General features: G+C 44.4%; 1 protein-coding gene across 1 annotated transcript; it reads left to right on the top strand.

Moving 5' to 3' along the window:
* Nucleotides 1-1,556: 1,556 nt before the first annotated feature.
* LOC147663886 (ephrin type-A receptor 7-like) lies at nt 1,557-49,280 on the top strand (the record flags this gene model as incomplete). Its single annotated transcript, XM_086950127.1, has 11 exons — nt 1,557-1,665; nt 4,039-4,094; nt 9,029-9,142; nt 12,687-12,872; nt 14,750-14,811; nt 23,977-24,087; nt 24,290-24,499; nt 26,452-26,601; nt 43,865-44,058; nt 45,530-45,685; nt 46,841-49,280. Coding segments are annotated over 11 exons (1,463 nt in total), but the record flags the coding sequence as incomplete, so codon positions are not given.
* Between the last annotated feature and the right edge of the window lie 22,809 nt (nt 49,281-72,089).

Genomic DNA, 72,089 nt, shown 5'->3' on the forward strand with positions numbered 1-72,089 from the left:
GGATTGGAATGTGAATTTACCACAACACGTTTAATGCTATTGTTGACTTTTCAATGCAAGATTCTTCAAAGTGGGATTAGTCTTTCAGTATCTGCTGTACACCTTAGGTTGAAGCAATCAAGGCAAATGAGAAAACACACAGATAAACTCAGATACATTGTGTGCCTCTCTTGAAATGTTTTATTAAGGAGATCCAACAAAAATAGTAGCGTGCATTAAGTCCTGAGAATTGTTGATGTGAACAAAAGCATCCATTATATTTTTGTTAATACCAAAAGAGTTGTCCTATCTGGGTTCCATGGTATTAGATCACATAGAAGAGGTAATTTAGGTGACATGTCATGAAATTTGCCATGCCGACATCTTACCAGTCAAGTAGATATCATGGCAAGGTAATATACATCATGGCAGGGTAGGAGCATCAGCCACAAGCAAACAACATCAGGCAAAGCTAAAAGTTGTCTGGATCATAGAGCCAGGGATTATTGTACTTTAATGTGGCATCACTGTAGTATGACGTTTTGTCCCATACCCAACCATGGGAGTCAGCTAAATTAGAACCAAAAGTGTCTGAATCTCTGGCTACAAGACTCTCCAAGCCCAGAGTTGTGGGAACGGTGGAAGAGAGGTTCAAGGTAGGACACCTTAATAGATTAAATACATCAAATGCACACAAAATATATATCCAATTACCCCAATGTAATCTAAATGTTGGGGTACTGGAAGAAGTGAGGGGAGGTAACGTTTCGGCACCTAAGACGTAAATTGAATAGGTACTTTCTCAGATTCGCAAGTCGATTTCCACTTACTGACGACCGGCGTGGCCTCTAAGAAGATGGTCTTTTCTATCTTCAGGATACCATTACTTGGCCCACAGTCAATGAATAGGGAAGTCAATTTGGGTTTTCAGAGTGATTCAGATGTGAACTGTTGAATGCTTGATGATTTATTTAACTGTGTAAAATATTTAGGGCCTGATTCAGAGTTTAGTGGACTTTTACTACACCCCAAGCATCTGGATATCCTCTCGGGTGATTATTGCGCTTTACAAATTAACATAACATATCATAACACAAAGGTGGCACTTATGCCGTATGATCTTGTTACAAGTGCATTATATCCTGTAGCAGATGTAATAAAGCGGAAGGAATTTCCGCCACATTTTTATGAAGTAACCCATCTGCCAAACTATAAACCAGTTCCTTAGTTATTTAGTTGCTTGCAGTTACTTTAATAAACAACTCTTGTGCCTTTGTGGGTTTAAAGTTGTGTAACAAGTAGCAGTCTTTTGCAAATTTGAATTATTCCTTGCAATTTTCTGGATGGATGGATGAATGTATACTTTCACTGACAGTAATGATGCAGTTACAATATTTGTTTCATGGCTTGTTGCCATTTTCTTCGTAGTTGCATATTTGTATCCTTTCACTCATGACATATAATAAGGCTACTGTCAGTACCTGGGAGGATAAGAAGGGTGGATTGTGGTTGTTTGGAAGCAGAGTAGGGCCGTTGCTGTGCTTTTACTCATGTGCAGAGTTTTGTTCTGTTTTTAGCAACAGCAGTTATCAGTGAACAAAATCCAGTCATCATCATAGCTGTGGTTGCTGTTGCGGGGACCATCATTCTGGTTTTCATGGTCTTTGGCTTCATCATAGGAAGAAGGTACAGCACAATTTTTTCTGTTTTTGAATTTTAATTCTATTCAGCGTTTGTGTGTTTTAATTTAATTATAGGTTTGTTTTTAACATCGCTTCAGTAAAAATCCATATAGCAGACTTTAAATAGTGAAGGTTCAGTCGAACTACAAATCATGACTTGTGATTCATACTATATATTTATATTTCAATGAATTTTATATCGAGTAAAACGAAAATAGCAACTTCAGCATATTAATGAAGCCCATTGTTAAGATTCATTGGTACATGTGACGTAAGCTCTGACCAGAATTTAGTGCAAGTGGGGCCGGGCCTCAAGCAGAACTGTGCGGAAAGTTGTATTACTTAATTTACACCTCATTCCAATGGACGCCACACTATTTGCCCATTCAGTTGATTCCTTGGCGGGATGTCTTTAGCTTGCAATCTATACCTCAATAGAGGATGAGATGGCATCTGTAAGGAGGTTTGCAGTGTCAGACTGCCCTTACCTCTTCGTAGGGAAGATCTGTTGATTGCCTCCGGCTCATCCCACAAAGACACTCTTGAAGAGCACAGCTACTACATGGCCTCTAAGAAGGTCTTACACATGTGCTTGTCTGCTTTGCTGCACCATTGTCAATAATATTGATTGGAGCCCGCTAACGTAAAGCATATGCAGGTAATTGAGCACGCTGTTGATACCAGAGAGTTCGGACATGAGGCAGAAGCATTTTCTATGAGTATTTGTGCCTTACTCATATTTTAGACTTAATTCTATATATCCAAGCCCAATTCACTTAGCATTTTCTGCGAGTATGTCAGGATTACTCAAGGATCATGTGTCCTACGAATGAATTTCTAGGTGTAAGACATAGATACCCATGAAAAAAGGTTCCATGACAAAGCTTCCTTTTTCCAATCTGCCTTCTTTGTGCTACAACACACCTCTCTCGTTGCAGAGGGCCTGGGAACAAATAACCTGAATTAATAGGTACATTAACAGTTGGGATGCATGTGTTAGATTTCTGTGAGAAATGTGAAGTTAAAGATTATGCTCCTATGATCAGGGTCAGCTCCCATTATCATTTGAGTTCAGCAGAGAAAGGCTAATTGCATTTGGCAGTGATCTCATCTTCAAACATGAATTGCAGAAACAGACTGCATATTAAAGACTTTGCATTTCAAACTGTCCTTTTCGGTTGTACCTTGGTTATCCGAGATATAGCCTTTCCTATTGAAAGCAGATTCGATGCAATGGGTAAGACATTAGAACTGCCTGTGGAGACCATGGACTTCTCTGCAGAACAGTGATGCAACAAGCAGTCATCATAATCAGCATCATCATAAAATCTTTATTCAATTGTAAAAACAATCATAAAAAACATAAAACCATAAATACAATCATATATCGGCATAAAAAATAATTTAAAATGTGAATACATTAAGCAGCAAGGAGTCATGTTGCCATGCAATCTGAGATGCAGTAAATTACACCTGCTGCGGGTCCATTGTAGAAAAGTTCAAACAGTCACGTCGGCACGATTGATAATCCTCCTAGATGAGGCTTGTACTATTGCTGATTTTTTAATCATGATCAAGTGCCATTCTGCATTCATTCCTGTATTGGACTCCAAAATCAGTGGTTGCCTTCGTCCTGGCATCTCATTGTCCATTTCACTGGCTTTTTCAGTCACTGAAATTAGCAACCCAATGTATCTATTTTACCTTGTCTGTGGCAAAACAGTAGCATAGATTGTATTTCACTTGATCAGTATAAGTGGAATCTGTGCATGTGAAACTTATGTAACTGTGTATTTTTTCTTTTGTAACTTAAACAATGTAAGTAAAAATATATAACTGATCTTTTGCGAAGTACTTGTATGCAGGTAAAATCTGTTCTTATGAGGAGTGCTCAAGACTCCTTTTAGTCTTGTTTGCACTATATACAATTGAAAACAATAATACCGATAGAGAGTATTAAATCGATATTGGAAAGAAGATGCCCTTTACCTTCTGCCAAACATGTAGTTTGAAAGCTAAGATTCTAGAACTTTAAACATTTTTTTTGCATGAACTAAAATGTCACTTTCGGTTGTGTAAGATTTTACATCAGACCACAGCAATGCCTCTGAGGGCAATTGAAATGAAACAAAAATGACAATCACTCTTGCTTGGTGTTCCTCAGGCAGTCCCATTTTTGAGAATTATATCAATGTTTATTGATAAAGTCTACTTTAATGTTTGATGCAGATGTTGGTAAGAGAAGTCTTTGGTAGTCATTTCTTTGTCATATTTACATCTCTAAACAATCTGCGGTTGAATCTGCCAGCAGCAGTGTTGACTCGATAGGAGTACATTAATTCATGATTTAGTTGGTAAACTGATGTCTTCTCTCCAGGCACTGCGGGTACAGCAAAGCAGACCAGGAAGGAGACGAAGAGCTATACTTTCATTGTAAGTGTTCCACTTTCCTTCAGTTTGTTAATGCCACACTTCAGAGCAAATGTGATCTTTCTTTACCTTGGTTTGGAGAGTATTGAGCAAGCAGACTACTACACAGTCTTAACGATTCTCAAATTATGCGTGGTGGGCAACACGGTTGAAAGTATTGACTCTGCATGTCATGTAACCATCCTATACTACAAGGATCCTAATGTTTGTGTGTATGTCAAGTTATGGAGATCTTCCTTAGTTCAGACACTGTTACTTTCACCTTAGCAAAGACAATCCACCTCAGCTAGGTCACTGACTTTAGCTATTCATGCCATTCCAGTCCATAAACCTGCTATGCCTGAGTGTGTGACTGAATAAAAAATGCTCATGTAACACAAAGTCACACCAGAAAAAAAGTAAATGAGGGTATTAAATCATTTTCAGCCTCGCACTCCCATTAAAATCAATGAGAGAAATAGATAAATATGAGAAGACGTTTTGCATGAAACAGTTCATAAAAAATGGCAACCAGTGCCCTTTATTTGCCTTTGGCTTTGCTGCAGCTCAATTGAATATGCCAGTTCTACGTTTTCAGCCTGCTAAAATAATCTGCAGGTCCCTATTTCTGGTATTCGACTAATCTTTATTCCACATTATGTGCTGAGATGGTAGGCTAACACTGTTCGCTTGAGACCACTTCCCTGTGGCCTGTGGAGAGGCAGCCTAAGATGAAAGTTGCTCCAGTGAAGGTGTTGGGTCACCTGATGCACCCTCTTAATATTGGCAGCTGGTAAGAAACGGGGGCAGCCAGGTGGGTGGTGAAAAAAAAGTTACATTTCACTTACCTCTGCACGACCGCCGTCTCTCCTCCGATTCTCTTACCTGAAGCAGTTAGCACACAGGCTCCACTAAGCCAATCATGACACTTCAGTCACCAGCATGACAGCAGCGTTGTGATTGGTCTGAGCAGTCTGGTTAGGCTCTTAGCCTGTGCATGTTCGCCACCCAGGTTGTGCAATACCGCTGGGTGGAACATGCTAAGTGCGCTTGACTGTTTGGCTGGCCCAAGACGACCTGCGAAACCATCGTCCAACCAACCACTCTTCCCCCTGCTGGCTGTGATGACAGCCAAGCTCTCTGCCCCCTTCTGGCTGTGATGACAGCCAAGCTCTGTGGCACACCTAAAGTAGCTACAGCACGGAAAACACAATTATAATAACATTGTGTTACTGTCATTTTAATTTTCCTTTTTTGCATGCTCCCTTAGCGGAGGAGCCACTGCTGCCTCTTAATGACCACAAATTATAAAGCATTTGTGTTAAAAGAAACAATACTCTTACCTGTTTGGAAGTTAGTTGTCACTCGGGACCTATACAGGCAAAGTTCGAAAAGGTACCATAGTTATGTATGTTACAGTCAGCCAATTGCATGTTAGTACCAAGTGACTTGTAGTTCTATCAAAGTCAGTTTCGGTATCTGCTCACTCTTGCATTCAAGCTGACACACATCTAATTCTAATTTGTGTTGATTTTAGCTACACCCATATGTACTTAATAGTGTTAAATGCTCTACGCGTTTCCACCTCTGGTGCTACTCCCCTGAGTTCTGAAGATTGGTAGGGGAGGCTGGGCTCAGCTCATCCTGATAGTCCCAGACTGGGCTCCCAGAGCATAGTGCTCCAAGCTGAGCCTAAGCACTTGCACCTTTTCCCGTGCATTTTATTCATAAAACAGACTGTGTATTTTAGCTTTGCTCATTAAACATACCACATATTAATTTAAATAAAAAGACATTGCAAATTCTCTTACAAGTGGGGTTTATCAAGGGAGTCTGCTGGAGAATACAACTAAAAAGGTTGAAATAAATCTGAATACGGGAAGATCTTATCCAGATTGTTGCAGGTGCCAGGTGTTTTTTTCTGTGACAAGTAGATTACTTATCGATCTCTTGCGCCTTCCCGTCTTCTGACCAATCAATATATAAGTAGGTAAATATATCGAAACTCAAGCAGGATTGTGTCTTACATGTAGAACTAAGAGCTTCCTTTTCCTCTTCTTTAGTGAGCAAGTGTAAAGTTAAAACTCCATTTACTGATCACCACAGGAAAAAATAACACTTCATAATTTATTAATGTGCTAGTAAAGAAGGATAAGTAGACCTATTCCTCAGATGCATGTGGTTGGTGATTGTATCTCATTTTTCAAAACCAATAAATTAAAAATATTTTAGAGTATACCATTACTTCATAACTAGATCCTTTTTCGGTTTGCTCTTACATTAGAATCTCTTGATTAAAGTCAGTTCCTGTTCATGAGACAACTGCGTCCACGTGGAAATGAAACAGAAGACTGGTCACTGGCTATGTGCGCCGTGATTTTCTCTTACTGCTTGAGCAGAGATTCTGCTCTAATCCACTTATGAAGGAGATAACATTTTCACTGAAACCTAAAAGTGGGCCTTTAGCGAGTTTGCAAAGAATGGAGTTGCAATTACTTTTTTTTTCAAACCCCCTCCAATATCCTAGAAGAAAAAAATCTAAGTCTTTATTCGAACAATCACACACTGTATCGTTGTTCCCTGCTATTATTTAAAAAAAAAATGCCATTGAGTCCACTCCAGCGTAGGCTCATTGACATGCCAAACCTGCCTCTGCTTGTCAAAAGGTTTTATGAGAGCTTAAATAAAGAAGCCAGAGAGACTAGCTTAAGATGCACAATGAGGCCTCCTCTATCGTCCCTGGTGCGCAACACAAACACAAGAGCATGGCTCATTCTCCATCCCTGTCCGCTTCCACCAGATGTTTTGTTTAACCTATTGTCATTTTCATACTCTCACCTGGTTTTCCAGCTGCAATGACAGATTTGCATTTAGCCTCGTTCGTTAATCTACGTAGGTCGCGCGCCTCCTGAATAGTACTGCTGTATTGATATTACAATTTACTTCCATTTCTGCTCTGCACACCGATATGTCGTACTCTTTTAGCTCTAGTGTTATCAGTGTAGCTTTATCAATCTGTCTCTCATCACCTCATGGATTTTATAATTAGAGCTCATGGAAATTAGCTTGGGCTTCTATGTATATACCCTTAATGTAGATCATAAAATGTGATATTTTATTTTATCTATACCCAGATTTTTTTTAAATAATAAAAGTAGAATTTTGCCTATGTATCTTTTTAGCTGAGCGCATTAAATGCTTAGAGGGTTTGTAGTTTTGAATTCCATTTTTCCATGAATACTGACGAGTATCATTTAGACTAAGGTGCAGGTGCCAAAAACTGGTGCAAACGATAATTTGTCTGTCGTAGCACTGCTACTTTTGAAGCAATGATCAATAAAAGTTCTCTCTTCTGCATTTGTGCAGGCACTAATCTCTTGGTTCTACTAAGTGGTAATTGCCCATGCAAAACAACGGGCATTGATTAAAACAACACAAAGGGCAGTCACGGTCATGCAGTCCACTGAATTCCTTGAAAAAATTGTCATTTTTATGGGTTCATTCACCTGATCTTTAGCTGCTTTTATTGCTGAAGACTATGGGGTCTAGTCACATAGGTAAATCTACATGTATAGATTTACTACAAGTAAGTTTTAAAAAATGTATTTTTATTTAATTGAAAAGTACGTTTATTCTTACAAGCTTGAGTAACTTTACTTCATTAGCTAGTCATCATTTACGAGTGTGAAGTTACTCAAAAGTGTAGACTTACATGTCCGGACCTGCTGAAATATAGAGTGAAGTCTCTAAAAAAAAATCAAACACGGCTATAAAGTTACTACTAGTTGTGACTCTGTGACTGTATTTGATGCTCTGCACACTTGCTGGAGATGTTTGCAATTGGAGCAGTGAGCTCTGAATGGGATAATATGGGGAACAGTTTAAAAGTTTATTAAGGTTTGAAAAAAAATGTAAAACATATATTTATGTTAAATGGTAATGGGTATTCATTTTATGCATCTTTTTTAAATGCAGATCCAAATTAAAGAGTGTTACATCAATAATAACTTAATTTTAAGTAAAACTTTGAATTCTTTCGGCTATATTAAATTAACATTATTTTTTTAAGTTTAAATTAAGAAAAAATCGCTTTCACAGCAATTAAAATATATTTTGTAACATATTATAAGAATGATTAAAAGTGATATATGGAATTAATAACAAGTTATGTATTTATTCTTAATCTGAATTAATGTTAACATAATTCTTTTAATTAAAAAGCATTATTAAAATGTTTAAAGCTATATTAATACATGTTGTTGTTTTCAATAATTATTTGAACGTTTAATTCTTTGATTTATGTTTTTTAAGTAGTTCAATTTATTTATTTCCTGTGGCATCTTAAATCGCTGCCACCATTATTTTCTATATGAGGGTTATGCTTTACCTAGGAGGTGCAAGACTTACGGCAGCACTAAGCTGTAGTACATGTCTGTTTAGGGTCATTGTTGGTTGTTGTAACTATAGAAGGTCAGTTTGGGAATAGCAATGGGCATACTCTTTTTGGATTGGTGCGCAGCCCTGCCTAACCTTTCCTATAGCCCTCCTTACTCCTCATTTAACCCCTCCACTTTTGTAGCAAGTAAATCCCTTTTTCCAGCCACTCCCCTCCATCCATCCCGCATTTACTACTAAAGCTTATACTTATAGGTATGGATATCTCTGCAGCTGAGGCGGAGAGTGATAGGAGAGGTAGAAGTGTAGACTCCACACTTAGGTTTGAGATTATCATTTTTTAAGTACTTTTAGTAATTCAATAATTATACAACGAAACATGCTACAAAATACAGTTCATGAATAGGTCCCTATATCAGCTTCTTGTCTTGTGCTGTATCCCTTTTACAATTGTAATAATTCGTGGTGTCTATAGTATATCTCATGAGCTTAGACTGGTAGCAGGATACTTGCTATGCTTTATCGAGCCCTATTTTCTGACATCACTACAGTTAAATTTCCAGGTACCAAGACATACATAGACCCTGAAACCTATGAAGATCCGAGTCGAGCTGTCCATCAATTTGCTAAAGAGCTTGATGCATCTTGTATAAAGATTGAACGAGTGATTGGTGCAGGTAAGACCACTGTTGCTTTACAGATTATGTTGAAGTAACATTCGCATCATATACATCAAAATGACATCTGTGATATTAGGAAAGTGGTGAAACTAATTTAAGCAGTGCTGTAAACGGAGAGAGAATAATTCGTTTCAAAGTCATTTTTAAGAAAATGAAGTAATTTTCTTTTTGGCATTGTTACTGAAAAAGAAACATTAAGTTTAATTATGTTCTCTAATGTTCATCATCAATGGTAAATAGCACAACGATGGGTGTATTGTGTTGGATAATGTCCAATTTCATCCTTTCAGAGATCAGCCCCTTAGATAGTGGTAACTAACACAAGCAATAAATAATCTTAAATTAATACTGTTTAAATTAAAAAGACGAGAAGAATGTTTATGAATCATATTTTATAGTTAGAAAAGTCAAAATTAAGGATGTCTTTCATTAATTTGCTGCATTACCCGGTTTGCAGTGGGAACCACTCAGTGAGAATGCACAGCGGCACAAACCGGGCCAAAGCACTTAGTCGATAATATGTCCTCTGTGTTTTAAATCATATAGAATTATCTGTAAAGCAGTATTGGAGTAAGGACCAAGAGAGAAGACAGTTGTCAGTTGCTGTAGATCAGTAAATGTTCTTGATATTATTTGCTTTACCTTTGCTGTGTTGATATTTCCACTCAATATTTCATCGGACTATTATAGTTTTAACACTTGACTGTTTTAAAATGCATTTTTTCAGAATATTTCATTTATCAAACAAGTAGGGTCACTTAAGAATGTCTTCTTTTTTCAGTACAGGACTGGCATGAAATAGATCAGGGCCAGAATTTAAAATGCCAGACACACAACTTCTTCATCTGATGTAGTCTATGGGCTATACCTCATTCACGTGGACTTGATGGAGCTTGTTTCTCTCTCCTATAAAACAAGCTGTGGCTTTGTTGCTCACTTAAATCATGTTACTTGCACAACACAAACGTCCACGAATTAATATTTATTACTAACATATGGGACATTTTTATTGGAAAGTTGAAACGTCTATATTGAAATAAAGTTGAGGCGTAAAGAAAAACCTCCGGTGCTGCAGGTTCCTGAAAAACTATTTTTCATTGCTGCCATAACATTTTACACAGCGGTGGGAGCCTTGAAAATATATACTGGTTTGACAAGCACTGTAAATATGAACAACTGTGCTCTTAGAAAAATCAATGAAACTCTGCTAAGATAAATGCTGGCCTGCGTTCATAGGTGCCTGATTCTTCATAAATTGATCTTGAGATATGTCAAAGGTAAAGGCCACGTTTTATTATTGCTGTAAGTGTTTAATAGGCTGAACATGTTTCATCTAGAAAATGAATCACTGAGATACAGTCTCTCTGGACCCATGTCTTTAATCCAGTGATAATGACTGACATGTAAATGCTATGCAGGTACATGAGTAGATTTGGACCTACCTATTTATTTGATGGTTTTGAACTGAACTTTAGGAAATCATTTCTCATTTCAATTAGAATGAGAATTTCACCTCAAGGGAACAATATAGAACGCGAAAAGCACAATAAATCCTCCCCGTGCAAAGTGGGTGTGGGCAGGATCTGCTGGAGCAGGTAGCAAGCATATTAGGCCAGTGTGTAATGACAATATTTCCCTGTGGTATGCTGCAAGTACAACCACATGCTAATCCCTGAAAAAATCTTGAAACTTAAAAAAATATACTAAACATGTGGGTCTTTCTTTCTTTGAAGATATCAATGTTGTCTTTGTGAGGCAGAAAAAGCACCCTCTATTCTTTTAGGGTATGTTATCCTAACCCCACATTGTTTGGACCCATTTAGCACATGGATTCCTTGATAGGATATTGCAAAATGTTCCTCTTCTTTCACAGGTTTTGCAAACTGTATTTTGGGTTGCAGCAGCACACACTCCCGTCATCCGAATGCGTGGAGGAATATTACACCCTAGTCAAACCAAAAGTGGTTTGAAGTATTTTGTATTGGTCGTGCAATTTCCCATTTTTCGCTTCCCATCTCGGTGACAAGAAAACATGCCCAGATGCTCTTTGATTCCTTGGTATCATGCATCAGATGAGACTGTGACTCCACAGACCCCAGGCCATTTCCAAGAGATGAGGGCGATCATGAGTTTGCCACTGAAAGTCCTTCCCCATGCATTCTCAAAGTAAGCTCTGGTGATTACTGTATCTTCTGGAGGATCTTCTGGAGGAACAGTCACCTTCTTATCACCTTTCATAGATAAGATACATACTTGAAAACACCAAATTGTGTTAAAAATCCTGTTTGATTAGTGCCTGAGGGATGAGCTGTCCTGCAAAAAATAAATAATAATAATATTAATATGCATAGGTTGTATTCGTTCTCAAGGGAGCTCACAAACGCACTGTTATCACCTGTAAGTATTTGGAAAGTCATAAGATTAGACCAGTGAACGGCATACTTAGTAGGCCTGGACAAAAATGTAATTACGCTAGAGTGATGGGTGTAATTCTGGTAATTTTGCGTAACAATATCTACGTGAAATTACCAAGAATATTATATTACTACATTACACCACACTGATTTCGGGTAGAAATGTTAATGCAAGTTATACCATATGGGTACCTTTTTAACGTGAGCAGCGATTAAGGTACAGTTTTACCGAAGTGGACCATTCAGGTAATTTCTTAGTGCAGAACTATAAATTTGAATGCAAATGGCAGTTATTTAATGTGAGTGGCAGCTCCTTTAATGTTGATGGTCAACAAACATTTCAGGTAGATTGTTTTTACCCAAACAGACTATTAGGCTAATTAATTAATGCAAAACAGCAAATCCAAATGTGACAGCAGTTTTTGATAATGCTAGCAACAGGAAACCAACTCGAAATTACATTTTCGAGTTGAATCTTTACCCGAACAAATGGTTTAAGCAATTTTTTTAGTCGGAGATGCATTTTTGCAAAATGATACGTACCTTTGCGTAATTTTAAGTTCTTTCAATTGCGCTTCCCAAAATTACGGGTTACATTCACTCCTTATACATAGCCCTAGATATCCACTACCCTTGTTATGTGACCATTCCTATGTAGGTCCTGTCACTTTAATGCTAAGTTGTTAGAATGTCAGCTGCCTTGCAGTATTTCCTGCAGTTTCGGGCAGTGCAAAGCCAAATCCGCTATCTGAATATACGTGGCGAGTTCTATCAATGCATGATCACTAAATGCAGGTGTACAACATTGACTTGTGAATACCACACACAGGCAATCCCCACCTTCATGTAGCACTGCTGTTTTGAGCATCACTGCTGGAAAGTGCAACATTCATAGAGTAACATTAGTTATCCATCTCAGGGTATTTTGTTTGTCCCTTATTAGAAAGTGAGCAATAGTTTGAGCAATAGGAAAATCGATTTTCTTTCGATCTTGGATCCTTTGCTTCAAAGTAGGTATTGAGTGTTTTGTTGCACACTCTTAACATTGCCTTTTTGTGCGAATCTCCTATCCTAAATTGTGTATGATAAGTTGATCAAATCTAAAGAGTGATACCTCTCTTTTTTAGGAGAGTTTGGTGAGGTTTGCAGTGGTCGTTTGAAACTCCCAGGAAAGAGAGATGTTGCTGTGGCCATAAAGACCCTGAAAGTTGGCTTTACAGAAAAACAAAGAAGAGACTTCCTCTGCGAAGCCAGCATCATGGGCCAGTTTGATCATCCTAACGTTGTCCATTTGGAAGGAGTTGTGACAAGAGGTGAGTGACCCTCAATTTCTACTGCTTGAAATAACTGTTTTATATTCCAAATATGAAACTTCCTCTCTTGGTTGTTCTCATCTCCGGAGTTACATTGTCGAGTAGTGCACTTTTCATTGTTCTTACCGATGTGTTTCTTGGCGCTACAGAGTGCAATTGCAATATTGTTGTGCTTGTATGGGTAAAAGTCAGGTCTGTTTCTTATTGACTTTTCCCATTTGTTTCTTTATCGAAAGCAACAGAAAGATCGTTTCTGTGCTTTGCAGCTTGAATACAGAAGGACTTGCCTTCAAATTTAAGGAGTACAGTCAGAAGATGTAGGGTCACAGACATTAGTTGCCTGACTGGGATGATACAAATTAAGTTTGCGCTAGAAGTTAAGCACCCGACTATTGAATTCAGATTCTCTTGCCTAAGGGACCAAAAGCTGTCTCGTCATTGTGTACTGAATACACTGCAGTTGTAAAACTACTGCGACCGCAGACCAAAAATTATTACTGACACTATGATGTAGCTGAGATTGGACAGGCACATTTTTTTTCTTTCCTTAGTACCTATAAAGATTGCATGGAAAATGAAGAGCTGTTTTAGAAAGTGTAGATGACGGAGATAGCCACTGAAAACGTATTTCCTCTAGATCCGTTAGTGAGAGATTGCAAAGTAAGATGTGCCGCAACGAGATTCTCCTTTTCATCATGGATACATGTATGGTCTTCAAGTAGTTTCATGTCATTGCAGACCCCATAGACCACTTCTAGCCCTTTTTCTCTCTCGAACCGAGGAGTTTTGCAATGTGTAGTCTCGTATTTGTCTTTGCATAACCTTCCCTACAGTTTCCATAAAGCTCTCTATTGAGGGACAAAGGAAACAGTAGTGGTAGGGTTTTGGGATTGGTGAGGATCTACTAGTATACCTGATCAATGCACGAACGTAAAGCACCAGATACTGCCTGCTTCTGATGATTGGTTCAACTGATGTATAACACAGTATCGCCCAAGGGGGCTAACTTTCCTGATGTGTTTAGAACTTTTCAAAGAGAAAATTAGAAAGCCCTGCAAAGACACACTCTTTTTTTAGAAACTTCTGAAATGCGAACATTGAAACTGTTGTTTTCTATTAGAGCAAATTATATATTTTTATGTGCCCAGGGGAAAATGCCTCGTTTGTTGCATCCATAAAATGAGAAGGAGAGCTCTCCTCACTTTACAGACCAGGATTTCCAAGAAGTTATTGGGTGTCTTACGCCCTTTGCTTTTTTTGAGCTCTATGTTGGCATCTCTTAAAAAGGTGCCTAAGTATGGCTCTTCAAAGGAAACCAAAATAAGTATTTTTTTTCATTTTGAGTTTCTCACCCAGATTACTTATGAACCATCAAGTGGTGGACCCCCTTTGGGTTGCAGGCAGACTGACCCTGTGTGTTGAGCTGTTCTGTTGTTAAGCTGTCAATCTCATTTTGTATTTTTTATGCAGTTTGAGGCCAGTCTACTTTCGTTTATTTTAAAACTGCATGTATTAAAAAAGGAAGTACTAATCCTGGTTTTATTGAAAAGCTCTCGTATAAAAATGTATTCACTATTCATGTAGTGGCACATTTAATTCATTAACTGACTCTCAGAATATCGCTGATAGTGTCTACCCTAAACCTATTCATGTCACCGGACCAGAAAACAAAATGGCGCTGTAGGGTTTTGGCGATTTTAGGTGTGTGCTTTGTTACCCAAGAGTCATGCTGTTTCTCATGGCATTATTAATCTCCTTCTCATTGCGGGAGTTTTTCTTTTCGTATTTACATTTAATCAAAAAATAAATAAAAAAGCAGGATGTTTGGTATAAACTTTCTGTTCTCATGCATGCAATGCTATGTCTCTTAACTGCAGGGAAACCGGTTATGATAGTGATCGAATTCATGGAAAATGGAGCCTTGGATGCATTTCTGAGGGTGAGTATATAATGAAAACATATAAATACGCATACCAGTTTCGTCGTACTTTGAAATCCAAATCACAAGTTTTAAACCTCATATAAATAAATGGTCTTCTGAAAGATGCATTGTTAAGCAATATTATCCGAAAAGGCATGAATTTGTTTTATCCCAAGCTTCAGTCACAATATTTTGGAACATTCACAGTGAGCAGTAGCGCTTTAAATTAATGTATAAGAAAAGTACAATGAGTCAAAAATCTCAGACAGACGGACTCCTTCTAGTAATTCAAAATGTAATTCTCATCTTCAGGCAGAGATGTCCTTTCGTATTGTTCCTAACAATCCTGGTATGGGCAAATCATATTTTAACTTCAGATCCATGTCTGAGCATCTTGCTCAAGAGAAGGACAACGTCTCTGAAAAAGAGGGGTGCATTCTCAGTTTCTACATGACATTACTTGATCCTGGCCCACTAGCTAATACTTAAGCGTAATTGTCAAAGAGGCAGCATTACATTTTAAAACTAGGCTCTACTGTAAGTGTAATTAATTCTGTCTTCGCGTAGGCAACCGGCAAGCAAGACTATTTTAAAACCTCCTCCTTTAATTATATATATTTATTCATTTTCAAATTTCTTTAGGGTTGCTATGCCTAGTAAGTGTAAACACACTTTTCAAGTAATGATTGGCATACAATAAACAAAGATTTTTCCTGAACCAAAGAAAGCAGCAAGAAGTTATCATTGAGAAATAAAGAAAGTTTAAACAAACAGGTAAAGGTACATTCTGTACATCTAGCCCTAATAGAAGTCAAATACTTCTGTGGAACTATTTTCCTTATCTAACAAATGTAAGTAGCATTTTGACCACATGATGACCTTTTTATCTTTACATATCCATGTTTGTTAAATCGAGTATGTTACAAAGAAAACATACTTTTTCTTTATTATCTATTCTGCCCGAAAAGCAAGCAAGATTGCTTTTATATTTGTACCTGTTGTTTATCATTGGTCTCAAAAGCAGTATTGCAGAAGGATAAAAAACATCTTGGGACTCACAGCTAATGCACTCTCAGACTTCCATTTTAACTAGGAGAGCTATCTCCTTGCACTCTTTCCCAGGTAAAGGGCCTCTGTGGCAAAAAAGATCAATAGCATCTTGGATGTACGACAGCTCTAATGTTCTGGCTTGATAGCGTAAAATATATTCGGAAATGATCAAACAGTGGTTTCGCTTATGAGAAGAATGTCCTTGACTGCTATCGTTAATTGTGAGGTCAGTTTGTGATTGAATATTTGAAAGTACCTGTGTTCTCACAACCCTTACAGGGGACACTGAAACGCCGAGGGCTTACCGGCGTCTTCCCACGTTTGCTGACAAGTTTTGCTGTAGCCGCCTTCTGTCTTCAGCAACAGCTAGCCGCACCCGCTGCGCGGGTGCCGCGTCGCAGTTTGGCAGAGCAAGGCTGTTGGGAGCACGTTTGCTCACAGCCCCTAGGAAGGACATCAGGGAGCAGGGTCGCGCTCTACACACCAGCGCTGCCGGTGCCGCTGCAGGGACTCAACTAACCAGGAGTCCCTGCACCACGGCACACCTGCAGACCGATTGCCCCTCCCACCACTCGCTCTGAGGAAGAAAAGGAAGCAGATTCCCCTATTCCAGCGGGACACTGAAACGCCGAGGGCTTACCGGCGTCTTCCCACGTTTGCTGACAAGTTTTGCTGTAGCCGCCTTCTGTCTTCAGCAACAGCTAGCCGCACCCGCTGCGCGGGTGCCGCGTCGCAGTTTGGCAGAGCAAGGCTGTTGGGAGTACGTTTGCTCACAGCCCCTAGGAAGGACATCAGGGAGCAGGGTCGCGCTCTACACACCAGCGCTGCCGGTGCCGCTGCAGGGACTCAACTAACCAGGAGTCCCTGCGCCACGGCACACCTGCAGACCGATTGCCCCTCCCACCACTCGCTCTGAGGAAGAAAAGGAAGCAGATTCCCCTATTCCAGCGGGACACTGAAACGCCGAGGGCTTACCGGCGTCTTCCCACGTTTGCTGACAAGTTTTGCTGTAGCCGCCTTCTGTCTTCAGCAACAGCTAGCCGCACCCGCTGCGCGGGTGCCGCGTCGCAGTTTGGTTGAGCAAGGCTGTTGGGAGCACGTTTGCTCACAGCCCCTAGGAAGGACATCAGGGAGCAGGGTCGCGCTCTACACACCAGCGCTGCCGGTGCCGCTGCAGGGACTCAACTAACCAGGAGTCCCTGCGCCACGGCACACCTGCAGACCGATTGCCCCTCCCATCACTCGCTTCACGCCCCCATAAAGGAACGCCCAGTCCCCGCTGTGCGGGAGAACGCGGGAGTATCGCGGGAGAAGCCCGGGACAAGGGCGGGACCATCTCAGGCCATCAGGGGCCAGAAGAGGCCGGGCCGGGCCACATCTCTTGGCTCCGCAAAGTGGGCACGCAAGGAACGGGAGAATGGCTTCAGGCACCCGATCTTGTAAAACAAAGAAATCTGCGGGAGACGTTGTTTTAGGTACTATGGACCAGTTCATAACTCGAGCAGTTTCTATAGTAGAAAAGGAGATAATCTTGGCTGAACGAAGATTATCCCGGGATTCCGTGAGCATGTCCAACAAGCGCTCATCTCTGGGCGCCATTGCCCTAGCCTCTAGCCCTGGACATGTTTCCCCAACTCCACTGGTGATAATTGATTTCCCAAACATTGATGAGAGAGTGAGTCGGATTAGGGCTAGTTTAGAAAGGGTAACTACCACCGCACCAAGCATTGTTCTTGACCCGACACACCTTAATTCACCCGCCCAAACTTACCCTTCGCCGGGGGGGCAAATACTGGATTGCAACCCTGAAATCCACAAAGCCTTTAGTCCCCCTGTGCTGTCTAGCGAAGCCGTGAATTCCCCACCCATTGTGGTACATACTGAAGCTAGCACTCCCAGAGTAGTGGCTCATCAAAACACCCCTGTAGGGAAACTAGCTTCAGGACCAGTCCCACAAAAGAAGAGAAAGCGTCCTGCTAGTCCCCGCAGGGGAGGCTCTCTAAAGCCACATAGTAAAGTAAGTAGGAATATTGCATCCAAAGGGGGTACCAGTTCAAACCAGGTCCCATACCCAAAATCCTATGCGACCCACACCGGAGATACTTCGTTGGAGGGCACACCAGGTCCATTGGCTCCTTTAGATACCAGCATTTTCCCCCAAGTTGAGAGCATAATTAAGTCTGTGGTGATGCCTCTCGTAGATAAGATTGACAGTCTCACACGCAAACTAGCCTCACTTGAACAGTCAATGCTGGATAACTTTTACGCGGTGAAATCACTAGTCAAATTTCACGCCAAGGCCCAGGTTGAAGAAAATGGAGGGCTAAAGAGTGGTGCTGTCCCCTTAGTCCCCTCTGTCACCATAGTTCACCCTGAGTCCATATCTCGCCAAAAGACGCCTGTACTGGGAAAGGCTTCCCAATCGCAGCAACCTAATAGTGGAACCATACCCACACCACCAACTCTTACTCTTGAGCCCGGTCTGGCCCGTCCAAGGAATAAAGCTAGTACCCAGGCACCCAAGGCTCTTAAGGTTAATTTTGCCACAAATTCCAAGCCCATAGTGCCAAATACCAAGGTAGTAGGAAACACAGCGATCGCAACGAAGGGTGATACAACCCCATCCCTTTCAACTCCTGCCAAACAGGCTGTGCCCAAACCTCCAGCGAAAACCACAGCAAAATCCCCGGCTAAAGACAGGGTAAGAAGGCACACTCCAAATGCTAGTCTCCCCCCTGGCTGTAAGCCTTATGTGGTAATTTTAACGGGGGTTCCTGAGCTTGAAGAGGGTTCTTGTGAGCTGTATTCTGACCTCAAACACAAGACGCTCTCCTGGCTCAAAGCAAATAGACACCTCCCAGGGCACATTGATGGTAGAATAGCCTTTGTCCGACGTGTGGGTTGGATTGGTAACAGACGTAAGGACCTCACCGGGGACTGCGTGCTGATTAACTTTAACGATCCCAGAGCAGCAGGTATGATCTGCAGTCAGCAGTCGCATTACAACTTCTGCGACATTCAAACTAGGGACCTGGGGTACTTCTATCACCCCCCTCCTCTAATGGGGCCCAAAAAATCTTTACAAGATGGGGGCAGAGGAGCATGGTTCCCGCATTACCCAACCTTGGACGCCAGAGCGAGGGCGTGGACGCCTACCCAAGTAGCCCCATCGCAGGGCTGGGGTTGGTGACTTGGTGATTTAGCAGTAACTAATGCCTCCCCTCCCAGGGTCAACACACCACGCACAGTTGGGCGGGTACCCTTGTCTAACATTTCTGTGCCCCAATCCCCGCATAACCCAATTATCCCTCCTCTCGCAGGCGATGGGTGTGAGATAGTAGAGTTAGTGGATGGAGCACAAACTCCCGGTACACAGGGTGGGGAAGCAGGATGCGTCGAGCCCCTGCATCATGCATCCCTGAAAGCCATCAGCTGGAATGTGGCAGGCTTAAATAATAAGTTAGATGCCCCGGACTGGGTGGCGCTCATCGAACCCCATTCAGTCTGTGCATTTCAAGAGACGTGGTGCGTGGAACCAAGGCACCGAGTGGGTCATGCCACCTTCTTTGTCCCGGCAGGTATTCCAGCATCGGGAAGAGGTCGCCCTTATGGAGGTCTCTTAGTTTGGGTAGATATTTCCCTAGGATGGAGAGTACACCATCATCCCCAAAAATCTCCAGACTTGATGCGCCTCACCGTAACATGCCTGAGGAAAGCTGAAAAACTGGAGATTATTAACATTTACACACGTGGGGCCTCTGGGAGAGCTTTGTCACCAACTCTTTCGGCTTTGGAGGTAGCCCTAGGTGAGTGCAGTGGAGACTCGTTAATTATGGTCATGGGGGACTTTAATTGCACATTTGAGCCCCTGTTGTCCGATGAATCTTTGGACTTATATGACGAAGATTCAAGGAGAGGTGTCCCGTTACTTGATCTCCCAATCATAAATAGATGGACCCCCAGAATTATTCAGCTAAATTCCCTTACACTTGAGCATGGCTTGAGAGCAGCCAACGGGAGAACAAGCTCAGACTTAGCGGGGGCACATACATATAATAGGGTTGGCCATTCATCCCGGATAGATTATATCCTTTTAAACTTTTCTTTGTGGGCTCACTTGAAAGATATGATAGTCCTACCTTCCTTGGATAGCGACCACAACGCACTTTCACTATCCCTAACATACTGGTGGAGGGAGAGTCACTTAGCTTGTGGAAATCATGATATACCTGAGCCAGGGCCATCGGGAGGGGTGGTTCCCTCAAACTGCCTAAGACGCTTAAAATGGGACAAAGTGGCAATAGATGAAGAGAAACTATCATGCATCAGAGCTGTTACTTCTACAGCCTGTGCCATTTTGGAAAATGAGCCTGTCAGCCCAAATCAGATTTCAGCAATGTTTAGCGAGGTCTCGATGTCGATTGGGGACCTATTCAAGGTTAAAGTAAAAAAGGGAAACAACAACCTTGATAAGCGACAGGGCAAATTTGGCTGGTACTCGACGGAGTGTCGTGCTGGAAAGAGAGCACTGATATTGGCTGTAAAAAGTGGAGACGCAACCCTAATAGCCACCAAACGCAAGAGCTATAAAGCAGTGCTAAAGACAGCAAGGAGAGACTGGGAAGATGCATTTTGGCAGGAACTCCGCATCGCCAGCGTTGGAAAAAACGCAAAAGGTTTTTGGGACTTAATACGCAAGAAAAACAGACCCCTAGATACTGTCATCACCTGCAACATAACTGAGGATCTATGGTACTCACATTTTTCAAAATTATATACAGCATCTGTAGCTGAAGCGACGGATTTCGCATTACCACAGATCTCTGGAGGTGATGAGAGTTATGAGGAAAGTCTGTTTACCAAGAAAGAAGCGGAAGGTGCTATAAAATCTCTTGTCCCGCGCAAAGCGGCTGGTCCCGATGGCCTTCCGGGTGACCTGCTTCGCGCAGACTTAGGCGATTGGAGTATGTTAATTACATCAGTATTAAACGCTGCCATGGCGGGTGCTCCACTGCCCGCCTCATGGATGGCCGCCGAAGTGGTCCCACTGCACAAAAAAGGCTCAAGAGAAGACCCTGCGAACTACAGGCCGATTAGCCTGATTGACTGTTCGCAAAAAGTAGCAGGCAAGGTCCTCCTAACCAGAGTTCAGCAGTGGGCAGATGAGAACAGGATACTCTCGGATCTCCAGGCTGGGTTCCGAACTGGTACAGGAACAATTGAACAATCGTTAAGGCTACTTATGATCCACTGGAAGGTCGTCACGATTGGGAAGGGTACTTTATATCTGGCCTTCATCGACCTCCGGACGGCCTTCGATTTGGTCCCCAGAAATAATTTATGGAAGGTTCTATGTGATCTTGGCTTGCCACCTTACTTGCTTCACTTGATCATGAGGTTCCACGAAAAAAACTATGCCCAAATTCGTTGGGGTCCGAATGGTCAAAAGACCTCAAGAATAGACGTGAATAGAGGCGTGCGGCAAGGGTGCGTACTGGCCCCAACACTCTTCTCGCTCTATGTTAATGGGGTGGTGGACCACCTGACCAGGATACCAGCAGATGCTCCCCGCTTGGCAGGCCGTTTAATTCCCACTCTGCTTTTTGCGGACGATACTTTGCTTCTGTCAAAATCCCCAATGGGCCTCCAGCAGCTTCTCTCCGGTTTTGATGACTTTTGTAAGCAAAGAGGACTCTGCATTAACACAGATAAAACAAAGTATCTTATCTTGAATCCCCCGCAAAAACTTGGCCCTCCACCAACACTGGGATCCGTAGCACTGGAAAGGACCAAGACATTTGATTATCTGGGTATCCGGCTGGTGGATTCCATGAAATGGGACTATCATTTGACCAAAATGCTGCTAAATTTGAAAAGAGTGACTGGGACCCTGCTGAAAGAGCAGAGAGCTGCCTCTACTAAACCTATAGCAGCAGTAATGGACATTTACTCGGCCAGAGGAGTAAGCGCCGCTCTGTATGGGGCGGAACTTTGGGGAATGTCAAATATGAAAGAGCTTACTCGAGCTGAGAACACCTTCTTGAGAAGTTTGATGTCCCTCGGTCCTTCTGTCCCCATTCTGCCATTGCAATTGGACATGGGCTGTCGGGCGATTGAAGATCAAGCAAAGTTACGCCCTTTGCTTCTGTGGGCCCGCATCTGGAGAGTTCCCGAGCTCTCAAGTTATGCGGATGGCCTGCGGGAGATAATCAGATCTACAGGTTGGGCAAAAATAAAGTGGCTAACGGATATTAAAGCACTACTTACCAATCTGGGGCTGGAAGAAGCATGGTACCAACAGACAGCCCCGCCCAAATCAATGCTAAAACAGCTTTATTGGAATTGGGTGGCAAATAGAAGAAACTCTTCTGCCTCGATCTGCAAATCGACTAGAAACTTTATGGAGTCCAAAGATGTCCCCATTAGAGAACTGTATTTGGACATTATCTCAGCCCCTTGGGAAAGATCCCTGTATTTCAAAATTAGAATTGGTCTTCTTCCCGTAATGGAACTCACAAGTCATTGGAAAATCCCTCACCAGACTGCTCCGTGGTGCCCCTTCTGCCCACAGCGCCATGAATCTGTCCCTCACTTTTTATTCGAGTGTCCTGCCTATAAAGTCCCACGGATGAAATGGCTAAAACCCATGTGTCTTACACTGGGAACAAGACATTGTAATGTGGCACTAAGGATACTACTTTCAGACACTCGCACTTTTTACGCATGCGCCACCTCGAAGTATCTTGGGTGGGCATGGCGGATTCGGTCAAAAAGACTTAGACAAATTGTTTAATCATGCTTTTATCTTTGTGGCTCGTTTCACAAACATACTTTTTTAGGTAATTTAAATATTCTTCCCCTAAAAAATAATAGTAAAAATTGCAGATTTACATCTTGCAAGGGGTTTTTATATGTTTTATCCATAATGCTTTGAAATGAATGTTATATGTATGTATGCTTTTTAAGATATTTTTTATGTCGAAATAAAGCCTTTTTGACTTGACTTGACTTGACCTTACAGGGACTCTCCATCTTGAATCTCTAATAAAAGAGAGAGGGACTCCAAAACCAAAGGGATAGGGTACCAAAACTGACTTCTGTCATAAAAGATTCCATTTGGGCACCTTAATTCAGAGACACCAATTCTTTCAAACACATAGACAGCTATTAATAAAACACAGAGGCCTATTAATTGAAGCAATGCAAAAAATAACAGAAAACTATAAAAACTTTTAAATTCAGCCTGCACAGTTTATTCATATACATTAAAAAGCACAGCCAATATAAAGAAGGAACAGATTATATTTTCTGTATATAATCTGTTCCTTCGTATATTGTCTGTGTTCCCAATTTTAATTATGTCTCAATTTTAATTGCTTTTTAATGTATATTTTATGACGGAACTCTCCATCTTGAGCCTTCCTGGTTGCAATGTAAAGACTTTGTGTTAACCTATTTAAAGCATCTCTGTTCACAAAGAGAAGCTTTACACATAGGTCTGACTTCTGTGTGCCCTCGAACTATCCCCTGAAGTGCAGGGCCTTCCTGAAGAGTGTAGTGATTGGTAGATTAGACCCACATGATACCTTTCATAACAGTACCGATGAGCATCGAAGAAAAGCAACTGCATTAGGTTACTACATGCACATAACTGTCTGTCTGGATGGAATAGTTCCACACCATTAGAGTGAAAGCTGCTTTTGCTGCAATTCAGGGGCGTACGCCCATCTACTAAAGAAAAACAAAAAGACTGAGCAGGGCCATGAACACATAGGATGAAAGGACAATGTAATTTTGACTTAATTTTTGGCTTCATTGTACTTAGTTGGACTAGTTTTCCTACTGTCGACTTAGCTGGAGTGTTAGCGCACACTGTGAAGGAAGTGGGTTAGGGCTCAGATATTTATTTCATAGTTGGTAATGAGTCAGATAAATAATTTATAGATGTGAAGTGGTAGGAGCCTTTATCTCACACCAGAAAATTCTTTAAGGAGTAGAGTGATACAAAGGTCTTCTTCCAGTAGATTATTTAGAGTTGTTTTGGCATGCACACAAAGACATATGCAAATATATTGCACCCATTTCCAGTTCATTCAGGCCTAACCAAATAAATACAATGATCTTCTGCTTTAGAAATGTTTGGAATGGTTGACTTCACCTTCAAAATCTAAGCGGTCAGGATCCACCCAGACCATGCCGTTTGTAAAAGTCCAAACACTAAACGCCCAGGGAACAAACTCACAGGTAAAGGGGTGGGTTGGATGCTATCCTCATCATACATGGTCATCCATCCATTTTAAAGGCATGCTGCTAACCTAAAGCATTCACACATTGTATACCACATCCACCTTCCCAAAAGCATCCTCCATGAAGCCCATAAGCAAACTGCACTTTTTAGCTGGGTGTTGGGATTCTAACCACAGTACCTCTCCCTTGACTCTTTCAGAAACATGATGGACAATTCACGGCCATTCAGCTGGTGGGGATGCTGAGAGGCATCGCGGCTGGCATGAGGTACTTGGCTGACATGGGATATGTGCACAGAGACCTGGCGGCCCGGAACATCCTTGTCAACAGCAACCTTGTCTGTAAAGTGTCTGACTTCGGTCTCTCCAGGGTAATAGAAGATGACCAAGAAGCTGTCTACACCACAACAGTAAGACATGCAGACTTTTAAATGAAAAACGGGGTGGGGGTGTTTGGGGGTTTCGATGCGTCACAGTTAATGCATGAGCAGCAAGATGTATTATTATCCTGTACGCTGAAAGTAAATATGCCTTCTGCAGTCACCCTGAGCCAAGCGTTAATATTTTAGCATAACTGAAAAAACGGATTATCCTGCATTTTAAAAGTAAATACATTGCACAGTGTCACCCAAAATCAAGGGATAATAATTTGAAATGGATTAAAATAGTTAATACGCTCTGTATGAATTTCATACCGACGCATACAGGAAGTTCACCATTAATACCGTCATTATGAGGATTGTGAAAAACGATGTATTTTTACATACAGATTTACTGATAATGTGGAATGCAATATTTACCTTGTGAGGTAATACTATGGTATTTATCAGACGGGTTGTAGTACACCTTTATTAATTTATACAACTTAGAATGAGGGTAGCTTTGGAACTGGTGTTTGTGCTTCGCTTTCCATTTTTTTACCTAATTTCGAGGGTTTTTCCAAGGCTAATTTTTCCGAGAAATAAACTGAAGCTGCTAGTGCTCCCATGTTAACTCATATCCCAGGAAATTTAACCGGATTTCCTAAAAGCTCCTCCAATATGTAAATATTGTCCTTTACCATATGAGAGACAAGCCCTAATGTTTTAATCTCCTTCTGGTCAATGTAGAAATTACTTTTTTGTTGTTGTTGGACTTTCTGTTGAAATGTGTTTAGGAAACCTTATTTCCTAGTTTTGAAAGAAATATGGAGAGAGAAGGAGAGAGTGTATGTGTGTGTTTGCGTACATGTAAAGATGACCCTGAGGGAGTAACTACCATCTGCACAAGGAGAGGTTGATTTTTGCTATCAATGTAGCCTTGAACTATAGAGTTGTTTCGCCCGCCGCCATGTCTACTTGAGAAGGCCCCTAGCATTGATGAAAGACACAACACATTGTGGATGTTGGAAGCTATCGGACTGGATACCGCAGTGTGTCTGTGCACCCTATTATGATCCCCTCGTGTAGACAAGAAGGCCTGAATATCAAAAGGTCAGTCTCGAGGTCACACGCTTCCAGAATACAGCATAGGTAGAAATAACCCTCACTGATCACAGCTGTAACCATTAAGTCCCAGTTATGATGACGGCTAAATATTAGTCCCATGTGATTGAGCGTTGATATGAGAAGCTAACAAATACAGTTCAATGAGCACCTGAGTTCCTACTGCCGGCCAACACTTGAAGCTCAGATATCAGGCGCAATTCTGCTTCTGCTTCACCCATTCACGTGGGCACCTCTTCCACATATTTTGAAAGGAGTGTAAGCTATTTCGCCAACGTGTCATAGATCATGTCCTTTTTTTTATGCATTGTGTTATTTTATTTATTTATTTATTTATTTGTAAAGCGTGTGCTCACCTGAAGCCTTCTTGCCATTATAATAACTGATCCCATGTATGTACTACTGGCCTGCTTTTGAATTCACAATTAGTATAATCCCGCCATCCTGGTAAAAATAAATACTGTGTCTGTACTTAAATGCTTGTCATCCCCTCTGATTACAGTTGGAGATGGTTACGATATAACCGCCATGCCCAGTGCCCTTAAATTTTTTGTTGTAAGGCAAAGGAAGCGTAGGATGTACACAGTGATCTCACTTTGGCTGTCCAGGGATGTCCTTCCATTGTGCCTGCTTACTTCATTGTCCACAGGTGTTGGTGTCTGTACACTGCTAGTGTACACCATTCAAGGTTCACCTGCAGGGAGCCTTGTGGATTCCTCATTTTCACATCCAAAAACATTTGCCCAAGAGTAAATATGCTTTTGTGAATTATCTGCATTTGCTTAACTTTTATAAAGTTAAATAAAGTATACTTTCAATTAGAGAAAAAGTCGTTTGTATGATGCACCTTGCTGATTCTAATTCCTGTTTTTAAACAGGGTGGAAAAATTCCAGTGCGATGGACAGCTCCAGAAGCCATCCAGTACCGCAAATTTACTTCTGCCAGTGATGTATGGAGCTATGGAATTGTTATGTGGGAAGTAATGTCCTATGGAGAGAGGCCATACTGGGACATGTCCAACCAAGATGTATGTATTTCAAAGTGTAGATCTCTCTAACATCATTGTATAAAGCTTGCATGCTATGTTTCACTGTGTTTGATAAGAGAAGTCTACAATTTCAGGCCTCGTTGGTGGTATTGGTTATTGTGGTAAGCCAATAGTTGTCTGCTGATTGTGGCCAGTTCCAGTCCTAGGGGATCGGGTCTTACAAACTTTCGATAAATCACTGTGATTATGGTCAATGGATCTTGTGTTCTGGCTCACAGTCAGCATCTCACTGGCAGTGTGCTCCCTCACCAAGTTGCATTACTAGTGAATGTGTAGGTATATGGCTTGTTACCATTTAGGTATTAGTCTCCTCCACTTTACATTTTTGGATTGTTCCCAGAACTCTACGTGTGCAGACTACAGAGATTGGCCAGCTGTTAGTCCTCTCTCTCCCTAATTCGTATTCTTCGCTAGAGTTGGAGGAAGAGTTAGAAGGAACTAGAGGTAGACACTGTCTGTCGCACATCAAATTTTCTGTTTAGGTTTTAGCAGCACATTGTCAAACAGACATGTAACTAACACTATACATTGAGTTGGAATTGGGCATGCCCCTTTCACCTGGTATCCTTCTTCGATCAGAGTCTTCCAGCTATTGGCTGGAAACTTTGTCAATCACATATTGGTCAGCCCACTGGGGTATTCATATTTCTACTAATGCTATTGGTTGTTTGGCTATAACCTTCCATATCTACTCAAGTGCAAGAATTGAACTACATGAAGGACTAAATTGCAGCTATTGCTCTCTTGGTCCGCTCATGATGGCTCCAACTCGAGTGTTTCGCTCTAACCTATTAGCACATTAAACCCAGAACTGTTGACTTTCCAGATGCTTTTTGGTGGATGGGCCTTGTGGGGGCTAGGAATAACAGATCCGAGAGAGAAGTTCCTGGTTGCTAAAACATAATCCTTGCTTAGTAATGTAATTTATTTGAACAATGGACATAAATCATTTTAGGAAAAAGAAACCAAGTGTTGGGTTAGCAAACAGATTGTGTAGTTGCTTACCTTTGACAGGGTTCAGTACCAAACATTCCATAGACTGTCAAAATATGGTTAACAAAATCCTTGGGGCAATGAGCAAGAACTATTTTCATTCCCACGACACCGTCTAGAGTTTCGTGGGTTTTGACAGATTTCCTATGCAGTGAATCCAAGAATAAAGGCATCTGACGTGACGCGAATACCTGCACTGCAAAGGGATATGGAAAAGTACAAAATGCAAAGACACTTTGATTTGCAATTTATAATAACATGAACTGTTCACAGCACGCTTGTTATTGTTTTATATGTCAGTCATTGTTAAGTAAGCTTCAAGTACTGGAAAAAAAATATAAATGCGAATGGCACGAATATAAATACATACATTTATTGACTGAAATATACCACTGTAGTCAAGAACATTCAAAGCTTTGATTGTTTTTGAAGGATATCTATATAAAAGTTATTATTACGTAAGTAATGCAGTTGTGGTGTGACTGCAAACATTGTGCTCTTAAAAGATGCTCACTGCTTTTTGTACCTTAAGTAAGTTACATTTTTATAATTATTGTTTGCTTTCACAACACTTTAACATGAATTGCAATCACTTTAGTTTAAACGTTTCAATCATAAATCCGTCCTTTTCCATCCTCTTGCACATATTTGTATATTGATCCTTGTTGTGATGGCTGCCCTCTCTGTTCATACTGCAAGACCATCTTTCACCACACACACAACAGACGACTACATGCAAAATACCAAGGCATACAGACATACTCACTTCATATTTGGCTTGGGTTTAAAAAAATACCTTTCCAAGTCTGTCTTAAGAACATCTGTCCAAATCCTGGACCATCCCCACTTGCACACTGGCAACATCCTAGTCAAAGACGTTCATGTGCGTGTTGTCCTATGCCCTGCAAGGAACAGGCAGGGTTCCGTGATGCACTGTGATCCAAATATTTTATGTTATATACACACACAATAGGGTTAACATGTCAACCATAGTGCACTTTTACTCCCCTGGCTGGTTTGGGAGGTCAATACTGACCTCCCTGTCGGGCTAGGGGAGGCCAATAATGGCTGGTCCAGACCCCCAAAGGCAGACTACCACTCTCAACAATCAAGGGCCTCACCATCATCAGCCTTCATCCATGGGGGCTAATCTCCAATCAGAAAGGGGCAAGACATCCACCCCAGGCTGAATCCCCAGGGAGGCGAGTATGCCACTTGCAGCAAAACGACACGTGCAAGTTGTAATGTTTTATTCTCTTGCGGCTCCCAGCATTGAGGGATTGAAATGTCAGAAACCTATCTCCAGGGAGGAAAAGTCACCCCAATATGCTTTGCCACATCTAAAGAGTCGCCATTTGACTGGTCTCTGTCAGACAAGAGAACAAACCGGGTCTCAGTCTCCAGGTTTGACAACTATCAGCAGGAGGCCCAGGGTGGGAGGTAGTTATCCATTTCCACTCGCCCCCTTGAAAAGCAGGCTGTGCATTGGGGCAACATGTGAGGTCTAAGGTCTTTTAATACAGTGGGGGCCTACTTGGATGAAGGGCAGCCCCTGGGGAGGGCGCAGGCAGGACCCACCAAGGAGGCTCATCCCCCCACCCCCAATGACACTCAGTTATGCAAGGGGGATCAAGGAAGAGAGTGGGCCTGCATCCAGCTAGCTGATTGGCCTACGACACCCAGATCCAGATTGAGCTGTGTCTGTACTGCCTTGGGCATCACAGGGCTACATCGATCTCGTCCTCTCCCTTTTAGGGCAGTGGTGGCAGGGGAATGCTGCGCTCCTCCTGCGTACTCAGCAGCCGCTGGACCTACCTCCAGTGGCTCCACAACTGCAACCAGCATCCTTAGGACCCAGCCGACTTCCCGCGAGGCACCCCGCAGTCCACATTCGTGGCCCCAGAGATTTAAAGGCTTCACTTGGGTCACTATTCTGTGAGCGACTGCAGGGAGTTGTTGTAAGGGCCCTTTATTCTTGCACTGTTCACTGTATACAGGACTGCGGCTGATCATTGGGATGTCCCTAAGCAGGGTGCCTCCACCCCTCAGCAGACAAGGAAGTTAGGTAGAATATAAGCAGGGTCACTGGAATTATGTGATTTGGCTTCCAAGGTGTTGTTTGCATAAATATTGATTTGCCGCAGTTGCCGAATAATCAATAATCTGCTGCAAAATCTGCATATTTTAAGTTACTAAAAACATAACATGTTCCCTCACAGTGTAATGCCCTTTGCGAAGGTTTATAGGTAAACTTTCATTGCTTATTCCTGTATTTCTTGGGTAAACAGTTACTAATTAAGTGGAATCTACGCCCAGACAGTGTTACTGTGTGTATAAATGACAAAATAATGAAGTAATGCTATAAAAAAGTGCCTTTCCTTGCTTCATAATTTAGTCATCCCTCCCTAATTATTTTCTCCTTCCCTGCGGTGTAATTCCAGTGGCCCTAAATATAGGCTGCAAAGGGATTCTTAGGGTATTGGAGGGGCAGCACTAGCTCTGTGCGTCCATCTTGTTGGCGCTGCTGGGATTTTAGCTTTAATTTGCTTAACTCACTGAACAAATCAGGTAGTTTATAATGAATTTTATGTAGATGTTTGCAGGCTCTTTTTCCATGTCGGTTATATTGAAACTTTCTGTGCATGACAAGTTTCTCAGCAGACGAATCATTTAGAAAGTCATCCATAATGTATTCTTTTGTTTATTTACTTGATTATTACAGCTATCTTGTAGGGTTAGTCTGAAACGCAGAGCAGCATTTTCTGCATCCATTTCTGTACCTGCCTCACCTGAGAGATCAGTTCAGGAGTTGTCACTTTCTGAACACGTGGGAAGGAGATTTGTAGTCCCTGTTTGGTCTCAGCTGTGCTGGGGCATCCACCACTAGGTGAAGAGGGAGGTGTCTTTAGGGAACTGGAATGCTTGCCTACAGGTGGTTGCCTTGTAAATGTGCAGGAATTTATATAGCGCAAATCATCGAGCAGTTTCTAAGCGCTTGCTTAGGGAACCCATCCTGGTATTCCCCTGTGAAATAACCCCGGCAGGGTATCCGCAAGGTGAAAGCCAGGCATCCCGCCGCGAGGGGCCTTTGTGGAGATTAAGCAAGCTATTGCCCAGAGTCGCAGAGTGTGAACCCGTGAATCGAGTAGGCACCGGAGCGAGAATTGTCGAGTCGAGTCCATGGACATTTTAGGACTCAAGACCCCGCCGAGCCGGGAATTGAACCCTGGTCCCGGGCTGACCTCTGCTTCCAGGTCTGCCTTCTCTAACCAGTGAGCCACACTTCTCCACAAGAATGCAATGAAGATGTTGGCTGATGTGAGGAGGTAAACCTTCCTACCCACTGGGGCAGTGAAAAGACTTGCGCCCTTGGGATGGGTGGCTGCCCTGCAAAGTGGCCTGTGTTTTTGGGTAAGAAGCCATGAGCCTTTCTGTCCCCAAGTTTAGTGCTTGAACTGCTGCATGTCTTTACAAAGGACGGCTGGTAAGATCTGTCCTGTGAGGGGCATGTCGTGTGTGTGTGTGTGGGGGGGGAGAGGGTGTAGAAGGGGATATGAGCAAAGGCTTGCAGCTTTTTAAGTACGGACATGTCATTGGAATAATTTGCCTATCTGTGCCATCTGGGCCGCAGGGAATGTACCAAGGGTGAAATGAACAGTGCGCCATGTTCTGCAAGGAATGCATAATACGAAATGCTAAATTAACTAATAGATTTATTTAATGCACGAAGAGCACTTGGTTGGTTTTGATAATGTTCTGCAAGGAGTCTGTGCAAGGTAAACCTTCGTGGGGGGTGGGTGGGGGGCTTTCTCTTCTGGGTTAGTGCTACGTTGCAAGAGTGAATTGTATGAACATCAGTGAGTGGGCAGCAATAAACACTTTATACAGTATCAGAACAGGTCTCAGAGTTTCTGTGCGCAAAACCTATACTTTTCTTAATAACACATTTTATTGTTAACTTCTCCAGTCGCAGAGAACTGGTGTCCTATTGTGATGTTTTGGGAGATGGGGAAAGTAATGTGTAATGCAAGTAGGACGTGAGCTGATCCGCAACGCCTAGTTCTGGGAAAATTAATCTCTGAAAATGTGTCCCAGAGACAGGCTGTCCTACGATGTGAGGGGAATTCGGAGAAAATCTGAAAAGACGGGACCTTTTTCTTTGCCTATTTTCCTGGTGGCTACAGCTCTGTGTAAACATTTTTAGGTCGAGCTGACGTTAGCATTCATGCGAAGCATGAATGCTGTCAGCTCGACAACTTATGTTGCCCGTATTTAGGAAAGTGGACAGCAATCAGACGCGCGCAGCAAAGCCCTCGCTCACACACAGACACAGGCAGCCCCCAACCCTCTGCAGGCACGCACGCACACACACACACAGGCGCGCACATGCACACGCAGGCACACAGCACACTATCCCCTGCCTCGCATTCTCTCAATCACACACAGTCACGCATGCGCACACACATGCACACACGCACACACACACACGTGCGCGCACACACTCCCGCCCCCTCCCCTTCCCTCCCCTCCCCCACAGGCATACACACAGGCACGCGCGGACTTCACATTAGCCCTGGGCCCCACTCACCGACTGCGCTCTTCCGGCGGGGCTCCTCACGGCGCGGCGCGTCTCGTCTCCTCTTCTGAATCGGGGCTCCCTCAGGTCAGAGGAGCCCCGCAAGAGGCGCCACACTCCTCCTTCTCCCTGGCCCCCTCCTGGGGACCCGGGCTACCCAGGATCGGCAGGGCGCTCCATGCGCCGGCGTCTCACGGACCTCAGGAGGCGGGACTTCCGGTCGGCTGCGAGCGGATTGGCCGGCCGGCCAAGAGCTTCCGGATCGCCGCGGGTCTCGCGTCTCTTCCGCCTTGTTTGTTTTTTCGATTGAGTTGTTCACGTTTAGGTGCAGTCGAGTTCTTTTACTGTTCCACGCTGGGTCAGGTGCTACATCTTACCTCATAACCGGTCTGTTCTCAATTTCAGGTAGCGTTAGCTTTTCACATGAAAACAATATGGTAGGTGCCCACATGGTCATCCCTAATGCTTTTGTAACATGGTGTGCAAACTAGAATCCTGCAACGGCTCGAGGTATGTGGCAATATTCACTAAATTATTCGCCATGGAAGGCCATATTATGCAATTAAGTTATGCGCCAGTTTGTGTCTCACTAATGTTTGGTGTTTTTTTGACATTTTAGCACACTTGTACAAAAATGATAGTATTATGAAATATGTAAAAGAAAGGACTAGTTTAAATTTTAAATCAACATCACATGTGCACACAACAATTGCGCCTGCCGCCCGCAGCCCTGCCCCGCCCTCGGAAATGCTTTGTCTTAATCAGCCTGTTTCGTTATCCTATTCAAGTTGTAAACGTGATTACTTTTTCTCCCGAATTTCTGTTCTTAGTCAGAAAGTGCAAAAACACGCGCTTGTTGGCTGCTAGTAGCCTGACTCCCTTGGCAACAGCTTTACTAATGCCATAAGTCACGCTGTAGCTATAATACATGTGCGACTTGGAGATTTTATTTTTTATTTCGGTTGCTGCTATTTAAAGAGGTGGCTTTTTAAATGGACCGAATTGGTGGAAAGAACATGTTGTCTCGAAGCCCCCTCTAACTCCCCTGCACACCAATTACAACCAACGCCGTCCATCTTCTGTGCATCATGCTGGTACCAATGCGTTTTGCACCAGTAAAGATATGTAAAAAGTGTCGCATTTACGTGAGTCTCACCCTCACACTCACACACACCCTCACCCACCCTCACGCTCACACCCACCCTCACACCCCCCTCACGCTCACACCCTCCCTCACCCTCACACCCCCCTCACGCTCACCCCCCCTCACGCTCACCCCCCTCATGCTCACCCCCCCTCACGCTCACCCCCCCTCACGCTCACACCCCCTCACCCCCTCACGCTCCCCCCTCACGCTCCCCCCTCACGCTCCCCTCCTCACGCTCCCCCCTCACGCTCACCCCTCACGCTCACCCCCCTCACGCTCACCCCCTCACGCTCACCCCCTCACGCTCACCCCCCTCACGCTCATACCCCCTCACGCTCCTACCCCCTCAAGCTCACACCTCCATACCCCCACACACCTCCTCATCCTCACACCCCTCATCCTCACACCACAACCCTTTTACCCTCACACACCCTCACTCACCCACCTACACCCTCACACCCTCACACACCCTCATCCTCATAACCCTCTCACCCTCACAACCCTCTCACCCTCACCCTCTCACCCTCTTAAAATAACTTTTATTTAAGTATTTAAAGAAATTAAAAGCCATTATTTGTAATATCAATACATGTAAGTCACGTAAATACAACACATATTGCATTACAAATGCTATAGGTGTCACATTTGCGAAAGTTATAACTATTGGCATTGTAAATGCAAAGCTATTAATTTCTCTATTTTCAAAAACAAAACCTAAATAAAAAATGTGTCATTTACAATACCAATAGCTCAAACTTTCCTAATCCGAGACCTATTGCATTGCAAATGCTTGTTACAGTATTGTGGACATTTGATAGACGTTTGCATTGCTGTAGCATTGTGGTAGCTAAGTGAATGTGCATACAAGTTGCACTGGGGGAAATGTGCAAATGCTTTTCACAACATCCTGTGTGTGTAAGTCAAAAATGTACTCCCCCTATAGCTAAGGAGTCTGTTACCAGACTTTCTCGCATATGTAAATGTTTTTACATATAGAAATGTAGCAAGGGAACCTTTTTGCAGGAGGAATTATAATACATTAGTTCGTTTACAAATCCAAAAACTTTTTTCCTTTTTTTGTAGAAAATAGGGTTGGCTTGTTCCCCTCCAATCGCCTTCGTGAAAACTCGTTTACCCCTGGCCTTGGCATGAGTATTTCTACAAGTGTATTTGGGGTGTGAAAGTGACTTAAAATGTTAATGAATTTGTGAGTGTCCACCAGAATTTGCTGATGGATCTTCCCAATCCGATTCTGGTATTGAGTTTGCTTACATAGTAATTCGTCTTGTTGGCCTAATTTCTTTTTGTGCAAATCTCATTCCTGATTCTGTGGATTCTAACCTCTCAAATGATGGTTTAGCATGCCTTATCGGAGGTTGACCCCACAAATTTCAAGAATCGGGCCTTCTGTCAGTCTCTGCCTTATTATATCACTCTGCTAAATGCAGTGGCGGCTGCTATGGGGCAGTGGTGGTGAGGCAAAGAAAATTCCACTTACCTGGCCGCCACCTGCCTCTCCGTCATTTTTCTTCCATGGACGGAGCAGAAACAGGAAGCACACAGGCTTCCAGACTCCCCTAGCCAATCCCGACGCTGCTAATAGCAGTCTTGTGATTGGTCTGAGCGCCATGGTTAGATGCTTCAGTGTAACAATGTATTCACTGCAGAGATCTGTATGCATCCATGTTACAGGTTTGAGTCCCAAGGAGCCAGTTTGTCTTTTCTTTCTTCCATGATCCAAAGCTATCGGTGTCATTGAGTTGGGTGCTGTTATCACTTGAAATTACATGCAATTTTGACTTTACTGTAAAGTTAAGCAGTTGGTGGACTTATGTATTCGCATTAGGAACTGATGTATTGTGCTGACAATACTTGGTATTCACATGCTCACATTGCCTGCATGGTGAGAATCTGTACACTTGGTTCCAGAAATTGGGCATGCTGGCGTTGAAATATCAATGCCCAGTGGGGCTAAATGGAGAGCGAGCAGAGTTTTTTCTACTGGGGGTTCTGACAGAGGAACCTGTGTGTTTCAGAACTAATTATGAGGGTCTGTGTGGGGAAAGGGTTCGGTTGATCCTGTTTATACTTATTATTTGATTATCGATATAGATTTGCTTTGAGTTTTCATTTTGGCCCCTTTGGTGTTTGTGAATTACCCATTTGGCACAAGAAGGTCCTGAAAATTAATTAAGGCGGGAAAGTATCCTCGAATATACATTTAGATCATAATGAGTTCACACTGATGCAACATTCTCCCTCCTTTTAGGGTGTGTACCTCCTCTCAGGTCATTATGGGTGCTGTTTCCTGATTCTGGACTTTGTGTGGTAGCTTAATGCATTCTAGGTGTTGGAGTCTTCTTTTGCTCCAATTGAAGGAATTAGACTGACACTCCTGACATTAATTATTAGTTGAAAGTTCAGGACTGAAGAAGGTGTCCATAATGACCTGGAGGCAGGTGGCCAAATAACCTATGTCCCTCAAGTAAATATTTTCATAAATGCACAGTTTGTCCCCTTTTTTGAAAGATCTATAAAAAGAACCATAGAGAAGGCGAGGCTCACCCAGCAGACAATGTGTTACTGAACTATTTAATCTGTGTCCGTACAGAGGTGCCTGTTACAAATTTGCTTGGCAACTGCGATGTAAAATGCACCACTGGTACCAATTGTTCTACAACATTTATCAAGGCGGAGAATCAATCGCAAGGGGACATTATCTGGCATGCTTTACCTTTTTCACTAAAATGCATATGGCTGAGATACCCGCCACCCCCTCTCAACACAATCCCCAAGGATGGGAAACCGGAAACAGTTCTGAAGTTTTTGGAGACGGGAGGGAGTGACCCTCCCGGGCCGTATTTATTAAAATATGAAACAAAATTAAAACATTAAAATAAACAGTTTCATATTATGTACAATTTCATTACCACATTGCGATGTTTGGCTAACCTTAACATATCCTCTAGTACAAAGGTTCTCCTAGCCGAACTAACATCCTACCAAACATTTACTTAACTTTTGAAATTGTACATCCTAACGTTTAAGGGCCAACGGCAAGGTCGTAACCGGTGTCAAGATCCCTAACCCAGACATATCCCCCTCACTTGAGAGGGGCGGCACGGAGGCTTACCTCAAGTGCAACTACCAATTTCCCTTGACTTGACGGGGGCCCCAATAAAACTCGACGCCACTTAAAGGTCGTACGAGGACTCGTGTGAGGTATCTAGAAGGTAGCGTAGACCCCCCCCCCAAACCCCACACAACTTACCACATCTGCCGTCGCAGACGTACTGGCCCCGGGAAATTCCCCAGGAGGGGGCTGTAACCCCTCCTATCCATGAAGGGGCCTTGACCGCCTTCCCTTTCCTTTCGGCGACCCATCCTTAGAAGGGACCGCCTCCCCGTTGAGGGGCCAATGGCCACCTCCCCCGAGCGCCCCCATCCGTAATGGGTGACGCCCACTCATAGGGATCTTCCAATTAGTGCTCACCGATCATGACCTTACCGCCCGACAAAAATAAATACGACAAAGACAACTAAATAACTAAAGACTAAAAATAACAGACAGTAGCAACAACAACTTTATTCAATGCATGCCTACTGATGAACACTAAAGCAGAATTACTTTATTTGCAAAACATAACACAAAACGATCATTCTTTATTGCATACTCAAACTCCTCACGATAATACCGCAACCTGTAAATGAAAATCAGAATTCTCAATCAAACTGTATTAGAAACCACACGCTGTCTTCAGGGGCTGGTGGGTGGGTCAAAAATGGCTCTTCGTTCCGTCTCGAGCTCACGTGCAGCGAGGAGGTGCAGCTTCAGAGCACAGGAACAAGAGGATGCTTTCTGGTCTTGCTCCTCCTTTTATCCGTCTTCAGGGCGGGCGTAAACCCGCCCCTGCCTGCTCCAAGGGCGTGGCCAGCCGCGTCAGTGTCTAGGCCAACCCACTCTAGGGCGGGAAAAGGCGCGCCCCGGCTACGCCGCTTCGGGCATACCAGCCGAGGCTCGCCTCCCGCCCAAGATGGCTTCCCGGGGGGATCGTGGTACTCTGCCATACGTTCGGGGGGACCGATTGGTCGCCCCTTGCCATATGGCTGAGATACCCGCCACCCCCTCTCAACACAATCCCCAAGGATGGGAAACCGGAAACAGTTCTGAAGTTTTTGGAGACGGGAGGGAGTGACCCTCCCGGGCCGTATTTATTAAAATATGAAACAAAATTAAAACATTAAAATAAACAGTTTCATATTATGTACAATTTCATTACCACATTGCGATGTTTGGCTAACCTTAACATATCCTCTAGTACAAAGGTTCTCCTAGCCGAACTAACATCCTACCAAACATTTACTTAACTTTTGAAATTGTACATCCTAACGTTTAAGGGCCAACGGCAAGGTCGTAACCGGTGTCAAGATCCCTAACCCAGACATATCCCCCTCACTTGAGAGGGGCGGCACGGAGGCTTACCTCAAGTGCAACTACCAATTTCCCTTGACTTGACGGGGGCCCCAATAAAACTCGACGCCACTTAAAGGTCGTACGAGGACTCGTGTGAGGTATCTAGAAGGTAGCGTAGACCCCCCCCCCCCCAAACCCCACACAACTTACCACATCTGCCGTCGCAGACGTACTGGCCCCGGGAAATTCCCCAGGAGGGGGCTGTAACCCCTCCTATCCATGAAGGGGCCTTGACCGCCTTCCCTTTCCTTTCGGCGACCCATCCTTAGAAGGGACCGCCTCCCCGTTGAGGGGCCAATGGCCACCTCCCCCGAGCGCCCCCATCCGTAATGGGTGACGCCCACTCATAGGGATCTTCCAATTAGTGCTCACCGATCATGACCTTACCGCCACAGGTCCGGATAGTTGACCGGCTATCCGGACCCCCCACCACACTCCTACCTAAAGGTCATGTTTAACGTCTTCAGCCAAGCTATGAAGTCTCCTATGAGTAACTCATTCCCCATCCGAGACAAATGAACACCATCCCCCAAGTACATACTGTCATCCTTAATACATCCATGCGCGATAGAATGCAGTGCATTGGAACGGAACAACCTACTTACTTTGTTATTAATTTTTCTCACTGAGTGATTAAGAGCAGAAACCGAAAAAGCCCCCCGCCACACTTTTCGTGGGATCATATGGGACCATGCAATCGTGCACCCTGGAACTCTCCTCGCTAACCAACTTACAGTGGAAAGCATCGCTTCCAGGAGAAGTCGTCTACCAGTGGCGACCAAATCATTGCCCCCAAGATGTACTATGACTACAGATGGCGGTGACCTCGTCCGCCCTAGCAAACCCTCGAAAAATGATTGGAACTGGTCAATACAGAGACCGCCCTTTCCGTAGAAGGACACACTGTACCCGTATTCCCCAGCCATGTGCACCATGTCACCTGCCTTGAATACGTCCGCGGCACGCCTCACGTATGAGTGGCCCACGACCCACACCTCCTTTTTAACAGCCGGTGATGTCTGACCGCTGGCCCGGTGTTGGGTCGACTGCATAGTCCGCCCCGCCTCGTAGGCTTGCGTAACTGAAAACCAAACAAAAACAAGAAGCGTGAGTACATCATTACGGCTTCACAACATGTGCAAACGCACATACCTTTTATAACAATTGGAGGACCAACGCCCCACTCGTTTAACTTGTTCCACATTCAGACCCCTGGCTGTAGCCTCTGTAGCAGCCCCTATCCGAAAGGAATGGGTCCCAAATTCGCCCGGGTTCAAGCCCGCAGCTGTAATCGACATCGCAAGCACCCACTGAAACTGAAACCTTGTCAGTGGGGTGGCGTCCGCGTGTCTCAACAAGGTCCCCCCCCATGATGCCACCCTTCGTGTTAAATAGTCCTCTAAACACTTCACTGGGCACATGGACGACCCGGGAATCCTGCGTATAATTATGCATTCACCCATCCCACTCTGGTCGGTTTTGGACCTCACAAACGATACAGTCATCGTCTCCCCTCTGATCTGAACGTGCTCTGCGCACAGTCCACCCGTCACATCCTGTTTGTTCCTTGCCACTAATTCGCTTACCCGCATAGCCCCATGAAATGCCAGCGTAAAAGCGGCTCGGAATAACACTGTCTCAAACTGAGACGAACATGTCGTAGGGAGTCTGGATAATAACTGGGCCAACCTATCCAAACCTATCGGGCGCCTCTCATCTATTCTGCGACCCTCAAGGCGTTGCCACCCACGTAGCGCTTTTTGCACAACGAAAGACGCTGTCGGGTCCTGGATCCCATGAGCCCTAGCAACAAAGGAAATGGCAGCCCGATGCCTCTGGGCCGTGGCCACCGTCTTTCCTGCCAAACGTAATGACATCAGGAAGTTCACAACCCCTTCCTCCTGGCCCCAAAGCTCCTCACTAGCAGTCCCCAAAAAGGCTAAATAGGACCGGAACGCCCCTTCATATGCCTTCCTCGTCCTGGGTGCTAAACTCTCTCCCACGAGGTTACGAAGTTCGGGGCACCGAGAGACCAAAGAGCTTCGGGAAAGGGCGCCGGCTCCGGGTCCGCTGTGGGCAGAAAACCCCAGAAGGCCTGCATACGAAAACGAGAAAGGGCATCAGCCGCCTGGTTCATTACTCCAGGGACATGTCTTGCTTTGAATAACACATTCAGTTGCATACACAGTAATACGATCTCCTTGAGCAGCCTCAAAACCCATTTGCATCGTGCTGCCTGACTATTGATACACTCCACCACGGTCATATTGTCAGACCAAAATACCACAGAGTGATCTCTGAACCCTTCGGGCCACGTTCTCAGGGCCACGAAAATGGGGAAAAGTTCCAGGAAAGCAATGTTACTTGTCAGTCCACTGTTATGCCACCATGCCGGCCATTTCTGTGCAGACCATCGAGCACCGAAAATGGCACCAAAACCTACACTCCCTGCCGAATCTGTCCACAGCCCCAGCTCCTCAGAGGACACGGCTGGTTTATTCCAGATGACTCGACCATTGAAATCCGCCAGAAATGCCAACCAAATGCGCATGTCCTGGCGGACCTCGGCCGAGAGCCTCGTGCGATGATGGCCCTCCTTCAATCCGACCATGGCTTGAGCGATCGAACGGGAAAAGGGGCGGGCCATGGGTATAACTCTCAGGGCAAAATTCAACTGGCCCACCAACTGCTGTAACTGATGCAGCTTAACCTTAACTTCACTCAGACACATTTGCAGGGATGCCCTGAACTTAAACACTTTATCACTTGGTAAACGGAAACAACCTTCTCCGGAGTCTAACTCGATCCCCAGAAACTCGAGGCAAGTCGAAGGACCCACCGTCTTACCTGGTGCCAATGGCACGCCAAACTGATTCATTAAAACACAAAATGCAGCCAAAGCTTGCCCACATCCCGGATCCCCGGCTGCCCCCAAGAACAAGAAATCATCGAGATAATGCATCACATGTTGAAAACCCGTCTTCTTTGTGAAGACCCATTGTAGAAAGCTACTGAATTTCTCGAAATAGGCACAAGAAATTGAGCATCCCATCGGCATACATCTATCCATATAATACTGACCCTGAAACATGAAACCCAGTAGACGCTGATCGTCTGGATGTACCGGGAGCAACCGGAACGCTGACTCGATATCAGATTTTGCCATCAGCGCCCCGGGCCCCAGGCGATTCAAAATGGCCACGGCCTCATCGAAAGATGCGTACCGTACCGAGCACATTTCCGGGTCTATAGCTTCGTTTACGGAAAGACCACGAGGGGCTGACAAATTATGTATCAGCCGAAACTCACCCGGGTCCTTCTTGGGGACCACTCCTAAAGGCGAACAGACAAAGTTAGCCACCGGGGGTACACTAAATGGACCGGCGACTCGACCTCGAGTAACCTCCTTCCGGATCTTTTCCTGTACCACGGTCGTATGCTGCAAGACCGATATCTGATTTTTACATTTTTTCACACCCTGAAAGTCCCCCACTGGGATGCGGAAACCATATGAAAACCCGTTCCGCAACACCCCAGCGGAAGCACGATCCGGGTATTCACTGAGCCAGGGAATCATTGCCAAGGTATCAATCGGGGTAGGTAAAGGCGCCCCTCGGACTATGTTAGACCTGTTTGGCACCTCCTCTACCCCCGTTATCACCCGTTTTGGCTCTGCACGTGGACTCAGGATGTGATGATTGCCCACACCCACTACATTCGTGTTTAAATTTGCACGATCCCTGGGGCCTAGTACACTTACTCCTGTTAAAATTCCAACAAACCCCTTTTTTACCTGTATTACCGGTAGGCCTCGAGTGATTGTCGGTACCCGTACCTGATCGAAAAGGCGTCCCCGCATACTGACGGGAGGATTCGCCCACATTACTCCCTACTAATGGCACTTTCAACATACCAGTCTCCTTCATATTGGACCAGGACACAGAATCATAACAATCCCAAGTTAAGTTTTTATCATGTTCCTTTGCTTTTCTGAAAAGATTATCATAGCAAAACCAATGATTACCCTCGTGTGATACCGAGTACCCCATGATCCGTGACTGATAACTCGGCAACTCGGGTAGCAATTCGGGCCTCCGTTCTCCCAAAATTGATGTGAAAATTCCCCATGCCTTGCCCCAATTGCCAACGTTCTCATTAACCTTAAAGGCGGCCATCTTTGCGCGCCAAACACTCGGATGCATGAGATCCTTCTGACCTTTAACATGCTCCATCTCATAATGATCAGTAAGCAACGAGAAGATGTTTACATATTCCCCTGCCCATATCTTTTCCTTAATAGCTAGTGGAACATGCTGACCCAACCTCTCCCTTCGAGAGGGAGCCGACTCTTCCCTCGCAATCGGCAATGGCCGCTTACCTGAACTGGACGCTGTCTCTGTGGCTAAAACCGTCCCCTGTGGCTTCTCTCCGGCCGCAGCCGGCGTGGATACCTTCGCTGCTTCACGAGTTTCCCGCAGTTGCTTCATTAACACCTGCGCGTCAACAGCCGTGGCGCCCTTGCTACTTTTACCCAACCACGCTGCAACTTGTGCTGCCAGCTCGGGCGGCATGTCTTCCCCGGACCCGGGGGTGACCACCACGGGAATCGGATTCCCTTCCTCCGGCACAGGAGTGGGTGCTTCGAGCGGGGTACTGGGACCCGGGGTATCTCCCCCAGCTGCTCCTCTCCTGGGCCTCTTGCCTTTTCCTCCCGGGGCCGTTCCCTCCGAAGGACGTTTCGGGCCCCCTTCCTCATTTTTATCCATCCGCCTCTTTAGGTCGGTCATCTCCTTCATGAGAACACGCAGCATCTGTTCGGTAGTCATCCGCTTTCCCGCCTTCTTCGGCATTCTCCGACAGAGTATCTGTAAAACAAACGAGAAAGATTACAACGCTCAAAAATGGCTCTTCGTTCCGTCTCGAGCTCACGTGCAGCGAGGAGGTGCAGCTTCAGAGCACAGGAACAAGAGGATGCTTTCTGGTCTTGCTCCTCCTTTTATCCGTCTTCAGGGCGGGCGTAAACCCGCCCCTGCCTGCCCCAAGGGCGTGGCCAGCCGCGTCAGTGTCTAGGCCAACCCACTCTAGGGCGGGAAAAGGCGCGCCCCGGCTACGCCGCTTCGGGCATACCAGCCGAGGCTCGCCTCCCGCCCAAGATGGCTTCCCGGGGGGATCGTGGTACTCTGCCATACGTTCGGGGGGACCGATTGGTCGCCCCTTGCCAATAGCATCTGGCTAGAAATGGGCATCTGAGTTTCATTAAACAGCAGCAGGGCCTTTTGCTGCATTGCAAACCTATGTCAGACATTACAATTCACACAGTGCCGCAGAGTGATACACAATAATAACTCCCTTCACATGACTTCCTGGTAAGGAGCCAATATCACACGTCGTACACACAGTGAGCTTGAAACTCCTGCAGAAAGCAGGTTTCAAGCTCATTGTGTGGAGTTTCTGAGGAGCTGATGTCCATTCAAGGGAGTACAACCTCCTTAGGACATCAGTGGGATTTTTTTGGGCTGCGTAAAGGAGGAAATACATTTTCCAAAAAATATTCTCAGGCTTTGTTTGATTGGCATAAAGCCCTGCCCCTCCAAGGCCTGCCCCCTCCTCACACAGGGAAACAGTTTCAGAAGTTGACAAGTCTGCTAGCATGCTGTACTGTAGCTGATTCGTGTTATGTTTATCTTTGACAATACTGAGCTATTACGAAGAGCCTCTTAGATTATGTTTTATTCAACACAAGTGCTTGTTTGTTTTTAATTGTGTGTCTGGTGCCCTGTTAATGGAGTGAATTCATACTATGAATAGCTCATTTGAATTACTGGCATTGCTACATTATTGGCATTGCAAGAGGATGCAATAAAGTGTTTGAAACATGACAAAAGGAGCTGTTCTGTATATCATATGCTCTTGTGGCAGATCGTTATCCTCGAGACATGAAACATACTTCACATATCAGTGGTGATTTTGCTGGGTGAATGGTTTGTGAATTGCTGCAGACCTCATTGTTTACAAATTCTGTCTGACTGAGCAATGGCATTTGGCTCCTCAGGTTATAAAAGCAATCGAAGAAGGATATCGTTTGCCAGCTCCTATGGACTGCCCAACAGGCCTGCACCAGCTGATGCTAGATTGCTGGCAGAAGGAGCGAGGAGAAAGGCCCAAATTTGAACAGATCGTTGGCATTCTAGACAAAATGATTCGTAACCCTACCAGTTTAAAAACTCCACTGGGAACCTGCAGCAGGTAAGATAATTAGCATGGAACATTGTTAACTAGAGAAAAAACAAGCACACCATGCCTATATATGTAATGATCAGTCCATAAAGGTGTGTTTATTTCTATTCTAATTCCACAATACTGGAGTAAGTCATAAAGTGGAATACAGCAAATATAACTGCTTTTAGATTTTGATGCCCTTTCTTAAAAGTACCTAACCAAACTACATGGACCAGTCCTCATTATGCAATGGTCTGTTGTTTGTCTGGTTTCATCAGGGTTTACAAACACAGTTCGGATCAGTCTAGACCGCACACTGTGTGTTGGCATGCATGCACGTGCGTGCACACACAAACACACATTAATGTAGTATTTTTGTCACATATGAACGGGAAATCCATTTACGCAAGGGCTGAAGTATTTTGTGTGCTGATTTCGTTTTATTAGAGTTTTATTGTGTGGTGCCCTGGTTTTGGATCTTGTATTTTTAGTTCAAGAATTCGAGACCTCTTGTATATACTTATATGTGTTTGTACTTTGTGGGCTCTGGAGATCAGCCCTGTCTTCTTCCACGTAGGGACTTTTTTCTTTTCAACTGACTCTATTTAACTGTCTTGGTAGAAAACGGCCAGTAGAGGTCCGTAAAGTACTAAAATTGCTTTCTGCTTGTTCAGCTGCCTCTATTTAAGTGTCTTGCTAGAAAACGACCAGTAGAGTTCAGTAAAATACCAAAATTGCTTTCTGCTTGTTAAACTACCTCTATTTAAGTTTTTTGATAAAAAACGACCAGCAGAGGTCAATAAAATACCAGATCACTCTAGTATTTTCTAGATTCTAGTCCATAGAAATTGCCTGCCACAATCACCCGTAGACAATAATATTTTTCTCAAATCTTGTATTTTCATTGATATGACCAACGAAGGCCCTTATTATATATTCAAAACAGAGCTTTGGACTATCCTGCTGCAAGGCAATATTTCTCTCCATGTGTTCCGATACCTAGCGTGTCACTCAGTTTGGTGCTTACTTTCCCTCCATGTTAAAGAACAGTAGATGTTTCAGCACCCAGGCGAATGCGCTGCATAGCTAAATACATATAAGGTCCCAAAGGCGAGACCGATTGCATTGCAAATCCTTGTTTGTATTTCAGGCGCTGCACAGCAGCAGTTTCACAGAATACATCTACAACTTCTATCGTGAAATGTTTTTTTATTTCTAAACATAAACTAGTGTGTCTATTGTTTTCTGGGTGTGATAGTCAGTCGCTTTGCAGAATAATAATAACGTATTCAGAATTCTTTACACCATAAATTAAATTTTTCTAGTATTTTTTCATGGTAAATGCAAGTTAGCCATTGCTGCTCGGAACTTGAAGCATTCTGATTACCTGACAATGTGTTTGTTTTACAATTACAGTATAAAAATTATTTACAGGTAAATTCTAATATTTGGCTCAGTATTGCTAATTTGTGAACCCTACTTTTTGTCTCCTTTGCAGACCTAAAAGCCCTCTTCTTGATCAGAACACTCTTGACTTTGCTTCTTTCTGTTCCGTGGGAGAGTGGTTAGAAGCCATCAAGATGGAAAGGTACAAAGAGAACTTCAGCTCTGCCGGCTACAACGCGCTGGAAGCAGTGGCAAGGATGACAATTGAGTAAGTGGGAATTGAATCCTACAGTTCGGAGTCATTAATCCCTCTGTAAAACTGGAATTCTCTTATTCTGTGCGACAATGGCATCACCCCACGCTGATATTTCTAGAATTATTGATATTTCCTGTTAGCCAACCGTCCAGTTTTGGTGTCAGTAAAACCATACAAGGGTATTCGCCATTTTTGAACTGTGTACCTGTCTTTCTTCTGTCAGTATTTGTTTCTAAACCTGTATTTGCAGAGGGACTCGCCACAATAGGTTAAATAGTTGTAATTGCCTAAAGAAGGCCTGACACATTTTGTATGGGGGTTTCCTCAGCTTACAGACTGTGTTGATGACCAGAAGAACAATGGCAAAGGCTACAGAGAAACTACTGTAATGTTACAGTAAATAATGGTATTCCATTGACAACCTCAAACATAAGGAAAATTGAGTCTTTTTTACATTAAATTAAAGACATGACCTCCAGCTCACTGAATAGGTCATCAGGGAGTATTTAACACAGAGTGCCAGCTTGCTGAGCATCAATAAAATGCTAATCCTAAATCGCACCAAAATGCTGAAAATGGCCAGTTCCTTTAACACAGGGTCTGTGTCCCTTATTGTCTTTCCCAAAGGAGATTTTTTCCAAAGTAAAGTGTTAACTAGTGATTGTAACCATTGACGAGTTATAGTAAGATGTGTACCCATTCAGGCCCTAACCAACGTAAGATTGGCAACTGAGAGACACTAAGATGTGAAGAGCTCATTCCCCTTTCAAACATGATGATAGGCTAAACTCTAACATCAAGTTTTTTGCACACACAGCAGTTGTGGCTTGATGATGCTTGTTGCTTGGTAGTACTCCAGACCAATCAATTTTCATGGCAGAGGGAGTGCAAAGCAGGTTTAGGCTTGAATATGTGTTTGTTAAATGTCAGCTACTGCCTTAAAAGAATCAGTACGGTTTTGAAAACACATGGGTCCCATAAACTCAACTATTGCCTTCTGAGCGGACAAAAGGAAGATGCTTAGGGATTATTATATAAGATGTGTCATAAAATACTACAACTTTTGATGCAAATAATGATCTGTGACTTGTCCAGCTATTGTTTGTGGTTGTAACATAGAAGTAAATAATATGTGTACATTCATGTCATGTTTTCCTTTTCTTTCAGTGATGTGATGAGTTTAGGAATCACACTTGTCGGCCATCAGAAGAAAATTGCAAGCAGTATTCAGACTATGAGAGCACAAATGTTACATCTACATGGATCGGGCATCCAGGTGTGATAGACAATTCTCCCTCACGAGGGAGGTGACAGACTAAGAGACAACAGCACTGGCCTTCAGTACACATGAACTGCTGCTACAAGACATTAGATTACCTGGGTCCTCCTCACTACTTCCCCAGTGGATACAAGATCGACAAGATCTACAAGCACCTCCAAACTTGAACTCCTAAGTGCCACCAGATGATGCAAGACAGGACAACGTGATCCACCAGTTGTAGCAAGGAAACATAGCAGTGACTGGAAAAAACAAAGTACTACCTGAAAAAAAAACACAAGTGAACACCTTTTGCTCTCTAACCTCCTTTTTATCCAATGGACTTTTACAATTTAAAAAATATACTGTACATAAAGAATTTAAAAAAGATATATTTGTCAGATAAAGTCATAATATTGTTCATTTCAGCAAAATGTTCCTTAAATTTGTGAATTCTGGATGTTATTTTTATTATTTGTCTTTATTCCACACATGGACTTTCTTTCAGTAATCTTTAGAAGTATCTTTAGAAGTTTTCAGTGCTTATTAAGTGGCATATTGCTTTTCTGGGATCATTTGACCAGATTTGATTTTTTTCTTAAAGTGCATGACTGAAAATGTGTTTCCCTGAGAACAATATGGGTATCTCATTTTGTGCCATTTTATTCTTTTAAGTCAATGCCAGGAAGTCCAGAAGTTGCAGGTTGCCAAGAGACGATATCTTTGAAACGTTTTGTACCGTTTCCCTTGCATTTTATTCTGAGAAACAAAAGCAATAATGATCCCGAATTTGTCGCAAGGCATCCATGAGAAAAGTTAAAATATTTGCATGATGGTTTCCATGGACACAGTCAAGGCAGAAACACTTCTGCTGCAGATTCTCATCTGTAAAAAAATTCAAAAGATTTTGCCAGAATTGGGATTAAAGGAAGTGACTGTATTGGATGAGCCAGGGTTATTTGAACACTTCATCTGAGCACATCGACTTTAGAGTTTCTTTAATGTACTGCATAGAAATGTGGGCTAAAAGGTTGGCACAGGTTTTCTATGAGATAGAGAGGAATACAGTCCAACTTAATACTGCAGGACTTTAGATTTTATATTTGAAATAGAGCATGAGGCGAAGGAAGGTTTGGAGTTTTCATGTTTTTTTTATTAGCGTTTTCCTCTTCGGAGGCACACATGCAACTGCGTTGTGCATAATGTTATCTGCTTCGAGACTACTTCAGAACTATCTTCCGGAATGTACAGTTAGTCTAGTGATATGAGCTTCTCCGCATTAGACGTGATAATGGTCAATGTGCTCCCAGTTTGCGGTTGTCAATATTCATTGGTTTTTGAGTCCCAGGTTCGACATTTGAGTTTTCTGGAATGAGTAAAACTCATAAATATTTTCCTGGCTGCTAAGCGAGACAACGTCTGGAGATTGGTGCAATCTACACACCGGTGTATGTGTAGTAAGCATAAATCTAATCTTTAAAGGGTCCAGAACTTTGAGGACATTCGAGACGCACTTGGGGGAGTGGGATGCTTTGTATGCAAATATTCACAGACTTTGTCGTAAGTTTGGATTGTTGGCTGCCACAACTGGAGACTCTCACAATATCCTTCTAAATACAGGGAAAAGGAGAAGACAGGTTTAGCCTTTCAAACTTTGCATATAATCTGTGCTGATCTTCTCAACACTATTAATGAGCAATAAAATGTGACATAACAGATGTTAGTGGCAGGTGCATTACGTTTACATCGCAAGATAAATGCTTTTAAAAATTATGAAAACCATGAGCTATCCTTGAAGTGGACTGCTGTACTTCCAAAGAGGATTGGGCTGTTTATATCGATTTTGATAGAGAAAGATCCCAGGGATCGGTCATAAAATTGGTCTTGTTTGATAATGTGGGAATCCACAATAATTGTAAATGTTACTCTGTAAAGATTGTACATTTTATTTATACTGTCTCATTTTGTACACATTTCTCTGTGGTGAGCTCTGAATACATTGAAAATGCACTATATTTTTCTATTTTGCTTGCAGAGCATCACAAAGGAACAGGTATTTTCAGTGCTACGTAAGGTATTTTCCCACATTTAGGACCAAAGATGGATACAGGAAATTCAAATGGATATTTTCTTTTGGTTGCTTTACTTTTATCCCTTTTGATCACTGCACATTATTATATTCGATGTTTTATTTATTTGTTTGTTTAAAAAAATCTGTATGATTTTACAGGTAATGCTTTGGTTTACCTTTCCAGAAAATCTGTGCATTTAATTAGAAAATTGCCATTACATAGACACTTCCATTTGTAATCTTTGTAATAGACTGTAAATATATTTTTGGATCTATAACAATCAGCATTTGTGTTGTTTTTCAGAGTTTGTATGGTTGCTGTATGGCTGATATTATGCAGCTTGGAGCTGTGTTCACTTGGATGATATTTTGCTGTTCTGTCTTAGTCCTTTGAAACCTACACTATACATGTATGTGTGTGCTTGTGTGTTCAATTTCAGTTTAATTTGATTGTCCCCAAATAATCCCAATAAACATTTTAATTACAACGCATTATATAAAAATACAATACTAAAATTAAAAGTGCCTTAATAATAAAAAGGAAACAATAAATCTATATTGAATTCATCTTATTTACATATTTGTATCACTCAGATCATTCCTATGAACACACTTTGACATATTTTAATTTTTTAGTACAAAAATCAGCAGGGCAAATTATATCATCATCTAGCTTTAAGTAGTTAAGATATGCTGGTCCACAGTGCCCTTTAAAATTGGTTCAAATCTCTCCTTTCCTTTTGACAGCATAATAAAGAAGGCATAAGAGAGAAGGTTCATCTTATTATCTTACATGAAGGTGTTCCAGCAGCACTCATCTAACAAAACGGATCAAAAGAGCCCATTAGAGAGATTCTGCCTCAACAATTATCTTAATAAAGTGTACGAGTAGTGATGTTTTAGCATAGTAAAATATGGTTTTTCGACTGTTAATTTAGGTAATTTATGAACTTCCCTTACCAAAGACATATGTTTTCTATATCTGTTTTCTTTAGCAACAATTGAGCCCCAGCATTCACTAGTAAAAGAATGAGGTCAAAATGCAGAAGTTGCATTTTCTTTATTTGCTTCTGCACATTGTGGGCAGACACCAAGTTTTTTGAATGAACTTGGAAATTGTAAACAAGGATTTCTTACTTCATATTGATCACCGAAGGAGTAGCGGTTGAAGTCGCTTTTTTTCTAACAGTTTTTTCAATGTGTAATCACTCAACCAGTTTTTCAGTTCAGTTCAAGTTTATTGTATGATTAATTAAAATTGTTACAAATATCCCAAAAAATAAAATATCTTTGCATTCACTGTTAAAACCAGACTGCATTAAATAGTATCCTGTTGATTACAAGTGTAGGTACTTTACCAACGCATAAAATACTGAAAATACGACTAAAATTAAGTCCAACATCCATAACACCTAACCTGTTCAATTCTTAATATGTTTTACTTTCAGTCCATTTATTGCACAACTGGCTCCGCAGGGCACATGCCCTGTCGGTCACACCTCTCTGGTTTCCTCCTGATCAGTTTGACGTAAAGGTTTTCTTACTTCTACCAGGTATTTTACTCCTCGGCAGGCCAGAATTATGGAGGAACCGCCCAGCCAGCGTATTATGGCTTGCCTACACGTGCGGATGTTCAATCAACCAGTTTTTGGTGCTTAATGTAGATTAAACAACTAAAAAACGAGTTTGCATCTGCATAAAAGAGGTTATTGAGTTTGTTGCCCCAAATCCTACTCCTGATTGTCTAGGTCTTATCCAAATAGTCATTTATACTAGCAAGAGATTCCAAATATCAGGGATGTCTATATAAAGTCTTCAAGGTACCCAGCAGAGCCAGACCTCTCATTAAGGGGCATTGGAGCAATTGTCCTAATTACTTTCAGCATAAGAAAAGGGAGCCATTGTGTTAAGCTCTTCTTCTTCTTTAGGGGAGAGGTGTGGCGCCGCGGCCAGGGTGACTGACACTCAACGCTGGGGATCACGGTTCGATCCCTGTCTCCGGTGGCAGGGGTCTGCCCAGCACCATGCGACTCTGGGCAATAGCTCGCTTAATCTTCCCAACGGCCCCCAGTGCCGAGATACCCCTTTGGGGGTGATTCGTGCGCTATACAAGTACTGGATTTACATTTTTAATTTATTCTTGGTGATCTACACTGAATGGTCATTATGTGTTCCTTTCCTATGGAGGATTTGATTTTTACATTGCATTAAAAAATGGTAAACCAATGTTTCAGTTGCAATGTTTGAAGTATGAAATACATTGCATAAAAAAATGGTAAACCAATGTTTCAGTTGCAATGTTTGAAGTATGAAATCATAGTGTGTAACAGACTTGATCCACTACTAATCTGAAAAAATAATATTTGAGATGATGCTACTCTCAAGTCATGGCAAGCATTTTCTTGCATGGATCTCTATTTGCTGTAATATTAGCATTGTACTCTCTGCAGCTGTTTATCACAAAAACTGCATTGTCTGTGCTTAGTTTTTGAGTCATTCAGGGTGAATTTTTCAAGGCTTTACATCTGCTTCTAAACATTACACTACCAATGGAAATGTATTTGCATGTAAGGATATCCGTCACCGTGATGGAAATATGTCAATGTGTATTAACCATGTCAACAGTGGTCAATGTTGGGATCCAACAAAGTTTGATTTCCGATTGTGTTCTCACCACAAGTTTTTATTACATGGCTGTGAGATTGGTCCGTAACCATTTCACTCCATGAAGTTTTTCAAGTTTTTCTGTTGGTTCCCACAGTCGTAAAGCAATTGGGTATCTGCCTTATACACATATCAGACAATAATTTCTTTGTGGGCGAGACTCTCTGGTCGAGTCTCCCACCCTAGGACTTCCTGCTGATTAGGTGCGGCGTTGTGATCGCTGTGTTGTGGTGCTAGTCTGCAGCTGCCCTGTTTTCTTTTGCCGGATTGTTGTTCTCCCCCTGACCTTAAAATGGAGGAATTAAGAAGACATTGTATTAGCATTCAATTGCCTGACTTTAAAATGGCGGCGCTCTATGCTATCGATTGCCTGTACTGCAATTTTAACTGCCTGTGCTTGGATTATAAATGCTTGAGAATGCCTGCACTTGGATTTTAAATGCCTGTTCTTGGATATAAATGCTTAAGCTCTCCCTCAGATGTGTCAGTAGCAGCGGAAAAGGAGCAGAGAAAGCCGGATCAGCACTGTCTTTAGGAACTGTAATTAGCTGTGTTGTGGCAGCTCTTTACACTTCATGCATAACGTCCCACTACTCATTTGACTTGACTTCGGATTTTTCGATTGTGATCTCCTTCCTAGCACTCAATACCTGCTAGTGACTCTGGTTATTGTGTGATATCAATGGGCTTGATATGAGGCGTGCACTCCATGAGGAGCATTCCTCCATGTTTTTCATTTCTTCGCTGCATTGACACTTTCGGGTCTCTACATCATTATTTCTGCAAAGTCCACTGCGAACCCCCAGGAGTGATATCGGGTTCTTTCACCCCCAGATCCTACTTTACTGGGACCCCCATCTTTACTTGGTCTTTTTCAGAATGGAGATAAGTCCCTACTCCAATGGTCTCGATGCCTTCATCATTAATTACCCAACTGACCTCTCCAACAACGCGGCAAAGAAATACAAACATCGCTTACTCAAAGTTTGACCAGAAACTTTAATCTCTGACCACTACTTCTGCACCAACATAGGTTCTATTGTTAATGACCTCATCTTCTATACTTTGAATAACTGGATCCAAGAAAACCGCACATGGCCTCAAACTAACAACATCTCCCTCCTCCTTTCTCAAAGCTACCACAACATCACCCTCTACAATAATGGTATCATCTTAATCCAAGGCTCTAACATCAACCTAGTGAAGATAGCGAATATTTACCCAACTCTCAGGAAAGCGGTCTACGGTGACTCCCCTGACCCCATTTCAACCAACATGTCTCCGCCGGGCTTGAATATTACTCTTCTTTTTACAACATTGAGTACCCCACTCTATAAAAAACCCTCACCACCCCCTCTTGAGTCCATAGCATCCCTGTCCCCAGTCGGATTACCTCAACTCCCTAGAACACCCCCTTAACTGTCAGGAGTACCCCACTCTCCCTATACACCACACCTCAGCTGGACAATCACATAGCCACCGTGTCCCCAGTCGGATCCCTTCATCTCATTAGTTCGCCCCCTAAACTGAATGATGGATCTATGGCCTCTATCTCCTCACTGACTGTCAGTTCGACACACAATGACTCCCGAGTGGAGATACTTCTTCGTGTCCTACATTCCTCCCATGTAACAGGCACTGTCCCTCTCACCAACCCTATTACCCTGCCTCATACTAGACTTGAGTCTGGGCATCGATCCCCCTCACAAGCCACAATGGCCTCATCTTCCTCACCTTCTGTCAGCTTGTCACTCGTCGACTCTAGAGCGGAGTTGCTCCCTGAAGTCCATATGGCCTCAACCTCTTCTCCTACTATCAATTTGACACAGGAAGACTCTAGAGCAGGACTGCTCCCTCTAGCCTTACAGTCCTTTCTTATTTCAGATCTAGTCTTCCAGTCCTACCTCAATTCAGAGGATGTCCCCCTCCACTACCCTATAACCATGTCACACACTAGACTTGAATCTGGGCTTCGATCGCCCCCACAAGCCCCTACTGGCCTCCCCCAAGGTTCCCCGTCGCCAAACGCTTTTCCCCCACTGCTTCCTCCCCTCCCCAGCACTCTGGCTTTACTACGCGCCTTGATGAAATATCTCTACAGCTACACCTTCTGTCCTCTGAACTACATGAGTTGAAAGCCCTTTAAACTGATCTTTTCCCTATGATCATTTCTCTCCTCTCTTCTGTGAACGGGCCTAGAGAGGCCTCTAGGATTACTGATCACATGGTCCAGCTTTTAGTTCCTTCCACCCCTGATTCTATCCCACTACTCAACACCTCTATCACGTCCTTTTCCAAATTTACCCCACTACCCAACACCTGTCACAGTGGATCTGAGTCTCACCCTTCGACCACTGATCCACATGATTCACACAACTCTAGCACAACCTTGTCAGAACATAACCTCTACCCTCAGAGACAAATTCCTTCCATCCTTTCTAACCCGTACAGAGAACCCTGTCGCAATCTTAGTTGCAGCAATACTAATCAATCAATCAATCAATCAAAGACATTTATAAAGCGCAGTACTTACCCGTAGGGTCTCAAGGCGCTTGGGAGGGGGGGGGGGGGGTGCCGTTACTGCTCGAACAGCCAGGTCTTGAGCTTCTTCCTGAAGGAGAGGTGGTCTTGGGTCAAGCGCAGGTCGGTCGGGAGGGAGTTCCAGGTCTTGGCGGCCAGGTAGGAGAAGGACCTTCCTCCTGTTGTCGCTCTTCGGATGCGGGGGACGGCGGCGAGGGCGTGGTTGGCTGAACGGAGGTGGCGTTTGGGAGCGTAGAAGTTGACTCGGTTGTTGAGGTAGCTCGGGCCTTGATCGTGTAGGGCTTTGTGTGCGTGGGTGAGGAGACGGAAGGTGATTCTTTTGTTGACGGGGAGCCAGTGCAGGTCTCTCAGATGTCCGGAGATGTGGCTGGTTCGTGGGATGTCAAGGATGAGTCTGGCTGAGGCGTTCTGGATCCACTGGAGTCTCTTCTGGAGCTTGGCGGTGGTACCGGCGTAGAGGGCGTTGCCGTAGTCCAGTCGGCTGGTGACGAGGGCCTGGGTGACGGTCTTCCTGGTCTCGGTGGGGATCCACCAGAAGATCTTCCGTAGCATGCGTAGGATGTTGAAGCACGATGAGGAGATGGCGTTGACTTGCCTGGTCATGGAGAGGGAGGAGTCCAGGATGAAACCCAGGTTCCGTGCGTGGTCCGTCGGTTTGGGTGCAGTGCCCAGGGCGGGGGGCCACCAGGAGTCGTCCCAGGCGGAGGGCGAGGAGCCCAGGATGAGGACCTCCGTCTTGTCTGAGTTCAGTTTCAGGCGGCTGGTTGTCATCCACTCGGCTACATCTTTCATCCCTTCGTGCAGATTGGCTCTGGCGGCGGCGGGGTCGTTGGTCAGGGAGAGGATCAGCTGGGTGTCGTCGGCGTAGGAGGTTATGTTGAGGTTGTGTTGGCGTGCGATGGCCGCGAGGGGGCTCATGTAGACGTTGAAGAGGGTGGGGCTCAGCGAGGATCCTTGAGGGACGCCGCAGATGACTTTGGTGGCCTCTGACTTGAACGGTGGTAGGCGGACTCCCTGTGTTCTTCCGTCGAGGAAGGAGATGATCCATTCCAGTGCCTTCTCCTGGATTCCGACGTTGCTGAGGCGCTGCACTAGGGTGCGGTGGCAGACAGTGTCGCAGGCCGCGGAGAGGTCTAGGAGGATGAGGGCCGCTGTTTCTCCGTTGTCCATCAGGGCTCGGATGTCGTCGGTGGCGGCGATGAGGGCGGTCTCGGTGCTGTGGTTGGCTTGGAACCCAGACTGTGAGGGGTCAAGGGATCCGTTCGTCTCGAGGAAGGCGGCAAGCTGTCTGTTGACGGTCTTCTCGATGACTTTGGCTGGAAACGGGAGGAGCGAGATGGGGCGGTAATTCTTGAGTTCGGTGGGGTCCGCTGTGGGTTTCTTGAGTAGAGCGCTGAGTTCGGCGTGCTTCCAGTTCTCAGGGAAGGTGGCGGTGTCGAAGGAGGTGTCGATGATGTCCCGCAGGTGGGGTGCGATGACAGCATCCGCCTTGTTGAAGACGTGGTGGGGGCAGGGGTCGGTCGGAGATCCGGAGTGGACGGAGTTCATCATGCGGACGGTGTCTTCGGTGTTGACCGGAGTCCAGGCGCGGAGGGTGGTGGTGGGCGGCAATGCTGTGGTTGTGGTGTGCGTCGGTTGAATGCTGAAGCTGTTGTGTATGTCCGCGATCTTGTTGTGGAAGTAGGAGGCGAGGGAGTTGCAGAGGTCTTGCGAAGGGGTGATGTTGTTGCTTCCTGCGTTGGGGTTGGAGAGCTCTTTCACGATGTTGAAGAGTTCCTTGCAGTTGTGTGCGTTGTTGTCCAGCCGGTCCTTGAATGCAGTTTTCTTGGTGGTGCGGATCAGTTGGTGGTGCTTCCGGGTGGCGAGCTTGAGGGAGGTCATGTTGTCCGGTGTTGGTTCCCTTCTCCAGGCTTTCTCGAGGGCTCAGTAGTTCTTCTTGGAGCTCTTGAGTTCGTCGGTGAACCATGGGGCTTTCTTGCTGCCGGGTCTGCTGGGCGGGGTCCTCAGGGGGGCGAGTTCGTCCGCGCAGTTGCTGATCCACTTCGTGAGGTTGTCGGCGGCCTGGCTGGGGTTCGCTGAGCTGGCAGGAGGGTGCTGGCTCAGGGAGGCGGCGAGCTGGTCCGCCGTGATCTTGTTCCAGCTTCTTCGAGCGGCCTGTTGCTGGTGGTGGTGGATCGTCGTTCTATCGAAGGTGAAGTGGACACAGCTGTGGTCCGTCCAGTGGAGTTCTGTGGCGTGGCTGAAGGCGATGTCTTTGCTGGATGAGAAGACGGCGTCGAGTGTGTGTCCGGCGAGGTGGGTGGGGGTGCTCACCAGTTGCTTGAGTCCAAGGTTGGCGAGGTTGTCGAGCAGGGTGCTGGTGTTGCGGTCGTTGTTGTTCTCCAGGTGGAAGTTGAGGTCCCCCAGGAGGATGTAGTCAGCGGAGGGGAGGGCATGCGGGCTGACGAAGTCGGCGATGTTTTCGCTGAATTGTGTGCGTGGTCCCGGGGGTCGGTAGATCAGGGTGCCTCTGAGGGTGGTCTTTGGGTCGGTGCGGATCTGGAAGTGCAGGTGTTCGGCGGTGGTGAGTACTAACAACCTCACCTGTGTGAACATCAACCAATTGTCTCCCCCCCAAATCCACCCCGTCTTAAATGTGTACTACTGAACTGCAGGTCAGTCAGTAAACACGCCACCGATATCTTCAACGTCATCCAACACAATGATTTAGACATTATCATCCTCACTGAAACTTGGCTAAATCCAGCTTCACTCCTATCTTAGACCTCCTAGTACCCCCCACTCATGACATAATTAGGCTTGACAGAACTCTGAAGCTGGGTGGGGGACTAGCCTGTATTCACAGAAATACACTTTCGGTTTCTCACTCAGACTCTTCGACGCCTGCCTCATGTGAATACCTGTCTCACTATATCAAGAACGAACCTATCGGTTTGCAAACTTCACACCTTCTACCACCCCCTGGTGACAATCTCCCTTTCACTGAGCAGTTAATGGAAATCATCTCTAGTAATGTCGACTCAGCTCTGTCCCAAATCTTCCTTGGGGATTTCAACCTTCCTTGGTATTACCCCAACGACCCCGCTGTATTGTGCATTAAATCGTTCTTAATTGATGAAGATCTGACTCAGCACTGTGTCCAAGCAACTCATAAAAAAGGTGAAACGTTAGACCTCATTATTTCTAAAGAGCAGTCTATCTCCATAGATTCCATTACCCCTTGTGACTGGTCCGACCACCACTGCATCCTCTTTTATATCAACAGGGAGGTATTGATGAGGAAGGCTCAACCACTGAAATCTAATATTTGGAAAAGGGACATAGAAGCCATAAACTCTGATGAACTAGCTGCCCATTGTAAATCTGCCCTCTCCTTCCAAGCTGACATAGTTGAGGTACAATCACTCACCGACTCCTACAATTCAACCATCTCCAACATCATGGAGAATATTGCTCCACTCCAACTAAAAAATGCTTCAACAAAAATAACCAAACCTTGGTATAATGAAAACTTAAACTCTGAACGCTGCAACCTTAGGGCATTTAAACGGTCATGGCGAATCAATCCCTCCTCGGACCAACTAAAACTCCTTAGAGATGCCAGGAGCCGATACAACAAACAAATCAAGAGTGCTAAGATGACTTACTTCATGCACCAACTGGATCAAGCTGCAAATCACCCCAAGAAACTCTTTGAATTGGTCAAACAACAATCAGTAGTTGGGCCTAACCAATCTGATCCTGGTAGCAACCCACCCTCTTGCGATGATCTTGCCACCTTCTTCACTGAGAAATCAAGAATCATCTCCATTGACCTCGCCTCTAAGAAGGCTCTACCACCCTTTTCCATTGCTGCCTCACCCATTGACTCCTCTGTAAGGTGTAAATCGACCTCCACGAATTCCAAGAACAATGCATCATGGGGCACTTTTACTACCTTTAGTGAATATGATATCTTCAAGATTCTTCAGAATATCAACCCTTCCAACCACTTCAGCGACCCGCTGCCCCTTCTATCTTCAAAGAAATCAAGAATGCACTAATCCCCACTGGACTAGGATTGTTAATGCTTCCCTAGCACAAGGCATGATCCCAGAATGCTTTAAAGCAGCACCTAACGCTGACAAATCTGATCTCAATAACTTCTGCCCTATTTCTAACATCCCCACTTTAGCGAAACTACTAGAAAAATGTGTGCAACCCCAACTCTGTGCCCACATAGAGAACTGCCAACTCCTAGACCAGCTTCAATCGGGCTTTAGGAAGTGGCACAGCACCAAATCGGCTCTCACGTTCTTGATGACATTGTAATAATGCTCAACCAAAATGAATCCTGCCTCCTGATCCTCCTCGACCTTTCCTCTCCATTTGATACGGTTAATCATGACAACCTCCTATCTGTCCTGCAAAGTAGAATGGGTTTTTCTGATCTGGTGTTACAATGGTTCTCATCCTTCCTTCATCACAGAACTCAAAGAGTCAAGGCAAACAACTCTCTCTCCCAGCCCTCTCCCGTACTCATGGGTGTCCCCCAAAGATCCGCTCTATCTCCTATCCTCTTCAATCTTTTCTTAGAACCTCTTGCACATTCTCTAAATTCCATGGACATTCTCTTACACATGTATGCGGACGATACGCAACTATATCTGAAAATCTCATCCTCTGAAAACATCATATCACTCAATACTACCCTAATGTTTACTCAAAACTGGTTAACGGAGAATCATCTACTGCTCAACACCTCAAAACCTGAATTCCTGCTCATCTCCCCTCCGAATCTCATCCCCAAGATAGACCTCTGGCTGAGTCACCTCACTGCTTTCAACTGTACGCCTCTCATCGTAGACGCAGCCAAGTGTCTCGGTATCACCATGGACAAACACCTGAACATGAAAGGTCATATCAGCAATGTATGCCAAGAAGCTACCCACTTGATAAGATCCCTCAGAAATATCAAACCTTTCCTTCCTCTAAATGATTTCATGCAAGTGGTCCAACCGCTTTTCTTGCAGAGGCTAGATTACGGTAGTGCTACCCTCTGTGGCCTTCCCAAATACGCCCCGGCTCCTCTAAGGGCTGCACTTAACTCGGCTGCTAGACTGGTTACAGATACCAAGCGAAAAGATCATATATTCCCAGTTCTAAAATCCCTCAATTGGTTGCCCTTCGAAGCACAAATTCAATTAAAGATTGCTGTTCTTACACACAAAGCCCTTCACCTTAATACTCCTGCCTACCTTGCGCAAAAACTTAAACTATCCTGTGGCGTAAGAGCCTCAAGAAGCGCCTCTACCCTCCTCCTGAAACCACTCATCCTTAAGAAAAAGAGAATTTGTCACTGAGCTTTCTCCGGAGCTGCCCCGAAGATTTGGAACTCCCTCCCACCAGAAGTTCGCAGAATCTCCTCATTGGCGACGTTCAAAGTGGAAAGATTCCTAATGAAAAAATTCATACCCTAATAGGGTTAGACTCACTGGCCCGTTGACATTGCACCTGCTGACTTTGTTCCTATTTTTGTTCCTGCTTTTGATACAGCTCCCCCTTATTGTACATTGCGTTTCACCCTTGCTGCCCGTCTACACCTGTTTTATTGTATTACCCTCCTGGTTGTATTTTGCACTGTATATTCTTTCTCTCCCTTCCTCTTATGGATATTGTTATAGATATTGCTTTTGTCTTTCCTCCCATCATATTGTAAATCACTCTGTTATCCCTCAGGATCTTGTTCGCGTTATATAAAACTTTGTAAATAAATAAAACTCTTTTTTCACTATTGCAAGGCTTACCTCTCCCATAGGATAACATTGGGTTACCTTATTACATTTCATATGTAATAACTTTTGTATGGGAACAGGTAGGAATGTCAAGTTTGGAGTCTGGGAAATTGCAATTTATTGCCCTCTTTAATGGTAGGGTTTAATTTGAAGTCACAATTCTGAAAATGCCAGTTTTAGAAAGTTGGCATTTTCCTGTCCTATCCATTTGGTGCCTGCATGACGTTCAGTGGGTCAATGACTAGGTGTAGTTGGTGTAGTAGGTGTAATATCTGTGGATACTACTGAAGGGCTGCCCTGCTGCCACAGATCTACCCTGCAGCTTGAGGCCTACCCTGCTGTCTGAGAAGGAAAATGGACCTGCACCCTTCATCCAAGGCTGAAGTAACTTAAAGGGTCAGCTGACTGACCTCCTTTTTAGAGCTAAAGAGACACTGTCCTGAGGCCTCTCTGCAGGTATTCTACCATTACTACTCGGTCATTTCTTCGTATCACCATTACTATGCATATTTTAGTTCGCAAATACCATTACTTAGCATGCATTTACTTAGCATGCATTTACTACGCATGTTCCATTACTTAGCATGCACTTACTACGCATAATGGAGTTACTGTGCACAGGGGTATTTTTAGGGGTCAGGGTGGGTTAGGGTTTTGGGGTGTAGGGTGTATTTTTAGTGTTCAGGGTTCATTTAAGGTTTAGGGGTGCTGGGGTATTTTTGGGGTTCAGGGTACGTTTAGGTTTTGAGGTGCTGGGGTAATTTTAGGGGTCAGGGTTGGTTAGGGTTTTGGGGTGTAGGGAGTAATTTTAGGATTCAGGGTGCGTTTAGGTTTTGGGGTACTGGGATATTTTTAGGGTTTTGGGGTGCATGGGGTAATTTTAGGGTTCAGGGTGTGTTTAAGGTTTTGGGGGGCGGGGGTATTTTTGGGGTTCAGGGTGCGTTTAGGGTTTGGGATGCTGGGATATGTTTAGGGGTCCGGGTGAGATAGGTTTATGGGGTGTATGGGGTATTTTTAGGGTTCAGGGTGCGTCTAAGGTTTCGGGGTGATGGGGTATTTTTAGGGTTCAGGGTGCGTTTAAGGTTGTGGGTTGCTGGATATTTTTGGGGTTTAGGGTGCGTTTAGGTTTTGGGGTTCTGGGGTAATTTTAGGGGTCAGGGTGAGTTATGGTTTTGGGGTGTAGGGGGAAATTTTAGGGTTAAGGGTGCGATTAGGTTTTGGGGTGCTGGGATATTTTTAGGGGTCAATGTGAGATAGGTTTTGGGGGTGTAGGTTTTTATTAGGGTTCAGGGTGCGTGCTAGGGGATAGGTTACTATTACGATTAATTTTTTTGTTTTAAAGTACCAATAAAGCGTTGTAATGGTATGCGTAATAATTAACTGCGAAGTAAAAGCATTTTTAATGTATTTGTATATATTTGCGAAGTAAAAGCAGCACACTAAAAACATGAGTAGTAATGGTATTTGCTAAGTAAAAACTTCGAAGTAAATACCTGCGGAGTAACAGTATGCTAAGTAACATCATGTATTCCTCTCTTTAACTTCTCCGCTGACCTGTTTCAACTGGGCCTGCTTGAACCTGCAAGTGAACCTGCTTGAGCCCTGCTAGACTGTGCCGGAGTGAGTTCCTGATCCCCAAGTGGTGCCTCCCAGGTCCTGGACCCTTGGTGTGGCATCAGCTGACCTCCTCCTTGAAGAAATAGATAAATCCTAAGGTTTTCGACTCTTTGTGACCACGAACAGGCCCGTTCCTGTCAATATTTTGTTACCCGCGCCGCCCACCAATGCGAATCTGCGTTGAACCTGACTCTTCATAATACAGTAACCACCAGTAACAACGTCAATGTGAGATCTGCACTTCGCGCTACAGCATTGAGAGCCCAGTAGTGACTGCCAACATGAATCTCCATCAATGACCTTCCATAATTCCCATCATAATCTTTGCGGGCCTCCTCCATTGCAAATAGAACTGTTCATGCTGGTCTTTAGAAGGTAACATTTTCAGCGGCACTAACCTGGTCCCTGTATCTGACCCATGCTCCATCCCGGTCGACCTGAACTTGTGACTTTCACCCAGTCTTGCACAACCAGATTACTACTCGTGGCACTTTGTGCTTTTAGGCGCTATACGTACCTGAACTCATTAAAATTGCATATCCACAGTTTTCCTGATTGGATGTGTGTCATTTTGGTGTCAACCAATGTAATAGATTATAAATTCAAGTGAGATTTTCCTTGTGTTGGGTTTTCACGTTATTACTGATAGGGCAATACTGGCACCCTCCCAATAGAAAATGAATGACACTCACCAGACATAGCATGTTGCTCAGAAACAGAAAAAAAAAATTATTGGTACCAAATGCATGCATCATTGTTGATCAACAAGAAAGAAGTCAGGTCTCCTGCCTTAGGGGCTCTCTGACTGACTGCTTGTTCCCAGAGTGACTGGTTTCTGGGTGATATACACATTTAGTAATGCCATGTCAGGGGAACTAAAATAAGGCGCCAAGCCAAATATGGCTAACCGCCATGTGCAAGATCTGCAGTATGGCAATTATAAACAGCTAGATATGGGCAGACCAGAATGGCTGGCTCGGCACTGCGTAAGCAACTTGCACAACCAGATACGGTAACTATCATGAAGTCCTGACAAGCAAAGTGACCTCTAAGGGGGTTCAGAATAGCTGTTGAAGCTTGCCCAGTCAAGGGCAGACAGAAGGCCCTTTGGAGTTCCAGGCCTCATGGTAGTGTGATATATCTAAGCATGATATCTTTGAAGTGCATACACATGAATTTATATGTTCATATATATATATATATATATATATATATATATATATATATATATATATATATATATATATATATATATATATCAATTACTGTATGTGTGCTGCATAAAAGCTTTACACATTGCCTCTTAGTAAAGCCTGACTGTTTTTGTGCCAAGGTACCAGAGGGTCAAGCACAGGTTCATTTAATGACTGTTGTGATTCATCTGACAAGGACTGTGGCTGTTACTTGAGAAGGGCTCACAATCCTCTCAACCAACAGCTCAGTTTCTCACACTGCATGACTAAAATTGCTTACTGTATGAAGCCCAAGTGTCTGAAGCTGAACACCTACAAGACCAAAATCGTGATCTTCAGGAAGTGCACTACACCGTTAGACTCCACCTGGTGGCCAACAGAGCGATGACCAACATCTAACCCCACCTCTCAAGCCAAAAATCTCAGGATCGTCTTCAAAAGCAAACTAGACATGATCGCCCAAGTCAATGCAGTCACCACCTCATGCTTCCATACTCTAAAGATGCTGAGGAAGATTTTCAAATGCCTTCCTATAAGCACCCAGAAAACAGTCATGCACACCCTCAACACAAGCAAGCTGGACTACGGGAATGCCCTCTATGCCGGGATCAACAAAATCACACCTGAAGGCTACAGACCATTAAGAACTAGGTGCCAGAATCACTCTCAACCTCCCACCCCACACTCAATTAACACAACACCCGAAGGAACTCCACTGCCTACCCATGCACAAATGAGCACAATTCCAACTTCTCACTCACACTTTCAAGGAACTATATAACACTGCCCCTTCATACCTCAACAATTGCATCAGCTTTCACAAACATTCCAGATGCCTCTGCTCATCCTCACACCTGCTTGCACACATCCCATGCATGCAGAAAACCAGATCCAGAGGTTGAGCCTTCTCTAGCATCTCTCCTAAAGCACCCGCTGCTACACATAAGAACTTCCTCCATACTTCTTGATTTATGCAAGTAGCTGAAGACCTGTTTTTTTAGTACTCCCACTAGGACATAGGTTTGGCTAGATTCACACCTCCTCAGCACCAGTGTGCCCTCCCAGGTGATAGTGCGCACTACAAATCTGCATAACATGTTATACAGAATATCGTCCACCACAGTAACATGAAGGTAAGAATTTATAGGTAAATTTAATTTTATTTAGTGTCTTATTGCCAATCCTCAAGATATATGTGTCTTAACGTTGTGTAGATGTGGAGTTAAGAGTAAATCTATACTTACTTATATATTAGTACTTTCATGATATTGAATTAATCAGTATTCCAGATTTGATATTTTGGCATGCTGATATTTTGTCACTCGATGTTGTGGTATAGATCTGGGTGATGAGTACTAGTAATCCGGCAAGGTCTGGTCACTATTGAAGTAGTGTGGCTCACTGGTTAGAGGCGGCAGACCCGAGAGCAGAGGACGGCCCGGGACCAGGGTTCGATTACGGGCGCGGCAGGTTTCTGGACCAGGGTCAGCGGACTCGATAATTCTCTCGCCTCGGTGCCCACTCTGATCAGCGATCACACTCGGCAACTCTGGGCATTAGCTTGCCTCATCTTCACTAACGGCCCCACCAGACCGCCGGGGATGCCTGGTCTCACCCTGGAGATACCCATTAAGGGACCATCTCTCAGGGAAGCCAGGAAGGGTTTCGCAGCGGTCGAAGCGCCTTGGGACCCTACGGGTAAGTAGTGCGCTATATAAATGCCAATACATACTATTGTGATTGGATTTGATGTGGCCACTGCTGCAGTAATGGTCAAAGCATTATTAGCTCAGGACTATTTTCATTGACCAGAGGTTTCTTTCTTTATTGAAAAAAAAATAAAGACTTCTGCTTTAAAAAGTTAAAGGTTTGTAATTAATTACAAATGGAGGTAATTGCCTCTTACTGTCTAATGACCCTGAAAATCATATTTGCTAGATTCATAGTTGCAATCACATAAACCTACAATTTGTGTTTTAGAAATTGAACTCCGATGATTTTGTTTAATTTGTTTTATTCATTTAGCATTAAAAACAATTGTGGTCTATTTCCTTATATAATGAGGACCTTGTTGTTTGAGACAGGAGAGAGTGCAGAGATACTTACGTTACATCTCAGTGAATCATTAAATTCCATCACTTTTGCAATGAAGAATAATGGAGACAGATTACAGAAAATATTTATTGTCACAATGTGTAGTGGAAAAGCATGCCTAGAGAGCAGAGCTCTGTATTTCCAATAGTTCCAACAGTCCAAGTGCTCTGATGCTGTGACTACTTTCACCCCTATGATTAAGAGACCCAGTATATGGTTGAGGAAAAAGCATTAGTACAACTTGTACAGAATTTTGTATGCTGTCTAGCCATGCCTGTCATGAAGCAGGATAGTACCACAGGTTAGTTTTCCTGCCTTAACTATTCCCCTCCCATAATTCCTAACTCAGTCTTTCCCTTTCTATATTGGGCATAGGAAAGAGGCTCACTCAGCTTCCCCCATTTCAATCATAATTAGTTCTTCAAGAAGGACACCTGTTGGACGTGGTACTTTCTGGTTGACTGAAGAGATGCCCAAACCAGACAGAGCCTACCACTTCTGTCAGGGATAGATGATTACTCTCACTGTATAATATGCACTTACGGCTGGGTAGCTTGGCACTGAGCAGTCAGACTTATCACAGATGCAATGTGTAAAGCATTGGAACAGCAGTCTCACACAATAAATAGACTGAGCATCACAAAAAAGACGTCATAATTGATGCATGTAAATAAAGATTATATTCAACACACACATTGATTAACACAACATGAATAGCATGTATTTCTGGGCAATAATTACAAGTGGAAATATTACTAGCAGTACTAGGCCTAGCAATGTTAAAATGACATCAGTAACATGCACTGTTAGGGAAAATCCTATTTTAACACTAGAACGCTTATGCGGTGCGATACGTTGTCAGAATTAGGCCAACCCTGGCAAATAAGACAATTCGGTTTAAGGTCGGAGTCACACTTAGCCAGGGTCCCAGGGGAGAAGGCTGGAGTAGAAATCAGGGTAACCAGGCAGCAGTTGACAAATGTGGGGTTGGCCACCACTCAGGAAGTTCACCCACTTTATGTGGAGCATAAAGGGGCTAGAGGCTGTGTCAGTTCAATAAAGAGGTCCCTCAATTCGCCTTCCGACACTAGCCCAGTTCTGTGAAGCACTGGGGTGGCATGCATTCTCTCAACCCACTTCCAATCCCTCTCGGAAGTGTTCCTCAGCCATGTCACTTTCTCCTAGGGTAAAGGGGTGTCCTAGTGGTAGTGAATGGCCCACTCAGCATTGGCTAATGGTTTAGAAATACCAACCTGAGCATAAGTGTAACTGCACACACACACAGAGCTGCAATGGCAGGCCGGAGTCATGTTTGAAAGGCTATTCTTGTGGGTGGCAAAATCAGTACTGTGGCCCATTGGTAGCCAGTGCAGTACCTGCCCTGAGTATATGGCATTCCTCTTTACAGGGTACTCCCTTGTACTACACCTAATCCAATAAGGTAAGCACCACTTCCTAAAATGTGTGGGGAGGGCTCCCACGCTTTCACACTTCATTACAGTGGGAAAGTGCCCAGCGTACTAAGGCCACAAAAAGAGAATCGCAAAAGACACACAGATGATGAACGGAATGCTGAGCAAATCAAACATTCACCCCCAGTCAAGAGATTTCAGTTAAATCCATTGTTCTTTTGCTCACCATGCCACCCCAGTTTAGACATAGCCATATGCAAATCAGGCTTGACCCTGTGCCTCATGGGAACAGTCCAGCAGGAAAAGCCAAGCCAGGTCCTCCCTGGACCGGAAACAAGCATACTGGGACCGGTTTCTGGCATCACCCCTCATCAGCCGGGCTAGCTTGAATCCAGTGGCACAGTGAGCCTGGGACCCACGTCTGGGCATACCCGGCGTACTTAGGGTGAGAAAGCAAAAGAAACAAAGATGATGGACGGAATGCAGGGCAAATTAAAAATTTGCCCCCAGTCAAGAGATCTAAGTTAAATCCATTGTTCTTTTCCTCACTATGCCACCCCAGTTTAGACCCAGTCATATGCAAATCAGGCTTGACCCTGTGCCTCATGGGAACAGTCCAGCCCGAACTGCCAAACCTGGTCCTCCCTGGACCGGAACCAAGCATCCTGGGATCGTTTTGGGGGCATTACCCCTCATTAGCCAGGCTAGCTTGAATCCAATGACAGAGTGAGCTGGGACCCGCATCTGGGCATACCTGGCACACTTAGGGTGACAAAGCAAAAGACTTACAGATGATGGACAGAATGCAGAGCAAATCAAACATTCACTCCCAGTCAAGAAGTCTAGGTTAAATCCATTGTTCTTTTGCTCACCATGCCACCCCAGTTCAGACCCAGCCATATACAAATTGAGAATGAGCAAAAACCAGGAGGAAAAAGGCAAAACATTTTAGGGAAATCCACTGTTAGAAGGTGGTTCTGACCATCTGAGCCGCCTGGATTGTTTGCTTTTTGAACACCTAATTTTTGAGCTTTTACTATGAGGGAGCCTCATAAGCTGGGACTCACCCACAGTAAACTCATGATGAAACAGATTGCATGTGGATTGTACTGGTGTCTCTCTTGTGAGAGGAGGCTGCTGCGCTGCAGCCGGGTAAGGGGCACCGGACTGGTTACATGTAGAGACGTGTGCACACATATGTGCACCCATGTAAGGGTTGTGCGGGGGAGATTCCTTTCGTGCACAGCCCAGGAGCAGGTCCAGATAGAATGGTGTGGAAGGAATTATGCAGAGTTGAGTGGTGACATGGAAGAATCTTTATAATATGGGAAGGCACATGTGAGGGAAAGTCAGTGTGCTTTCCTGTTTTCACTGTAGGAACACTCCAGTACTCTCCTGTGAAGATGGGGGACCGCATGGGGTAGTTTTTCTAGGGCCTACCAATTCTGCTGAGTCCAAAGCCATATCTGTACTGCTTATGGATCATCCAGAAATGTCATATTCCTCTGACTCAGCTCATAACCAGAGCCTGGCTGGGTGTGACCCTGCCAGGCGGGATTAATGTCCTTCCTCCCCGAGCTGTAGCATCAGAGGCCTAGCCCTTCCCTGCAGGCATTCCAAGGGCGAAGGTCTCCTCTCCAGGAGGGAGAGATGGGGGTGGAGCTGCCGGTTATCCATCAGCAGTTGTCACCCGGTGCCAGGTACTGGGTCTGCTCGGAACCATGAGGCAGCAAGGTGGGAAGGGAGCTTTTCAGAGACCATGTGGCATGAGACTTTGCCATTTTGAACTATCGCAGAGGTCTGTGCAGGAAAAAGGGAGCAGGGTCAGAGAGGTGATGTGTAGCTGCAGAATAGGGCAGTGGAGCCTTTGTGCTAGCCCCTCCAAATTCTTTTAAAAGGACTTGCAGAGGAAGAGGAGCTCTCTCTGGGGTTTGGTCTGCTGAGGAAGACTGGTGCTGGAGCCTGGTGCCATGGGCAGTAGGAAGGAGGAACCCCCTGACTGTCCCCAGACCCTGGATTGCACCTGTGGGGGACCCAAGGACCAGTGAGGAGAAACCTGGGCCTCTGTGCAAGGAGAAGAGAGGCCCAGGAGAAGAGCCACGTGAAAGGTTGGCGCAGGGAGCCAGTGAAGACAGCTCCCTGCTGAGTTCACCCTCTCGGAGGTGAGAAGGGCGGCTAAAAGTACTCCAGGTGGCTCGGACAGGCCATCAAGAGCATGAAGACGCCAAAATGGTGAAAATTGGTCACCTGGGGACTGAAATATGCCCCCACAATGTAGGCAACCTTTGACCTCTGTACTGACCGTCAACAAAGCATGTGGAGCTCCTCCGTCGGCCTTAGATGGGACCCCGGGGTGGGTCCAGTCCCGGGGGCGGCCCCCAGAAGAAGTAAAGTCGAGGAGTGCTGTCGCACTCCCCGTGAAATTGCCCAAGAGGGGTGCCAGGAGCCCACCCTGGCCCCGACGAAACCGGAGACAGAGAAGGGCCGTCGTGCCAACCTGGGAATGGTGACTGGGACCCGGGACCCTCTACTCCAGGCCCCACAGAAGTCACTGAGCACCATTGCACCCCCACGAAGAAGGAAGTCTGGGCGCACCATCGTGCTCCCCGTAAAAGATTCCCTGGGGCCTGGGATCCAAATTCCAGGCCCTGAAGCCAAGAAGTCAAGCCGGGGAGCGCCGTTGCGCTCCCCGGGTAGATTCCCTGGGGCCCAGGATCCCAACTCTGGGCCCCGATGTGGACTGTGAGGAATGAGGAGTGCCACCTCACTCCCCCGTGGCTGGAGGAAGGAGGGGGGAGTGTGACACTCCCTCGTGGCCCCACCTAACCTCCTGGTCAGCACGCAGGAGCGGGCAGACCAGAATAGAAGCTCTGGCTCCCACGGCCGCATATGAGGGTGCAGGCCGGGCAGGGAGCCAGACGGATAAGTCTGGGGAGGGCTCCTCGAACTGCATTCCTCACCTATGAGCAGGAAAGGCGGGGTGCCCCGGTGGGAGTGGGACCCTGAGAAAAAGAGAAGTGACATGAGCAGCCATGGGTAGGCTCCCCTGGCTGCTACAAGCTCACCTGGCATAAGGGGTCCGGGTGGGACCGGGCCCCCAAGTAGGTTGTGACGTGGTCTGCAGCCTCTCGCCGGTCAGCGCAGCTCTCCCTGTAGCAGTGGGAGAGCCGTTGCTCTCTTCCAGGGAGAATGCGCCCCATCATGCCTTGTCAGGCATATGGAAGCCTGCCAGGAAACCTGTTTATTTTGGCTTTTGTTTGCCCCAGGAGAACAGGGTCACCGCCTGGTGTGTGCAAAGCGGCAAGGGGAGTTGCAGGGGGAGGTGCAGGAGCACGCAGACTCCCACAGAACAACAGGAGGAAAGTCCCCCCCTAAGTGGGGGACTTGAAAGAAACAGCCCCGCAAGGGCTCAGCCATGAGCCAACAGCATCCTGTGGCTGGAACTTTTGTTCTTCAGCTGGGGGTGTGTTTGGGACTGCACCACGGTGTAAAGGCCTGAACTGGTGGTGTCTGGAGAAGGGCATGCCCTGGAGATGAATTTACCTGATGTTATTTCTTTTGATGGACTGAAAGTCACATGGGTAATGTGAAGTCATAAGCAAAGTGGGGTTATGTTGCTTGACATTCCTGATAGGGTGTCTGGCTGTACATGCTTAATCCTGTGATTGTAATGGTGATGGTTTTAATTGCAATACATTATAACTGTTATCAGCTATGATAAGTACTGTACTTTTAAGTGACGTCTAATCATGTATTCTTGCTGCTGTTTTAGGTGAAGAACAACCCAGACTATTAGCCCCTAAGATTGGAGATGTATACTGGATAGTCAGTATAAGATGCTCATTCAGGGTTATATGTCACCATGGCAGGTGTGCCCATATTAAAAGCTTGTTGAGATAATGGGGTGGGCCGCCACTCGGATGGTACCAGGCTGGACAATCAATTATTGAGTGTTATTTCTGCGTACTAGTAAATGGTGATTACTAGCCCACATCACCTCCCTTGAGTAAGCCTTAGACTGCTCTGCAACACTGCCCTCTGAGAGTCAAGTGCTACAATGGGGTGTTTGGTTCCCAGTAAAGGACAAATGTAGTCATTTTATTTGTACAGGCCTCATAGATACTGCCTCGTTTTCGAACATCCCCTAAGAAGGGCCATGTCCAACTTCACCCTATTAACATGTAAGAACATTGCAAATAGTGTATTACAAACCCCTACCTTATTAGCTGTCATAGGCTCAGCAGTCTCTTGATAACCAACAGTGGTGTCCCTTTGATTAATTGGAGTGGTCTTATTTATAGCATGTTGTAAATTAGAACCAGACACTCACATAAGCCTCAAGACAAACTGTAGCACAGTAAGTAATTCCTTAAAATAGTTTTAAATGATAAGTTTCCCATCAGATCACTGATGTATCTCACAAATGTTACAGTCAGTTATGCTTAGTGGTGAGTGGACAATGAAGAAGAAATATTCGGCAGATACTACGATGGTCAGTAAGCCAAAAGCCAATTTATAGTGTCAATATTTTGGGCCTACCCACTGTGCACAGGAAAGATGACACACGTTAAAAAGTACTGTTCATCTGAACACATTTTTTATATATGAATAAAAAACAGAAAAATTATCAGCTTCATTTTCGTACTCACAGAACAGAAAAAGATTTACATGTAAACACAAGTATGAAGCCAAAAAGAAAAAAGCACAGTATTACAAAACATAAAGTTCTCTTTCCATACACATGGAAGAAAGACTAAGCATCCAGCAATATGGATTTGTAACGCAATCGAAGGCGCCCTATGTAGAAGGTGTGGTAGATGATAACGTCTTTCATTTAATTTAGGCACATATTTATGTAAGAGCTACGCTGCTTTTGCACCATGCAATGGGGTGCATGTGCGACATAACCCAAAAGTGCAATTATATCAAGCCACGCAAGGCCATTTTGAGTGGCTTTGAATGGCTTGATAAATCGGGAGTAACACAATACAGTGCAACTCGCTGCATTGCGTTACTCTCCCCCAGGAAGCATTCCATGGGCTTTGCAACACCCATGATTTTTGACGGAGTACCAGTTTTACCTTTATGGGTAGACCTGGGAATGCACCAACTGCTACACCTTCCTAGGTGAGACATAACAGGAAGAAATATATTTATTTCTCCTCATTACTACCTCTTTCTATGTGTGGTGCATTCTGAAGCACACATGGAAAGAGGAAAATGCCTAAGGGATTGTTTTTGAGCTGGAAGGTCCACAGCATCACAGAAAGTAATCCAATGATTCAAAATTATCTGACGAACATGCGTGTATTTTAAAGGACCCTTTCACTGACTGCACGTACAACTTGGCTGTTGGTTTTGCAATAAATAATGCAGAACACGGCTTAATTACTTTATGACTAACCCCCAGATGCATCAACAACCCATTTTGCAATTCCTTAATAGCGAAAAATACAGATTCGCAATTAAGAAATAGCAAAAAGAAATGCATCAAGAAATCACTAAAGAAATAGCCATTTCTTAGAATTCCTTAATTGCGACTCGCAAATTGCGACTCGCAATTAAGGAATACCTCCCCATTCATTCCTATGGACCTAGAGGCCCATAGGAATGAATGGAAAGACAATCTCAATTTGCGAATCGCAATTAGCGAATCGCACATTGAGATTGCGATTTCAAGGGTGCAGGGGTGTCCAAAGGACACCCTGTTGCACCCCTGAAATTGATCTGTGCACATATGTTGTGCACACACATGCCCTAAGAGCGTGTGTGCGCAACATGAAACTTTTTGC

This window comes from Lissotriton vulgaris, unplaced genomic scaffold (assembly GCF_964263255.1).
Source record: "Lissotriton vulgaris unplaced genomic scaffold, aLisVul1.2 SCAFFOLD_3329, whole genome shotgun sequence".
Taxonomy (NCBI): Eukaryota; Metazoa; Chordata; class Amphibia; order Caudata; family Salamandridae; genus Lissotriton; species Lissotriton vulgaris.